This window comes from Lissotriton vulgaris, chromosome 1_2, assembly GCF_964263255.1.
Source record: "Lissotriton vulgaris chromosome 1_2, aLisVul1.2, whole genome shotgun sequence".
In the NCBI taxonomy this organism is placed as follows: Eukaryota; Metazoa; Chordata; class Amphibia; order Caudata; family Salamandridae; genus Lissotriton; species Lissotriton vulgaris.
Window position 1 is genome coordinate 271,704,285 of NC_141686.1, and position 72,089 is coordinate 271,776,373.

General features: G+C 47.6%; 1 protein-coding gene and 1 pseudogene across 1 annotated transcript; one reads left to right on the plus strand and one right to left on the minus strand.

The window, feature by feature from the left end:
- Positions 1 to 21,226: 21,226 nt before the first annotated feature.
- Positions 21,227 to 22,395, minus strand: LOC147736474 (transcription elongation factor A N-terminal and central domain-containing protein-like; annotated as a pseudogene).
- An 18,233-nt stretch (positions 22,396 to 40,628) lies between these two features.
- LOC147736475 (endogenous retrovirus group PABLB member 1 Env polyprotein-like) lies at positions 40,629 to 42,176 on the plus strand. The gene has a single exon (XM_086953757.1). It carries the CDS (start codon positions 40,629 to 40,631, stop codon positions 42,174 to 42,176), a length of 1,548 nt encoding a protein of 515 aa, XP_086809883.1.
- Positions 42,177 to 72,089: the final 29,913 nt, after the last annotated feature.

A 72,089-nucleotide genomic window follows, 5' to 3' on the forward strand; every position in this document is an offset into this window, starting at 1 on the left:
GCACTGCGTCACCCTAACGACTGCCATCATGCAGGCGTAAGGTACTGACACAGTGCCGTTCTTGAGGGGTGCCCGGGTGTCGGCGCAGTTGGAGATCCATCGGTAGCGGTTGCGCACTGCAGTGTCATCATCCGTAAGCGTTGCTGGAGTGGTAGTCTTCAGCGAGTTGACGAGATGTACTTCGGTGGCCTCGATCCAGCTGCGAGGTGGGCGATGATGGCGGATGTGCATGGCTGGCATGGTGAAGATGTGATGTATACAATGATGGTCGGTCCAGGAGAGTCCGGTGGTGTGGCTGTAGTTGCAGGTCCCGCTGGCGAAGGAGACGTGCTCGACCGTGTGTCCTGCTATGTGGCTTGCTGCGGTGACTAGCTGCTTGAGTCGGATGTTGAGGAGCTACCCCAGGCGGCGGTGGTGTTCTGGTCACTGGGGTTGTCCAGCTGGAACTTGAGTTCGCAAAATAGGATTTCCAAGGTAGATGGGAGAACCTGGTGTGCAATGAGGTCTACAATGGTATCAGAGAATGGGTGTACATGGCCCGTGGGGCCTGCAGATGAGGTTGCCGCAGAGGATGGGGTTGGGGTTGGTCCAGATCTGGAAGTTAATGTGTTCCATGGTCACCGTCGGGTTATTAGAGTGCCTGGGCAATCTGAGTGTGCTTCTGTGATGGCACTGCTCCTCCTGTACGATCGGGGTGGTCCTTGTGGGTGATTTAGTAGCTGTCAGTGATGGCATTGGCGATGTCCGGTCCAGAGCAGATGTTGGTCCTGGCAGGCGATGTGTTGTTCAGGGTCGATGGCGAGGAGGGTGCTGGCGCCATAGGGGTGGAGTGTCTGAGAGGAAGGGTCCTTGGTGCTGAGCGGGGTCCAGGGGCAGACGGATGCAGACAGGCTTGCCTATGGCTTGCCTTTGGCACGGGAGTCATCCATTACAACGCAGGCATTACATCGTAATGCCTTTACAACGCAGGTACCTTTACATCGAATTCCATTACAACGCATTGTGAGGTCAGTAATGGGATATTTTTTTATTTTTAGGGTGGGTATGGTTTTTAGTTGTCGGAGATGAAATGTGGGGTGTGTTATGGGGTAAAATTTGAATTTTGGGGTATATCTTGGGGTCAATGATGAAAATTGGGGTGTGCATTTGGGTCAAATATGGAAATTGGGGTGAGCATTTGGGTCAAATATGAAAATTGGGGTGTGCATCTGGGTCAAATATTATTATTATTATTATTATTTAATTTTATAGAGCGCGTAGTCACCCGTAAGTATCCCAGCGCTAAGATCAGTACAACTGGGGGTTAGCGGGGGCAGGGAGGGAGGCAGGGTAAGGAAAGAGGTGGGTTTTCAATTGCTTCCTGAACCGTAGGTAGTTGGGTTCAGTTCTCAGGTGGTGAGGTAGAGGCGTGCGGTGTGGACCGAGAAGCGTCTTCCTCCTGTTCGGGCCTTTTTAACTCTGGGAGTGACGATGAGATGTTCCTGGTCGGAGCGGAGGGATCTAGGGGCTTTGTATGGTTTGATAAATTTTTTCAGGCTTGGGGGGCCATTGTTTTGAAGCAGTCTGTGTGCCAGGCAGAGGGCCTTGAACATCACACGTTCTCTCACCGGAAGCCAATGGAGACGCTTCAGAGCTGGTTTGGCCGAGGCTCTGGCAGGGGTGTTAGTGAGGATCCGGGCAGCTGCATTTTGGACCCTTTGTAATTTGTTCAGGGTAGCCTCTGGGGCCCCTAAGTAGATGGAATTACTAAAGTCGAGCCAGGCTTTTTACCTCTGGTTTCGGATCTGGGAGCGGGCCTAGACAGGGTGGCCAGATGTTTTGTAGTAGAGAGGGCCCCTTCTGACCAAGGAGGAGAATGTCAGTCTTTGAACCGTTAAGTTTCAGAGACGATCTGTTCATCCATCCTTGTATCTGTGTCAGACAGTTGTAAAGGTCCGCAGGTTGTTGTCTAGGATGAGAAAGGGACACCACTAACTGTGTATCGTCAGCATAGCTGACGATGCTCACTCCGAACGGAATAACAACCTCCTCCAATGGGGACATGTAGATGTTAAATAATGTGGGGCTCAGGGAGGAGCCCTGAGGCACGCCACATTGGAGGGGAGTGTCGGAGGAGCGGGTGTTATTCTCCCAGATTTGAAAGGAGCGTTGACTCAGAAAGGACGATGGCCAGGACAGAGCAGATCCTTCGACACCGACACTCCTGAGTCGTTGGATAAGGAGCTGGTGGTTGACGGTGTCGAAGGCCGCACTGAGGTCGAGGAGGATCACTGCCACTGATCCTCCTTCGTCTAAGAGTTCTCTGGCCTCCTCCACCGCCATGAGGAGGGCGATGTCGGTGCCCTGCCCGGGGCGGAATCCCGTCTGCGAGCTTTTTAGACAGTTGTTGTTCTCTAGAAATTGTGAAAGTTTTCTGTTCACAAGTTTTTCCGCGATCTTACTAGTTCCCGGGAGGAGGGAGATTGGTCTATAGTTTGCCAGGTCAGCAGGGTCAAGGGAGGGTTTTTTTAATAGTGCCTTGACGACTGCCGCCTTCCAGCTGGGGGGGACGACTCCTTGTTGAAGGGAGGCGTTGATAAGGTGAGTGAGGGGGGGAGCGATCGTGGGTGCTACCCTTTTGAGAATACGTAAAGGGGCAGGATCCCTGGGAGACCCGCTTTTAATGACATGCAGCGTATCTTCGACCTCTTCTGCCGTCACTTGTCCCCAGGAAGTGAGACATGGGGGGGTGGGAGAGTTGTTGGCTTCTTTTTCCTCGCTCGGACTTGTGGATGGAATGGAGTCGAGGATTTTTTGGATTTTCTCCTTGAAGAAATTAGCTAACTTGTAGCACTTTTCCTCATCAGCTTTGGGGTCTGGGGGGTCTCTCGGTCCCGGGTCAGGGATTTTGAGGAGTTCTTTTAAAATGGTGAAAGATTCCTTACTGGAACTAGCGGAGTGTTCTATTCTTTCTTGGAAGAATAGACTTTTGGTATTGCGGAGGGCGGTTTTATAATTTTGTGATGCGGTATGATAGGCTTCCTTCTTTTCGTTAGATTTATCCTTCCTCCAGGAGCGTTCTGTTCTCTTGCATTCCTGTCGCAGAGATTTGAGTGCCGGAGTGTACCAGGGAGCGGGAATCACTCTTTTCGTATGTTTGAGAGTGGTGGTATTGGGGTGGAGTTTATCCTGTGAGGTTGTGAGCCAGGAATTGAACTGTTCGTCGGCCGTAACCGGGTCCGTGGAGAGGACAGGTGTGGAATCTGAGAGCAAACTGGCCCATTCCACCGGTTCAAGCTTGTGCCAACGTCGGTCTGTCACTCTGATTTTGGGGGAGTGCTATGGCAAGGTGCCAGGAAAAGGGAACGAGGGAGTGATCTGACCAAGGGAGAGGGATGGGGGGACCCGAGGTGATATCCCTGATGTTGGTCAGGACGGGGTCCAGAAGGTGACCCTTAACGTGGGTGGGTTCGTTGTTGACCAGTCGGATGTTAAATGACCTAAGGTCCTGAAGGAGATCCGAAGCTGAGGAATCTATGGGGTCATTAAGGTGAAGGTTGAGATCGCCCACGATGAGAAAGTTCGAGGCGGAGGAGGCTGATTGTGACACCGTGTCAGTGAGGGCGTTGAGGAAATTCCCTGGTGTCCCCGGAGGGCGGTAGATCAACAGTCCTGAGAGGGAGTGTGCCGGGGAAATTTGAAGGGCGAAGTGGCAGCTTTCGCAATCTTCAATGTTGGCATTGCTAGTCCTACAGGCAAGGTGTTCTCTGTGGATGATTGCCAGCCCCCCTCCTCTCCCTTTAGGTCTATGTAAGGTTTGAATGAGATAGCCTGGGGGTAGGGCATTGACAATATCCGAGTCCGTGCTAGCGGAGAGCCAGGTTTCTGTGAGGAACAGAGCGTCCAGGCCATGATCCTGTATCAACAAGTTGATTTCGTGCGCATGCTTAGGGAGGGAGCGGCAGTTAAGGAGGCCAATCTGTAGTCCCGGCTTTCCCAAGCAGTGTTCGGCTGGGTTACATCGTGCGCAGTTGACAAGGGGTTTACCTTCACCGTGGACGTAGTGGCAGTCCTGATTTTTTTCCTGGTGAAGGGCCCGAAGCATGTCACTTGTGTACACCACACGATCCTGCAGCAAAACCGGCAGAGTTCCTGGGCCTGGGTCCGGTCCGGGCCCAGACGGGCTTGCCTTAGGCACGCCCGCTGCGCCCGTCCGCTGCGCGTCCGAGTGTTACACATAGTTTTATGCAGGAAGAGGACGTAGGGGGTGTGGCCTGGAGAAGTGGGCGTGGCCTGTGAGCAGGCTCGCTCGCTGATGGCGGTGCTTGCGATTTGATTTTTAGGGTGTGTTTTGGGGGCTCAAAGATGAATTTTAGGGTTCAGGGTTTGCTTTGGGGTGCGAGGGTTAGTTGTAGGGTTGCACTCACTGAAGTGGGAATTGTAATTTTTACATCTCCGCAATCCAACACCTTTCCTACTGTTGCAATATGCCCAGTATAAGTATGCATTATAATGGAATGCGATATAATGGTATGCGTTGTAACTCCATATTTATCTTTGGCCCACTAGTGGTACGCCCGCTGCGGCCGCCATTGAGAAGTGCTGTGGGGGGACTGGACAGCTGGGAGGTGGGAAACGCAGGAAAGAACACTGGATGGGTCTTGGACGTGGGGGGGTGTGTGTGTGTGAGCGAGTTTTGTAAATATTCAAATGAGAGATATCTTACCTCAAGGCCGGGTCCCGTGTCTTCGTTGCTCCTGCTCTCCTGAGTCTGCTTCCAGGAACAGGAAGTAGGCAGCCAGGCCCCCTCCCCTAAGCCAATCACAACGCTGCAATGCAGCTTTGGGATTGGTCATGGCGCCGGGACGAGGCGTTCAGCCAGGGGCTGGATGTGTGGGCATGTTCTCCATGCAGGCTGTAATGCAGCCTGCATTGCGAACAGGACAGTGCGCATGACTGCTTTATACGGCCTGAGCGGTCTGGCCAAACAGTCACTGCGCACTTGAGAGGGCATTCCACTCCACCCCTGACCTGCTCCGTGAGTGGAGCAGCTCTACCCACCATCCCGTCCTCAAAGGAAACAAGGCACGATTACATCAGGAAGTTATCATCATGTGATGATTGTTCCTCTTCTTATACTGCTTAAAAGCACTGGGGCGATGCTCTTCTGCCATAGCCGATGAGCCAACATTGGGGGTGCATCATCTACAGGAGCTAGGCCTGGATGACATGCCCCCCCGGCATCCTCCGTTATATGTCCCACCTTCTCCTTACCTGGACATTGACACTGTGGCACAATCCGCCAAACTCCCTCCAATTCTGTGACTCAGCCAGCAGGAGCCTCGGCCAGGTGGGATTGCACAAGAATGGGTACAGCAGTCGCCCCCAAGTCCGCTGGTGAACCTCCCGATGCAGTTGATGCAGCAGGGCCCCCTTAGCTGTCAACTTGCAGTGCTCCTGCAACACAAGAGTGTCGCAGTCAGGGGCCTCACCCTCCACAGCGTCCGGCCAGTGCAACCTCATCCGGCCCGTGATGCAGAGAGGATGCGGAAGGGATTACCAATTACAATTGGTAATCCCATCCTTACACCCCGCTGTAGTGGTGGATCGTATTATGCGATGCAGACCTCCCTACGTTGGTGCACAGGAGCGCATCTACCATTCACAGATGTAAGGGGCGCATGGTGGTCTTCTCACACAGGTCAGCAATGTGTCTCCATGCAACCGGCCAGACTTCACCACCAGGTACGGGTGATCGCCGCGCCTTAATGTCTACTGCCACGGCACATCGACTCCACAGCTCCTCAGCATCCCACTCCAGGCTCAAGATGCTGGTCCAGCAAGGCATCCAGGCTCCAGGCGCAGGTCCAGCGAGGCATCCAGGCCCTCATTCTGGTAATCCTGGATGTTGGGTGGCTTGAGGGGGTTGTTGATTTGTGCTGCACTTGGCCCTGGCTGCTCCATCCTGCATTTCATTGTTTTTTGCCTATTTTCTAATGTGGTTGACTCCATTAGAGACATAAAAACTCACGTTGGGCTGACTAACATGCTTTTTTTTGCGGCTAATGAGCCTTTCTTTGGTTTTCGCCCGCTACAGCCGGAATTCCTATTGCCATCACGCTATTGTTAGTGGCAGTTTTCACCACCGATCTATGAAGCGACGTGTTGCAAATACGTTGCTTACATGGCGATAGTTTTCCGCAGTAATTGGCGATAAAAAAAACTGCTGCTAACTAGCGTTAGTGATAGTTATCGCCAGTCCTTGTATATATGCCCCTCACTTTTTTGCAGCCAAATTCTCAAAACGATTTCAGTTTTTGCAAGGAAGAACTCCTGAAAGAAAACCTTTATCCGCTGGGAAATTCTCCTACACAAAGCAGGTTTTCATATTTTTGACACTTTTTAGTTAGGTGCAATTTTGCAGTACTGTTAACCTTTGCAACTTTGTCAAATTCCAAAGATTGTTGCTATCACAAAACTATGCCAATGAAATTATAATTTCAAGGCCTTTATAAAATACCCCACTCTCACTCTTTTTCAATGGTAATGTTAAGTGGTGTATTAAATTTGGACAGTATTTTTTGTGAGATGTACATCATTTTCGTGAAATTATGCGTTTTAAAGCAATTCGTCACTAACAATGTCCAGAGAAAAATAATGCACAATACCAGAAGGAGACTGGTACGAGTAGAACATGTTTTATTCAAGGAGAAAATATCTCTCAGCAAGACATTATCTACTCGAACCAAACTTCAGCTGGCAAAAATCAGATGAAATTTTATGTTACAGAACTGGTAAAAAAGTTACTCTTTTTAATGAAAATTCAAAAAGTTATTCAAGATTATGCTGGCATAAAAAATTGCATAGTCCTAGTGACTTTATTTACAAACTGTAATCATGCCTTAACTCCCTGGCTGCGGTCGCGATTCTGCACCTGTGCGGCACATTCCGATCGCAGGTGCGGTCATAACTGCTGTGAGCCATCATCAGCACACGAGCACTGTGTGCCATGACGGCTCCCAGCCGTCATCAGCATGGAAGGGGTTAATTCTGCCTGCTACAAAATGCTTCATGTAGAGAATGCCTGCACACAACTCTTAGCAGAAAAAAAGTATCTACATTGAGCATTTCAAGTAATGGTATGGTTAAAATATTCACTCAATTATGTGGCAGCCAAAATACGAAAGAACAAAGGAAGTACTCATGCCCTTGCTTAATGCCAAACATTGAGTGCTCTGGGCTGCACTCGCAAACAATTTGATGGGAATAACATTTTGAACCAATCAAAGTGGTACAAAAAGAGTAAAACATTCACTGTGGTAGGGTGCCATGTCTGCGGTCTGCATTAATGCTCTGCAAGTGCTGAAGCACAGTACTGCAAACTGGAAGGTCGTGCACACATCCAACGGAAGGAGAGGCTGGTGGTGCATGTGGGGTGTTGGCACTGTTCGGAGAGAGCATTTGTTGTGTACTCAAAGAATGTTATACTGGAGGTGCCGGAGCACAATTCTGAAAACTACATTTCCCAGTATGCCGTAGGATTCTCACAATGTGTTATGGTGGTGGTGGCCATTTTAAAATGAGTGAGTATGTGTTCTTTGAGGCCACAGTGGTCTTGCTCAGCAATTGAGATACATTGCTGCCTCTGGCAAGACCTTGTTGCCAGAAGTCATGGAAGACCTTGGAGTTTGTGTAATATTGTTTTTGGAGCAACTGAAGTCCTAACTGACTACACAGAAGTATTCTTATGAATCTAATGGTGTGGATATGAACTCTTTTTGTCAAATTAGTTTAACACAGATATCCTCAAAGGAGAAGGACATTGGGTTACTGTTTGAGGGGGTGAAACCCTATTCAAGCACAACACCCCATTCCTGGCAGGGTGAAACACAAACATATTCAAACCAGGGAGTATTTTTTCATGAAACAGGAGCAGGAGTTAGATCATTCTAAACCATTATGACCTTTTTTCTTTTTACAGAGTTTTATATAGCACGAACTTGACCCGAATCGGGTATCAGAGTGCTTTATATATTGCCAGTTGCATTACATGAGGACACATTCATTTTTTGCTAGGCACGGGGAGATGAAGTGATTTACCCAGAACCATAGGATGTTCAGCATCATTGCTGAGACTCGAACCCAGCTCACCAGATTCGAGGACGACCGCCCTAGCCATTAGGCCAACTCCTCTTCTTAGTTTTATATATAATATTTATGATTTTAGTCTCAAGAATTTTCAGTATACCATCCGAAAATAGATAGTGAGAAACACAGCAATATTCTGGTTAGAGAATTGATAATACGTATTAGTTGCTGCAATACATTTATATATTCATTCTAAAGGGCTTATGTACAACAGAATGGTGAAGGGTAGCGTTAAGTAATCATTTTGAAAATGCTGGGATGCACCGTATCCATAAGAATGTAGCGCACCCCTGTGTTTCCACTAATTCTGGAGCTAAATCTAGCTGCCTGGAGCTAATTCAGGCACCCTTGCACCCTAGTGCAAGGGTGTCTGCATTGGGGGAATGGTTTTTTATGTGCAGGAAAATGTCCCTTTTTGAACATAAGCAATCAAAAATGGCGAATTGTAACTTCTATGTGTGCTGCATCGTGTAGCACACATAGAGGTTGCAAATCATCATTTTTTATAGGACTGTTTATGTGCAGGAAGAGCCTTCCAGCACATAAACAATCATTCATGAGGATTTGCTGTGTCTATGTGTGCTGCACAATGCAGCACACATGGAAACAGCAAAAACAAGGAGAGGAAAGCATTTCTCCCTGTTTCACCATGCTAAGACCAGGTTTTCCCTGGTATTAATTTACCCCACCCTGTAACAGGGGCAGCGTCAAAATCAATGGGTGCTGCAATGCAACGCCCACCACAGCACCCATTGTGCACCCCTTTCACTCTAAGGGTAGCGTGAAAGGGGGCTTTATTTACAAGGCAGCATTAAGCCACGTTAAGTTCACATATTCTGTAACTTTATTTTCTCTCTTTTCTGATTCACCTTCCACCTGCTCCATATATTCTTTTTGTGTATAGTTGGGTGCGGATTTAGAGAGGTGAGGAAACATTTATATCTCCAGTTGAATGGAGGTGACAGAGTTAATGCTTTCTGACAAAGGGCACAGAAGAGACTAGCACAACCGGAGCTGATTGGAAACATGGGGCTCGATTCACAGAATGAACTTAAGACTCAATCCTAAAGTTACTATTATTTTGGTATTCACAGAATGCACTTACTACTTTTGGCATTCACAGAATGAACGTACTGCTTTTGGTATTCACAGAAGTTAGGATTTTGTCTTAAGTCTGTCTTAAGACAAACTTAAGACAGACTTAAGACAGACTTAAGACAGACTTAAGACAAACTTAAGACAGACTTAAGACAAAATTCTACCTTAAGTCTGTCTTAAGTCTATCTTAAGTTTGTCTTAAGTCTGTCTTAAGTTTGTCTTAAGACAAAATCCTAACTTCTGTGAATACCAAAAGTAGTAAGTTCATTCTGTGAATGCCAAAAGTAGTAAGTGCATTCTGTGAATACCAAAATATTAGTAAGTTTAGGATTGAGTCTTAAATTCATTCTGTGAATCGGGCCCATGGAGCGTGGTGGACATGCTTCAAACATGTTATAACACAAAAGTCACAGGGAAGTGAAAACATGCAGGTTGTCTCAGAGGGATCCAGTCTACTGCAAATGTGGTGATATTGGTGAGAATAGACCACCTCTTTGTACACCCTCCCTTCAAGGCAAACTGTAAAAATAAGAGACCCCAGGAAACAACATCCATGTTTTTCAGCAGATATATCTTTCTAACATCGAGATTCATCAGTGCTGCTGCGATCATTAGATGCCACAGCAGCAAATAGACTTTCACGCATTTGAGAAGATTAATGTCTTTATAATGATGCAGCGCTTTATTTACTTGCTACCTGTGCCTATGTATTTTGAATCTAGGTTGAAAATTTTAAAATGTAAAGGTGAACAATATGACATTGTGATTGGGAATCAGTTCCAAAGTCAAAAGTCTGAAAATGCATCAATGTTTTAACTATATAGATGTTGTTGTTAAGAGTGGTTGCCCAGGATGGAAGGTGCACTAACTGTAACCCCCACACTGTTAACTTTATACTGAATCAGTCACCTTTCATATGTTGCAAAGTCACCTAACCCCACTGCTAACTCCATCATTTACCCCATGCCTAACCCTATCACTAATCACTACACAAAGTTCAGCAATCCCACGATGACTCATCGTAACACTATCCAAGACCTGAACCCTAGTCCTTTCCTTACATCTACTCCAACCCTTAGCCTTACCCTAAAACTAACGGTTAACCTGAGGACTACACTAACTCTTTATAAATGCCTTCACCAAAAACCTAACCACATCCCACATACTCACACTAACCATCCCCTTAACCCCCAGCTGTTACACTGTTGGAGTTGTAAAGGTGTAGAGAGATTCTAAGGGGCATATTACCAAGCCCCTATCATCACCACAACGCCACTTTTTGTGATGTTTTGGTGGCGATAGGGGCTTCGCCCTATTTCCAAGGCAGTGTTAAACCACATAAAGTGTCTAAAAGCCACGTTAAGTGGCTTAACGCTGCCTTGGTCATAGGGCCCCTTTCACGCTAGAGTGAAAGGGGGCGTGCAGTGAATGTTGCGTTGGCATTCTACCGTAACACCCATTCACTTTGATGCTGCCACCTATTATCAAGAGAGGTGATAATAGGTGGCAGCACCAATCTTAAGACCATAAAGAAACCTTTTTTTAAATGCCATTTTGGAACTTACATGTGTGCTGCATGAAGCAGCACATATATGGTGCAGTCAGGCGCTTCCGAAGTGGCGAAGAGAGGCGTTAAGCTAAGGAGGCTAACGCCTCTCACCGCAACTTCCTAGATAATATGCCCCTAAGTTTTTAGTGGGACAATGTGCAATGGATGAGAAAGGTGTTAGATATTAGTAAAAACAAACTGAAGTCAGATCACTTGGGAAGAGGAAAGAAAATCTTGCTGCAAATGTCAGAGCGTGTTTCATTTTGTCTTTGTAGGGCTTTCAGGGAGCACAACGTTTTGAATGGGATGGTGGGCAGAAGGCTTTTTAAATACCTGAATGGGGGCAACTTGTCGGCTCACCACCATGAAAGGGCCTGAAGTGGCAAGTGAGAGTGAGAGTAGTGCGGATTAGTAGGGGTATTTAAAACACACTATTTTGCAAAATAGGCAATATTTTTAAAGATTTTCAAAACAGAGAAGAGCGAGAGTACATGTGTGTGTTGTCTGTGCAAGTACGTAAAAATCCCAAGTAAAATCCGACAGACACCTCACTGTACCCGAATGAAAGCACCTGCACTCAGCTACTTACTGAATAATACATGTATTAGTAGGTGTAACATCCCAAACACCCCCTCACCCCAATCTAAGCCCCTGCTTGCCACAAGTTACCTGTGAGGGCGGGATGTTCCCTGGCACATGGACTTTAACCCCTTCCATGCTCATGACGAGCTGAATACAGTGCTCCTGTGCTCATGACGAGCTGAGCTCGTCATGAACAATGGGAATAAATGAGAGTCAGCACAGGAGGAAAATCTCTCTAGCAGCGATGGTGTTAACTGGGCAGCTATTTGACACCCACAACCCTCAGATAGGGAGGAGGCTGAAAACTAAAAGGAGGATTTCTCAGAGGAGTTGCTGTGTGGTACTTGTGAGGTGTAGATCTGGGCTGGGCAGCAGATGCCTGGGATCAGAGGGTCTTTTTAAACTCAAGTAGTAATTGGTTTACCCCTTTTTTGTTCCCATATGTGTCATGGATGCCACTTGGAGTTTGCATCTGAGGCCCAGTCAAGGAGAGGATGCAAATGTGGAAATGCACTCCCTTTCAGCAGGGGCGTGGCTTGGTCAGTAAGATTGGGTGGGTGTGAACCTCAGATTTCACAATTATCACGCTGATGTATCTTGTGAAAATACATGATGGAGGATTAAGTGCAGTGCATTACAAGTGCTTAAAACACAATATTTTTCAAACTAACCAGCATTTTGTAAGACCTTCTAAACAGAGATGAGAGAGTAAGTGTGTGTGTTTTTGTCTATGAGTATATGAAAATCCAAGGTAAAGTCTGACAGACACCTCACTATACCCAACTGAAAGCACTTGTACCCAACTATTTACTACAGAATAATTTTTGGGGGGGGGTGTAACACCCCAAAAACCCAAAGCGACATCCCTGACTTTCAGGAACATTGGGCAACCCTTTAATCTCTGATACAAGTGCAGCAGGAATAGGGCTCTCTGGATGTGTTAGTGACACGTTGTGGGTGATATGATCTGGTGCAGTTGTGGAGAGCTGCGTTGTTGGATGAGATGTAGTAGGACTTAAAGTAAATTAGAGAACTCTAAACAGGTAAGTGCCTGGTGTAGATGGAGTAAGTGCCAGTGAGGATGGCGGGGAGAGTATCAGATGAGGCCAGCTGCAGTACTTACTTTAAGCTGGTTGTTGCAGATGTGTCCCACCGGCTCTCATTTTAGAAGATCTGCAATTATCTTTCTTCAACAAACTTTTATACAGAGCGAGGGAGAGCAAGGGTGGAAAACACAAAAGGGGAAAGAAGGAGGAAGAGAAAGATAGAAAACAATGACAATGTGAGAACGCAGAGAAGAAAAAGAACCTTCAAGAGTGGGATAAAGAGGTAGAGAGTGTGTGGCAGTGGAGAAAAGAGGCAAAATCAACACTACACAGCCTTCTGACATATGATAGCACCAGCCTCAGCTTCCGAGGAAAACTTTCAGCCCCAGCACTTATCCTTCCACAAAATAAGCACTGGCTGGGTGCCATTGGCAAGGTAAAATGACAAGTTAATTGGGAAGGGGGATGTTAAATGAGAGGGGAGGGCATTGCCGGATTTTAGATGATCTTTTTCTTGTGGATATCGCTTCTACTGTTTATAGCTCCTTCTTCTGTGCACAGTGTGAGTAGGAGGAGTCTGATATTCATAGGTAATTGCCACTGGTGTGGTGGGCCAGCCTGAGGTGTCACTGAGGATGTGACGTGAGGTCAGACAGCTCTTGGACTTGTCTGTTAAGGCTTTATACTAGAGGTGACCTTTGTCCCTGGTGAACAAGCTGGTAGAAGCAAGGTAGGTTGAGCTGGTAAGCTCTGGACAAGCCAGTAGAAGCATGGCAGGTTGAGCTGGTAAGCTCTGGACAAGCCGCTAGAAGTGAAGAACCGGGTTTTAGAACCCAGCGGCGCCAGGGGCACGCCCAAAGTCTTCGGGTTCACCTGTCTTAGAATACAGAGATACGGGATACTTCTCGGTGACGTCAAAGATCGAATTTATTTGCTGCAACCAGGAACAGAAGTCTACGAAGTACAACACAAGTATGTTCGTCAGAGACTGCTCAATTTTCGTAAGGCGAGACATCGTCTTTTATGCTAAAAATCACATTCCGGACAAGCACCCACTATTTACAATTTGTCCAATCATAAGCATCATTACAAGAGGTATCACATGACGACAAACCCACTTTTCAGTTGTCCAGCCCACCATCAATTACACGGGAAAGCCCAACATTCTTTCTGGAACAGGCCGGACAAACCCATAATAAAAGACCACAACCCATATCATAAAGAAGCCATAAAAGAAGGAACAGAAACAGATGAGAAGTAGGATAAGGGATGTGTGCGTGCACACCAAACTCTACAATGTCCTGTGCTTTGATCCTCAATCTTGATCAGCTACCAGGCAAGGAACTGGCTTATCAAGGTCAGCTTCAGGCAATGAGGTCAGCTCACTCGGGTCATCTAGGAGTCAGCACAAACTCGAGCTAACGTGTACGTGTACTAAAGACTCGTTCGGCCGTAGTCCTCGGCCTATGTGAGGGCAACCACAAAATGGCTGCCATGCACAAAATGGAACCCAAGGGTTCAGAACAAAATCCCTAAATACGTAGTGAATCCATCAGTCTAACATAGCAAAATCACTCGTACTTGCCGCACTCGCTCGTTACGGTTCGCTACTATCAAATTCGTAACGAAACCATGACCTTTATGAAACGGGTTCAGAATTTACTGAACCTCAGAAGCAAGGTAGGTTGAGCTGGTAAGCTCTGGATAAGCCACTAGAAGCAAGGTAGGTTGAGCTGGTATGTTTTGGGAAAGCCACTAGAAGCATGGTAGGTTGATCTGGCAAACTCTGGACAAGCCGCTAGAAGCAAGATATGTTGAGCTGGTACACTCTTGACAAGGCGCTAGAAGCAAGGCAGGTTGAGCTGGTACCCTCTTGACAAGGCGCTAGAAGCAAGGCAGGTTGAGCTGGTAAGCGTTGGACAAGCCACTTGTAGCACAGTAGGTTGAGCTGGTACGCTCTTGACAAGCAGTAGACAAAAGAAATAGGGAGCTCTACACAGGTAGGTCCTGGGGATGAGAGAAGCAGGCAGGCCGTTTCCCGCTGTTGGACATGGGGCGGAACAGAAGTTGGGGGCTTCTAAGGATAGAATTTCATGGGTGATATTTTGTTGCCAGGTTAAGTTACAAACTAGTGAGGTGCTAGGCTTGTGACATTGAAACAGGCTTTTACACACATTAGTTACAAGCGCATCCCCTCGTCAAATAGGGATAAAGGTCCTCAGCAGCGACTCCTCCACTAATGCGGAGCAGTGTAGCCTCAACACTCTGCGAGCCCCCTTTAAAAGGGAAAAAAACATGATAATAACGCAATGTTATTATTTTATTTTCCGTTCCTGCTTAGGTGCAGGGTGGGCTGGACTGGCTAGAGCAGGTGCCAGTGGGAGGAGTGGTGAGCACACTCTAAGTGCAGATGACGGTTTGGACGGCCATCTTGGACCGGCCAAACAGTCATGCGCACTTTGCATATATTGCACAGCCTGGGTGGAGAACATGTAGAGGCTTATTGTCCCCGTCTGAGTGCCGAACCAAGGCACTCAGACCAATCAAAACGCTGCTGTCATGGTGACAGCAACGTCATGATTGGCTGGGGGAGCCTGTGTGCTTCCTGCATATCGACGAATGAAGAAGACCGGGAGGTGGCGGCCAGCCTGCCCGTAAGTCGATTTTTGTATTTCCCTCCATGCCCGTTAAGCAGCCGTGACCCCTGGAAGTCATGGTTCTTCCTTTGCACCTGCAAATGATATTACCACACACAGGGCCTCATTTATGAGAAATGACGCATCGCTGCGTGAAAGCAGCGATGCGTCACTTCTCAGTGCGCACTCCTTGCGACATTCCCGATGCGTCTGTAAGAGCAAAAGTGACGTTTTGCTGGAGTGTGTCACAAAAGTGACGCAACTCCAGCAATGCGTCCTTTCACATGGGGCAAGCCCAAAAGGATACTGCGCCAGTCTTACGCCTGCTGTGAGGCAGGGGCAAGATTTTGATGCAACGGCGTTCTAAAAGTGACGCAGTGAAATCTCATAGATTTCACTGCGTCACTTCTACGACCCTTCCTTGCGTCAATACGCCCCCCTTGCATACATTATACCTGGCGTAGGTATAATGTGGCAAGGGGTTTACAAAGTGACGCATCTACCTAGATGCGTCACTTTGTAAATATGGTGCAACAAGGCACACTTTTTACGCTGCTGTTGCGTCACAAAAAGTGACGCACCGGCGGCGTAAAAGTGGCGCACAGCCTCGTAAACGAGGCCCACAGACTTAATTGTAGACCAGTGTCGGCTGTAAACCTGTTTGTGTTCTCTTAGCCCCACCGATGTTGCCTGGGGGTGAGTCCCCACTAGCCCCGAACCCTTGACTTCACGCCCTCATTCTCACATGCAAGCATGCACACACATTAACACTGGCAGAAGGGTAACTTTCACCCCTTCGAACCCAGAGCCATGCTCGCCCAAGTCATCATGTACATGCAAGGGCGAGCCGGGCAGAGGCCCAGGGCGCCTCATTTCAGAAGGGCACACTGACCTCACCTAGAAAACTTCTTTTAATAATGTAATTTTGTTCCAGGAGCCCAGTGACTGTTTCTTATCTGCTTGCGCTGCATTAATGGCGCTGCTCCCTCCCAAATATCTCCTTATATTTATAGCGCTTAGAGGAGAGCAGAGGGGGGAAGATGAGACAGGTTCGCCCAGGGCGCTTTCTTAGCACGTCCGGCCCTGCATATGACAAGCATGCTTACACGCACACACATTAATCTAGCCGGACCAGACGGGAGGCCCTCATTACCTGCCATATATTTCTGACTTGTTATCCCCGCGCCCTGCAGCTGATCGGCCTGGGAATGTGGCATCGTGCCCAGAAACGGAGACGAGGTTTGTTTACACGCTCGCTGTGAACCGGAGACGGCGCCCTGGCACCGGGCCAACCTGCAGGTGACAGAAAGGAATGCACCGCGGGTCGGTACTCACGGCGTGCTCTCGGGGTGAGGGGTGCGAAGAAAGTCACGCCGCCGGCTCGTGTTGAGCAAGATTAATGCCCTGAGCAGACATGAAGCAGCGAGGGTGAGCGAGGCAGAGAGCGCAGACTTCTTCTGAAGAGCCCCGAATCACAGAGAACAAGTGGGGTCCCTTTCACCTTGGAGAGTTTGTACAAGGTGAAAAGCACCCCACATGGCTCTCTGATCCGGTGCTCGTCAGAAAGGAGTTCGCTCTGCCTCGCAGACCCTCCTGGGTGTATGTTGCATGTTTATGTAACCATAAGGGACCCTAAAACCAGGGCCACATCTGCATCACACACTGTTGGGGCGACAGTGCCCCCTGCATGGTAGACAGGAGTGTAGCCTGCCCTGGGTGCCAGACTGCATGTAAAGCTTGAGTCCTGGTGTTAAGTTTGTTCCTGACACTATAGACAGAGACTAGACCTGTCCTTGGTAATGCGAGGTCTAGAACCTGTCCTGTGACCCACAAGAGAACATAAAATGTGGCCTCATAGTGGGCATTAGGGTGACCAACTGGCATGGGTGAAAATTCAGGACAGTGAGTGTAAAAATTCAGGACAAAGGGTCAAAATTCAGGACAAAAATTCAGGACAGAAGGTCAGAACAGACAACCAACACAAGCACAAGTCAAAATAAGTTTATATTCGGTTGAGAAAACCTTGCACTGCATCTGTTGTGTGCCGGACTGAAACTTAAATACCTGCGTTTGCATATTGGAGAAACCTGAGTAACATTATCCAAAACGAAAGCCTCCACTACCCAGAGCTTGGCCCCTGGTGAGGTGACAGGAGCCCATAAACAAAAACAGTTTGCCATGCCCTGGGCTCCGCAGGAGCAGTGGCTGCTGGTGACATTTGAAAGTGGTGGGCGTAAAAGTTTGAGATGAGTGCCCAGTGGCAAGCACAGTGAGCGAGCCTGAACCTCATTAGGAGGGGTGACGGGGGTGGGGGGGTGGAAGGGGGGGTTCTTCCCTGAGAAAGGTTTGAAAAAAGAGTGGACAAATGGTGCCTTTCCAAGAATATTTGAGAAAGCAAGAAGGTTAATAAAGCAATTGTGAAAGTGTAGTTATTACATCTATAAAGAGATTTAATGTGATAATGACATAGGAAACTGCTTATTCAGTATAACCACATAGCTGTTAGTCTGTATGACATGACTGCCCATCTCTCTCTGCCCTGGCTCCTCTCGAGCCCCAGCCTCTATCTTCGGACCTGCCAGGCCCTACTGTTTTTGTGCTCTCCCTTATCTCCACCTAGTTCCCGGTCAGTCAACGCCTTGTGCTGCCTGTGTTCCCTCGGTTCCAGCACATTGTTTGTGTGCTAGACATTTCCTGTGCAATTGTTCGACCCCTTTGCATTGCGCGTGTGCTCCCTCTCCTCCTGATGCTCTCTGTCTCTGGACCATCAATCTCCTGTGGTAACCTTCAACTCCAGTGCTTTAGTCCTGCAATACCTCCTCACTGTGCTCTCTCCTTCACTGCACCCCAGCCTCCTGCAATCTCAAATCTCAGATCCAGAACATTACGGTTAAGTGAATTCTCCAAATCATTCTAAAATACTCTGTTCACAACAAACGCCCACTAACTCTTGTACATGCAAAGAACTATCCAGAGAACTGTCAATCCGACAAACCTACAGAACCATTCCTACAGTGACATAATTGATCCACATTATCCTTAAAATTCTCTGTTCACATCTCTCTTACTCCACACATGCATTCAATTTTGTGATTGGCAGGGTTTGCGATCTCAAAAATGGCTCCTACGTGAGGCCTTTACACACGTTTTGCAAGTGGGATACGCTAGATGCACCGTGGGATAGACTACTGTACATCATTCCTTATGTTAGTCTGTCTTCATAATGTAGCCACACAAAAGAAGGCAACAGAATGACAGGCAACAACAACATCAAAATATAAAGAAGAGTAAAATAAGTAAAACCAACATAACTATGGAAACCGTGCAGTGAGTACTCTAGCTTCTCATTACGCATGCCAACTTAAGCATTCTACAGTGTTACTTCTATTCGGTAAGATAGCTGAGCACATGCTGCAGTGATTTACATAATGACCTGCAAGTAATACTTCTGAGACTTTGCTGGTGCCTTTCAGAGTTTCACCCTTTCATGGATCATAAAATGACATCAGTGGGGTAATATAAGCTATATTGCGCAAAGCTCATGACACAATTCCATATGTGGTGCAAGCTATATAACACTAGGGCACATGTCGGGGTACATGGCTTCCACCTACTATTTTAACAGGGTGGACTCTATCCCCCCTGCCAAGAAGTTGGGCCCTACAGAAATATGCAGAACTTGTCCCAGGGTAATTTTCAGACACCGGGACATGTTCAGCAGCGCCCGAACATTGTCTGTTTCATTATGAGCAGCAACGTGCGGGGAGTGAGGGCGCTTTTTTCACCTCCAGCTGGGCCGAAGTTAAAGGGCCATCAGGCCTCCTTTTGTCTGAATATCCTGACTGGAGGCAACCTGGAACCTCACACTTAAAAGTAAATGCCACGGAGGGGAAAGAAAGGCACACAGCTTGTTATCTCTTCTCAGGTACTTAAGAGAGGCAGATTTTGCCTTTGTTCAGTCCCTGTATATAACAGATGCATGCACTGTAAGAATGTCAGGTGTGTTGGTCTGTCTCAGTATTTACACAAACAATTTCAATAGCACTATTTCATTTATTTTATAGCGCTACGAAACAATGCAGGGTGTCAGAGCTCTTTACTTAACATACACATTATACATTGACAATAAATCATGTGCATGTGTAAAACAATGTACACGCTGAGTTACATGAGACAGGGTTACAAGGTGTAGGAGTCACATGTCCTTCATAGCTCAATGTGCTATATTACAAGGATAACAATTTATGCAGGTACCAAAAGGATCTCTTTGTTAAAAGTAGTAACCCAATTTACTATCTACATAAAATAAAAATCTGTCTCCTGCTAGAAAATATGTTTTTGGACCTTGGAGTTTGAGAGGGTAAGGTTGCAGTGGAAGGAGCCTCTTCCAGAATTGCATTAGATTGCTCTTTCCATATCCCCTGCTCCTCAGATATTCTAGTTTACCTCCAAGGCAGATGTCATATCTGTCCTTAAGAGTTTCCTTTAATATTTTCAGGCAAAATTCTCAGTCCTCATGGTGCTTCAGTGGCAGACAGATGGCAATACAAATGTAATTGCAGTTTTTCTACCGTAGACATGGCATGGCACTTCACAAATATTGAAGGAATTATGAAGTTACTGTCATGGAATAAGTAGCCAAAAGTGGGACAAAATAATGCGTTGAAATGTTCTAACAGGATACATTTAGAATACAGGCAAAAAGCGTGTCAAAATGGGGTCGCAAAAACCCTACAGCATTCTGGGAAGCCTTCACACGCAAGCCAGCAACAAAGATTTGAGACTGTGCAGCAATAACCAATACAGGAGATAATTGCACTTGGAAGCTGCTGATCGTTCATTAACCCCTTCACTGCGGCGGCAATTCCGCCGCAGTGCTAGGGGCTGGGGGGGGCCGCGCGGCTCACCTGCGCTTGTGACGGAACCGCTCCGTCACGCGCCTCGGGTGAGCTGTGCTAGTGACGGAACGGTTCCGTCACGAACGCGCCCGCTCAATAGAATGTGCCGTGACAGAACCGTTCTGTCACTAGCAAAGCTCACCCGAGGCGCGTGACGGAACGGTTCCGTCATAAGCGCCGAACGGGTAAAAAAGCTAGTCTATGTTTTTTAGCTTGAACTGATCACTGCATATCTGGCTTCAATTTATTTCACTTTCTTCAATTTTTTTTCTCCGCAATGACGTTTTTGTTGTTGTTCTTTTTGTGTGGCTGATTGTGTAACACATTACAGTTTTTATTTCATGAAATATCTGGTGCACTGTGTTTCTGTACAAACAGCTGTCCCATCAGCTACCTCGCACTGTACTCTCTTGCCAGTGTGCACAAAACCACAAAGGCCTGCACAGGGTTGTGAATGATTCATTGCATTTCATCCAAATATTTTAGAACTGTAGAGCACCATCAATACACTTCTTGTACCTAAAATGTGTTTTGGAAGGCCAGTTTATGACCTTGTTTAGAAAATATAAAATATGTTCCCCGAATGTCAGAGGTGAAAGCATACACATCAGCCAATCAAAAGGACAATCTATAAGTTATGCTCCAAAGGAGGGACAAACACAAGAAGAGGAAGGAAACTACTGAATAAGCAAATAATAATATCTACTACCTTCCCCTGCTCTCTTTACAGCAAACACATGATTCAAGGCTACCATTCTCAATATCAAGAGTGTTTATCACCTTTCTCCCTAATTGGGCTGTGCTCTCTATATAGGACTTCATAACTTATAAACATATTAAGTAATATACTGTACATATACCAAAACCACAAATATAAATCACATCTACATTACGTTATGATAGCATATATAAAATATTCTCTTCAGTCCTTTACTTGTGGTTTCACCTATTCATGAGGCAACTTTAGGGGCCAACTTTAAGAAAGTGGGATTAGCAATATCATACAGTTCATACATTTATCTACTACTGACAAATATTAAACTGTACATTTTTGTAGTTGTACAAATCTGAGTCTATAGGTCATAGACTGAGGGGCAACTTTTTGGTTATCTTTTTTGCTGTTAAGGTATCGTCATAAATTTTTAAAATAATCTACATATGTCCCTTTGGTTTAACAGAAGTAAAGAATTAAAAAATACTGTGGAGACATTGCACATACAGTTCGTCGTATAGATATTATTCTAGGTATAGATATTATTCTAGCAGACAACTGATTCCTAGCCAATCACATTAGGATGTATTAAAATGGTGAAAAGTAAGAGCAATCTTCGTTGCATTTTTACAAACAATGGTAAAAACATTTTTGTTAACTTCTAGGAGGGCCAAATATGTATTCACTACTAAATGAAGTTTTCCATTCTGCACCCAACCAGGGAGAAAGAGTGTTCCTCTAGGAATCACTGTTGCTGTGCAATTGAAGTTTTGACATCGCTGACATTTAATTTTATTTGTGGTGGTTCCCTCCACACCATGGGGAAGCTGGTGTTCCAGGACTGACAATTCTGTATATGAAGCCCTGAGACTCCTTAACTCATCACTAGCGATTTCCAGGGCAGTCATTTTAACAAACTCTTTTGAGCTAAGAGCTCCTGAGAACAAGTGTTGCCTCAAGTGGGGGGTTTTGAGGTTCTTCAGGTTTGAGACTTTGCTCCTGATGCAAATTTTGTACTTTTTGTTAATGTTGGCGTGTGCAGAGAAGACGTCCTCTTCGATTTTCTTTGCTAAGTCCCAAATCACCTCTTCTTCATTCGCTTGCGATGTAATGGAATCTGCCAAAGCTCGGTAAACCAACTCTGTGCATTTGGTCCTCAGAGCGGCCATATTGTGTTCCTTTTCCTGGTGTGTTACAACATTTTTCACCAGTTCCAAATGACAACCAGGATTGTCCTCTTGACTAAGACAGAGGTCAATCTTCAGTGCACTGTATGCTTCCTTTTGTACGCTTTCTAATGGCAATGGATATGATGAGTGCAAGACTTTCATAGAACTGTGCTCTAAAGAGGCCTCCATTGGCTCTTCTGCAAGCAGTTTAACGTTTTTTTCATCACCCTTTTTCTTTCCTTGAGAAATGCCATTTTGCAAGTGCTTGGATCCATGGTAGATGCCTCGGTAAAGCGCTTTTTACTTAGATAACAAGAACTTTGCTTTTTTTTCAAATTATGTGATGGGCAGGTCTTTAGGACTCTATACACAGCTGCAACCATGTCAGTCTCTTGCAAAAGTTCAACAGTCACATCAGCGATTTCCAGCTCAGCTAAATGGCATTTTATATCTTCATAATCCTTTTCAGTGAGCAGTTTCTGAATAAGATGGACTCTGGTTATGATCTCTTTCTTCACATTCATGCTGGGCTGTTAAGCTATCTGTGATAACTGTCACTCACGAGGCATGTAAATATCACTCGCATGCACAACGATAACACAGAAATCATGTCGAAAGTCTTGAAAGCTGGCTGACTGCGGATGTTCACGCAATAAAGTTAAAAGTAAAAGTTAAGGTTTGTGCTGCAAGGTCGGTTAAGTATTTCTCTTTTTAATTGGAAAAAACAAAATTTTTAAAAAGAGAATCAGAAAATGTACCCTTCAGGTAGACTAGCCTGTGTAGATTTCCATTTACAAATGTCAAATTGTTACGATCCGTGAGAAGAGGAGTAAGGGCAAGAGGAGGCCCAGCAAATGCTCTCATTGGCCCATTATCATTCTGTGTGTGATAATTAGGCCGACATACAGAATGATAATGGGCCTGATAGCAGTCTGTGCCAGGTCGGGGAGGGGCTGCAGCAGACCACTGCTCTCAGCAGGAGCGTGAGCTGAAATTACGGACAAAAGGCGTCCGTGAAAGAAGGCTTCAAGGACAACAGACAAGAGGCCCAAATTACGGGCAGTCCGTGAAATTTACGGACGGTTGGTCACCCTAGTGGGCACAGGACTGCAGTCCATGCCCCGGGGAAGTCACACGCGACGGCAGCAGTGCACCGAGTTTTAGGAATCGTTGCCGTGATCACACCGTTTCGGTTGTAGTCTGGAATATCGAGTAGGGAATATCATTGATGCATATTACCAACAAAGTGGCAAAGAGAGGTAATAGCCACCTTGGCTTAACGCCTCCCTTTGCCTCTTCGGAACGCCAGGCTGCACTATATTACCAAGGATATGGTGCAGCCTAGCGTTTCCCCCTGCAATGGCGGTAAGTTTTACAACTTAACGCCAGCGCAGGCAGGGAAGGTTTGTTTATGTACAGGTGTTCCTTCCTGCACATAAACAAAGCTTTAATGCCATTTTGTAGCTTACATGTGGGCTGCTTCATGCAGCACACATGTAAGTTACAAATTGGCATTTTTAAAAAGAGGTTTGTTTATGTACAGGAAGGGACACCTTCCGGTACATAAACAAACCTTGGCATTTTCCTTTTTCCATGTGTGCTGCACAAGGCAGCACACATGAAAAAAACAAAAACGAGGAGAAATTAAGCATTTCTCCTTGTTTTGCCACCTTAAGAACAGGTCTTTCCTGTTCTTAAATTCGGTGCTGCCACCTATTTTCACCTCTCTTGATAATAGGTAGCAGCGTCAAAGTGAAAGGGTGTTGCGGTGGAAGGCCCACCGCAGCACCCACTGCACGCCCTTTTTCACAATGAGTTTATCGTGAAAGGGGCCCTATTACCAAGGCAGCGTTAAGTCAATTAGCATGGCTTGAAGCCATGTTAATTGACTTAATGCTGCCTTGAAAATAGGGCGTGTTATCGGCAGAAAAGTGCCGATAACGCGGCGATAAGTGGCTTGGTAATATGCCCCACTGTACCTTAACTGAGTAACCAAATATCAGAACAGAATGTCAAAAGGTAAGAGCACTTAGGAAGGCACTGATTTAATGATATACTTACCTCCGTTCCTAAGTACCTATATATCATTAAGGTACATAGAGATGGAGTTAGGTGTAGAAAGTCTAAACCTTCTTACATTGTTCTTATTTTTAGCCTCAATGTTTTGGCTACACTATTAAGGCAAACGATACTCCCACTCGATTTTCCAGACCCACACACTTTTCTCAGACTACCAAGAAGAGTGGCAGCTACTGACCACTCTTGTGTACATTTCCAGTCTTGTGTGTTATGTCATGTTATATTAGACAGTCTTGTAGAGCACACAGCTAGCTACCCAACCACGGGCTTCCTGGCGCTGACAGAAAGAGTTAAACTGAAACACAGGGTTATCTGAAAGAATGTAATCCGAAAATTATCAAAAGAGGTGGGTGTTTAGTTGCTTCCTAAAACCTAACAAATTAGTGTTTGACCTGAACAGGAAGAGTATCCCATAATTTGAGGGTGAGGTAGGCAAATGAGCGACCTCCTCTAGCTCTCTTGAGACTGGGGAAGTCAAGAAGGGAGAGGTCATTTGATCTCGGGGCTCTGAGGGCTGTGTGTGGGATAATGAGGTGCTAAAGGATATGTGTGCCAGGTGAGTATTTTAACCTATGAGCAATGCATAGGGACTTAAATTCTATTCTTTTGTAGGTCTCACTTTTGCAGCGCACATGCGCTACTTAGGAGGGGACCTTTTGGAACCCGGCAGCATTTTGGCAAAAAACATGCACGTTTTGCATTGCTTTCTATTGAAACGCGTGCACGTTTGGCGTTTCCCTTGCGGGAGCGAGCTTTGACCACATCTGTTTGCTTTATCTTGCAAACAGATAGTGCCCCTACTCACTTCCGCCAGGGAAGCGCTGTGTGTGTCTGGTTGCTGTTTGCTGAAGCGACCGCCGTGTGTTCCATTTAGTCAAATGAGAGAAACAACAACTATTGACGGCAGTTTTTGCTGAGGAAGGCGCTGACGCAGCCCCTACCCCTGGGATGCTTGCGCAATCATTCTATCAATTGTGCCAGTTTACGGCCTACTTGTAACAATCTCTGCAAACCTTGCAGCTGTATTTCTGGTAATTCGCTTGATAATGAAATCACCCCAGGCTGGCTCCGTAATGTTGCACATTCTAGGAGCATTTTGATCAGCCATGTTTTGTTTCTGCCTGGGACGGCTGCTGTGTTTTTTTTTTTTCTGGTGAAGCTCCCTCTTGCCCTTTGCCGTTAAGGGGGTCAGTTTAAGGTCACGCTTAGTTTCTTTGTCGCTGCTTTGACGTAATTAACCAGTCGCGTTAAGCATTGATGTATATTGTTTCCGAGCAACCCAACTTCGGGGCATACATATTTTCAAAGTTGCTCCCCCGACGTATAAAAAGTTATTTCTTGAGCGCTCATGTCCAGCTACACCGCCCCTACCACCCCAAATTCAAGTATGTTTACCCCCAACCTCTATGGCAGAGCAACTGGATGACATTGCCTCTCGTTCTCCCTTTCTCTCTAAGTTTAATTACTGCATGCTAATTTCCTTGCCTACTACGTAATTAATAAAAATCATATATTCATAATTATTTGGCAGTGGCCTTGTTATAACATTATCCGATGCCTTGTGTGTCTGTAAATACAGCGTTGAGCGGGTGGAGGAATCAATCAATCAGGAGCGGAACTACTCACCCGTAGGGGTCTCAAGGCGCTAGGGGTGGGGGGGGGGTGCAGGTTCCAGTCCATCAAGGAGGGTGTCTGTCGAAGAGCCAGGTTTTTAGGTTTTTTGCGAAGATGGGGAGAGATGTTGTCTGTCTGAGGTGGAGTGGAAGAGCGTTCCATGCTTTGGCCGCGAGGAAGGAGAAGGAGCGGCCTCCTGATCTGGTCTTTCTGGTGCAGGGGACCTTGGCGTAGGAGAGCTGAGCTGATCGTAGGGTCCTTTGGGGCGCGTGGAATTTGAGCCGCCTGTTCAGGTATGCTGGTCCGGTGCTGTGGAGGGCCTTGTGTGCATGGGTGAGCATCTTAAAGGTGATTCTTGCCTCGACGGGGAGCCAGTGGAGTGTGCGCAGGTGCTGGGAGATGTGGCAGTGTTTTGGCAGGTTGAGGACCAGTCTTGCGGCGGCGTTCTGGATGTTCTGTAGCTTGCGGATGAGGTTTTTGTTTATTCCGGCGTAGAGTACGTTGCCGTAGTCGAGTCTGCTGGTGACCAGGGCGTGAGTGACTGTCTTTCGGTGTTCGAGGGGGGTCCATTTGAAGGTCTTACGAAGGAGGCGGAGGGTGTGGAAGCAGGAAGATGAGACAGAGTTGATCTGGCGGTCCATTTTGAGCTCGGAGTCCAGGATGATTCCCAGGTTGCGTGCGTGGTCTGTGGGGGTTGGCGGGATTCCGAGGGCGGTGGGCCACCAGGTGTTGCTCCAGGCATCGGGGTTTGGGCCCATGATGAGTACTTCTGTTTTGTTGGTGTTTAGTTGAAGGCAGCGGTTTTTAATCCATTTGCGACGGCTTCCATGCCTTCTCGAAAGTTGCGTCTGGCGGTGTTGGGCTCATTGGATAGGGAGAGGATGAGCTGGGTGTCGTCTGCGTATGACACGATGTTGAGTCCGTAGATTCTGACGATGGGGGCAAGTTATGTTATGTTAATTTCTATTTATATAGCGCCAAATCACCGACAGGTCTCTTAGCGCTTGCTTTGGGAACCCGTCCTGGCTTTCCCTGCGAGATAACCCCTACTGGGCATCCCCAAGGTGAAGACCAGGCATCCCATCGCGGTGGAGCCATAGTAGAGATTAAGCAAGCTATTGCCCAGAGTTGCAGAGTGTGAACCCATGATTCGAATAGGCACCGAGGCGAGAATTATCGAGTCTGTGGACATTTTGAGCTCAAGACCCTGCCGCGTCGGGAATTGAACCCTGGTCCCGGGTCTGACCTCTGCATCAGGGTCTGCCTCCTCTAACCAGTGAGCCACACTTCTCCACTCCAAGTGGAGCCATGTAGACGTTGAAGAGCGTCATTCTGAGGGAGGAGCCCTGGGGGACTCCGCAGGTGGTAGGTGTGGGGTCTGAGAGGAAAGGGGGGAGTCTGACCCGTTGCGTCCTGCCGGAGAAGAAGGAGCAGATCCAGTCGAGGGCCTTGTCCTGGATTCCTGCGTCATAGAGTCTGCGTATTAGGGTGCGGTGGGGGACTGTGTCGAACACCGCTGATAGGTCTAGGAGGATGAGGGCTACTGTTTCTCCTTTGTCCAGCAGGGTGCGGATGTCGTCTGTTGCGGCGAGGAGGGCGGTTTCCGTACTGTGGTTTTTTCTGAAGCCGGATTGGGAGGAGTCGAGGATGTTGTGTTCTTCAATGAATGTGGCGAGTTGGCTGTTGATGGCTTTCTCGATGACTTTCGCTAAAAAAGGGAGCAGGGAGATGGGTCTGTAGTTTTTTAAGTCGGTGGAGTCCGCTGAGGGTTTCTTTAGGAGGGGGTTGACCTCGGCGTATTTCCAGTCGTCGGGGAACGAGGCGGTCGCCAGGGAGCGGTTGATGGTGTGGAAGAGCATGGGTGCGATGGTGTCAGCGGCTCTGTTGAAGATGTGGTGGAGGCAGGGGTCCGTGGGGGCCCCTGAGTGGATTGACTTCATTGTCTTCAGTGTGTTTTTGGTGGTGAGGGCTGTCCAGTCATCAATCGCTGGTTTCCGGGTGTCGGGGGGTGGTTGGTGAGGGTTCAGTGTGTTGGTTGTCTTCGTCGAAGTTGTCGTAGATGCTCTTGATTTTGTGGTGGAAAAAGGTGCTGAGTTTGTCGCAGAGGTCTTGTGAGGGAGGGATGTTGGTAGACTCGCTGGTGGGTTGGGCGAACTCCTTGATGATGCTGAAGAGTTCCTTGCAGTTGTGTGCGTGGGTGGAGATTCTGTCTTCAATCGCTTTTTTCCTCGTTTCTCTGATGAGTTGATGGTGAGCGTTGGTGGCGGCTCTGAAGGTGTTGTGGGCTTCTGTGGATTTGGTGTTTCTCCAGGCCTTTTCGAGGCAGCGGCATGTGCGCTTGGACTCTCGAAGTTCAGTGGTAAACCATCTGGCTTTCTTGGCACAGGTATTGTTGTTTTTCTTGAGGGGGGCAATTGTGTTGGTGCTGTCCGAGATCCATCTATGCAGCGTTCGGGCTGCGGTGTTGGGGTCGTCGTTTTCCGCGATGGTTGGGGTGGAGTTGTTGAGTGAGGAGATGAGCTGGTCGTCGGTGATTTTGGTCCAGTTTCTTTGTGGAAGCAGGTGCTGGTGTCTGTGGATGGTGGGTGTTCTGAAGGTGAAGTGGACGCAACGATGGTCGGTCCATGGGAGTTCTGTGATGTGGCTGAAGGTGATGGAGTTTCCTGTAGTGAAGAGGGCGTCGAGGGTGTGTCCTGCTGAGTGCGTGGGCTCGGTCACGATCTGGCAGAGTCCAATGTTGTGGAGGTTGTCCAGGAGGCATGTGGTGTTGGGGTCCAGTTGATTGACGAAGTGGAAGTTGAGGTCTCCCAGCAGGGTGTAGTTGGTGGATGCGATGGCCTGCGGGGACATAATGTCCGTAATGGAGTTGGCGAAGGGTCCGCGGGGTCCAGGGGGTCGGTAGATGAGGGTTCATCGGAGGGCAGCAGTGGGGCTGGCCAGTATCTTGAAGTGAAGGTGTTCCATCAGTTCTATGGACTCGTCAGGGAGTGTGCTCAGGCGGCGGCTGGATTTGTGGACTATGGCGATTCCTCCTCCTGGGTGGGTGGGGCGGTCCTTCTTGTAGATCTTGTATCCTAGGGGGATGGCGATGGCGATGTCCGCCCCCGAGGTGTCGTTGGTCCAGGTTTCGGTGAAGAATGCTATGTCCGGGGTGGTGCTGTCGAGGTCCCAGATTTCTGTGGCGTGTTTGTGGAGGGATCGGACGTTGAGGAGGATGCATTGCAGGGTCTTCGGTTCGGTTGTGTTCTTGTGGGCGGTTTGTGCTGGATCCGTGTTCTTGGCGGTGCTGCAGGTGTGCCGGCAGCGATGACAGCTGAAGGGTCCATGGGTGTCGGCTGGTGATGCTAGCTTGCAGTTGTTGTTGCAGCCTGGGTTGAGTGCGTGGAGTGCTGCTGGGTCGTAGCGTTGGCGGGGTGGAGGTCCAGGGTTCCTGGTGCTGGTCGCGGACGGGCGAAGACATGCTTGCCTTTGACACGCCTTCGGTGCACCAGCGCAGTGACTGCCATTAAGTAGGGGTCGGGGAGGGCTGGACAGCTGGGAGGCGGGAGCGGGGAGAGGAGCTGGATTGGGCCGGTCGCGCTGGGGGGAGGGGCCGCGGGGGGTAGCAGCGGCGGGGAAAGGTAAAGGGAGGAAAGAAGGGATAAAGAAAAAAGGGAAAATAAGCAGAAATAAGGCACAAAAGAGCAGAGATGCAGAAAAGGGCAGAAAGGTGAAAGATGGAAAGGGTAGAAAAACGAGTGAAAACGAGTGAAGGAGCAGAGGGAGAGAAAGGGAAAAAGGGCAGAAATAAGGCACAAAAGAGCAGAGGTGCAGAAAGGTGAAAGATGGAAAGGGTAGAAAAACGAGTGAAAACGAGTGAAGGAGCAGATGGAGAGAAAGGGAAAATGGGCAGAAATAAGGCACAAAAGAGCAGAGATGCAGAAAGGTGAAAGATAGAAAGGGTAGAAAAAACGAGTGAAGGAGCAGAGTGAGAGAAAGGAGACAGAGGTCCACTGGATCACCAGGGATGAGGCGCAGGGAAACCTGCGGGTGGAGGAGGGCCTCGATCACTAACACTCAAGAGTGCAGGGGCAGGGGCACCTCACTTAATGGTGGAGCTGCGAGGGTGGGAGAGCAATTTCACTGACAATGAGTCAGGAAGCAGAGCTGAGGACCTTTAATGTGTTTGTGTGCCTGCGATTGGCAACATACATTTTATCCTTCGGAGGTTGATAAATGAGTTCTGTTGAGCTGGGTAATATTAATACCCGCTGTTTAAAGGACAACAGAACTACAGGAGCCAACGTTGGGTAAAAACATGTAGTCGATACAGTATCTGTCTGTATGACCGATCTGTAGTCTGGTTTGTAAATGTTGATAATGTTTCCTGTCAGTTACACTCGGACTGCTACCAGTAATGAACTAACCTGTCCAAATGTGAAACCTGAAGGCCTGAGCATTCGATCAGGGGCGACCTTAGGCATGTACAAGCTGTGCACCTGCACAGGGCCACCAAACCCCAGGGGCCACCACGCCAATATATATCCTTAATACAATAATCCTCTGAGGATGGATACATATTTGCGTGGTGGCCACTGGCGGGATTTGGCGGTGTCAGGCTCTGTTCCACTTCCTAACACCCTGACCCTCCGCCCCCCCACCCCCCTTTTCACTGGCCTCCCGCTCTGCCCGCTGGGACCCCCTCTTCCGAGGCTCCCTACCTACGCTCTCTGCCCAGGGCCACCATGAGCCTAGAGCCGCCCCTGATTCGATTAATACTTTTGATAACCACCGTACAAAATGCTGCAGCCAGTCCATGAACAGCGCTTCCTGCACTCTGATTAAATATGCAAGAATAACAGCACGAGTGCTGACTCGGTCCTGGCAGTCGTTCCAACTGCTGTAATAAACACAGCCCTGATTAAGCGTCTTAGTAATAATGTTTCATCAGAAACGTTTTCTAAAATTCTGATTGTCGCCCTTAGCTAAAGTTCTGAAATATGCTGGTTACCTTTATTTTTTTATATATTTGCTCGACTTCTCTTGGCGTATTTATCATTTGCATTTCCTCTCTGTGCATAATGGCATTTAGCAGGAAAAGCACACTAACTTATCTATGCAACGTATATCTTCTGTAGATCAATTTGATTAATGTTAACTAAGTACGTGTGTGACAAACTGTCAGGATTTTCCCAAGAAAGTGTGGGAAACACAACAATTAACATCTTTTACAAAGCGGGAAAGATTTCCTCTAAAGCTTTGTCAAGGTTGCATAAAAATACAGGGCCCGATTCACAGAATAAACTTAAGACTCAATCCTAAACTTACTACTATTTTGGTATTCACAGAATGAACTTACTACTTTTGGTATTCACAGAAGTTATGATTTTGTCTTAAGTCTGTCTTAAGTTTGTCTTAAGACAAATTTAAGACAAAATCCCAACTTCTGTGAATACCAAAAGTAGTAAATTTATTCTGTGAATGCCAAAAGTAGTAAGTGCATTCTGTGAATACGAAAATAGTAGTAAGTTTAGGATTGAGTCTTAAGTTCATTCTGTGAATCGGGCCCGCAATTTGCAGGCTCCCACGCCCTTGCTCTTATGCAAATCTCTTCCTATGCACTATAACAGCCTGCAAGTGAATTATAATGCAGTTTGTTGAAGGTCACAGTCAGGTCAGAAGTTTGATCAGCACAACCATTGCAGACTTAACCCTATCCAATTACCACAGATGTTCTGTACACAATGTGTACCCCCTGTGGTCTTGTTTATAGGATTGTCATCTTAAGGAAGAACGGTGTTCAGTCGATATTCTTGCAGACTTAAAACATGCACTGGTGCGCGATTTACTGCCAGTTTCCCAACTAGGTTATCTCACAGAGTCTAAAGGCTCGAGCACAAAGGCACGTTTCACATCAGAGAGGATGTTGGGAGTCTGTCGGCCTTTTCGGTAGATTTCCATGTGAAGGCGATCCATTTACAAGCATAGGCATAGCCAATAGGTCTCGCCTTTGGGACCTTATAAGTGTTTAGCCATGCAACAGGTGATGTTGTTGCACCAACAATATTGTGCTGCATAACTAAATACTTATTAGGTCCCAAAAGCGAGACCTATTGGCTATGCCAATGCTTGTTTGATCAGCAGTCAGTGAAGTTCCACGAGCACCAGGCATGCAGAGTTCTTTTTTGGCACATCTAGTAATGCCCGTGCTGCTGCGTTTTGATTGACCTGCAATACTTTTATGATAGCCAGATACAAGAAGTTTCCATAGTCCAAGCGTGAAAGAATTAGGCCGTGGATCACTGTCATTCCGACACTCCAGAGGAAGCCATTTAACTTTTTCCTAAGGCTAGCTTGACTCCGGTGGTATGGATGCTAGTTTCCAGTCAAGATAGAACCTGGTCTGGCACATCGTGCTCAACTGTTCCCATAGGGAGCTGGGTCAAGAGTGATGTTCATATGTCGGGATCCAAACTGTAATGGCATGGAGAGGAAAAAACAACAGATTTAGGCCCAACCCTCTGTACTGGAGGTGAATGTTTGATATTGTCCAGCATTTAGCCACCGAGCCAACCAATAGCTTACCTGACCAGCTCAACTGCATCCTTCTCAACGTACATTCCCTCCCCAACCACGCCACTGAAATCAAGCACCTCCTCGATGCTGCCTCTCCCAACATCACCTTCTTCATGGAAACCTGGACCAACACCCTGTTCTCGACTGGACATCACCACTGCCATCCCTTACGTCTACAAAATCACCCACAAGGACCGTGCCGACCGACCAGGAGGAGGCATCGCCATCGTCCACAAGAACACCCTCTGACTGACCACTTATTCGAACTACCCAACGATAACCATGGAACACGTCCACTTCCAGATCCAGATCCAGACCAACCCCAACACCACCATCCATGGCACCCTCGTCTACAGGCCCCCCGGCCTCTGCCTCCCTTTCGCCGACGCCATCGTAGACCTCACCACGCCCCAGGCTCTCGCATCCATTAATTACATGCTACTCGGAGACCTCAACTTCCACCTGGACAACCCCAGTGACCAGAACATCTCCTCCCTACTGGAAAACCTTGTCAACATCTGACTCAAGCAACTAGTCACCGCACCGACCCACACAGCTGGACACACGCTCGACCCCATCTTCTTCGCCAGCAGGAGCATCACCTACAGCCACACCACCAAACTCCTCTGGACCAACCACCACTGCATGCACTTCACCTTCACCATTCCCACCGTACACCACCGCCCTCACTCCTCTGTCATAGCTAGAACAAGGCCACTGAAGAACATCTTGTCAACTTCCTCAGCACAAACAGTCCACCAACACCAACAGATGCCAGCACCGCATCACGCAGCACTCACCAATGGATCTCCAACTGTGCCGACACTGTGGCACACCTCAAGAAGACACCATGCAAGCGACACTCCAAGAAAGCCAGCTTGTTCACTCCCACCTGTTAAAACTTAGGCCGCAAACGTCAACATTATCGGCGCCATCTTGCCCTTTTCGAGCCCATTCGTGCGCGTAAGCGGCAACCATTTTGAGTACCATGGCCTCTCTGCCCCTCGCTGATAGCCAGCGCGTCTCTCTCTCTCTCTCTCCTAACCTCGCAAGCATCCCCCGCACGCTGACAACCCCCGCTCTCACATGCCTTGGGTCATAAACCCCTCGTCAGCGCAGCTCTGCCTAGGAATCCCATCCTGTTCCCAGCGCGACACCTCCCTTCATTCCTTTCATGGTCCAGGGTCCTTTGATACAAACCCCTTTTCCTGTGTGCTCGTTTGTCTTCCCCGTTCCCAGGCCGCCACCTGGCCCTGCGGATACTGTTTATTGCCCCCCCCCTGTACAGTAGGAAGCTTCCCCATCAAAGGACCCTCGAGTTGATCAAAGCCCCCACCCTATGAGATCCGATCAACCCCACACATTCCGTGAATCGGCGGAATATCCAGCTGCGCGATAATCATCACCTGTTGTGACCGGGGTGGGGACTTCAACTGTAAATGTGTGTGGGAACGGGCCTGAAGGGGGGATTCCGAGGATGTCTTTCCGTACATCAAAGGGTTGACAGAGATGTGTTTTATGCAATAAAGTAATAAACTCGTGTATAAGAGGCCAGGCCTCAGAGATGCGGTTAGAGCACCTCGAGAAGATACCCTGTTGTCTGATTTGATGTGTTCTGCTCCGTCGGAATAAAACTTCTGTTTCCTGCCTTCCAGTCTCCAGCGCCTGCCTCTTTGTTTGGTAACTTGAGTGGGTATAGAGGCGTTTAACGCCGGGCAACTCTGAAAAAGGTCATCGGCCCTGCCTTTTTCCACAATTGGCGTCCCAAACGTGGGGCCCATCAGCGACTCGTGGATCCAGTGGGAGAGGTCCTGACGACAGAGTGAACGACTGCAACGATCGGGAGTGCACCTGTCCGATAGACCCTCGTCTGACAGCCGATCATCCGAACTTCACTGGTTCCGAGCAGACCTCTCTCGAGTGATCTACGGTCCTGACTGGGAACCATCAGGAGTGCCGCGAGGATCACGAAGAATAGAGGACGATTGGGCGCTGGATTCGGAAGACAAGAAACTGTCCATGCGGTCCGGGTAAGGTCGTGTAAACACGACGAATTGCGAAATGATTGTTTGATTGTTTGGAAAATACTAGTATTACTCTTTTGTTGATTTGTTTGGAGATTCGCTGTCTGCAAACGGAGAAACAACAGGCTCTCTCTTTGCAAGCAGTGAAGGATAGGTAACGCAGACTTTTGTCCCCATTGTAATCCGTCGTGCCTATCTTTCTCCCCCACTGATTGATTGTTTGACCCGAACTACTGTTCGTGGATTGTTCTCTGGAGATTCTCTGTCTGCAAACAGGGAAGAACAGGTTCTCTCTTTGTAGGTAGTGAAAGGGTAGGTAACGCAGACTTTTGTCCCCGTTGTAACCCGTCGTGCCTACTTATTCTCCCCATTGATTGTTTGATTGACCGAACATTGACTGTTCGATATTGGTTCTTGAGGTATTCACCGCCTGCAAACAACGTAGAATAGAAATATTCTGTCTAGTCTTTGCACGCAGTGATAAGATAGGTAGTGCTGACTTTTGTCCCCGTTGTAATCCGTCATGCCTGTCTTCTCCCCACTGATTGGTAGCCTGTTTAGCCCGGACCGCTTATTAGAGATGAACCATCCGGCTCCACTGGAAGGCACCCCTAATAAGGACATGTTCATGAAGCATGGACTGATCGCTATAGCTTATAGCAAGCTGTGGCATAAATATACGAAAAAGGATCGAGAAAGTCAGTGGCCACTGATAGGATCCTTCGATGAGGATAAAATAAGCGCGCTAGAAACAGCCCTTGGTAACCACAAGACAACGCCCACTATGCTTGATAGTCTCGGCATGTGGCGCAAAGAAACCGAACAACGTAAAAAGAGAACTGAGAGTAGGTTGGGAAAAGAGCTGCGAAAAGCAGCCCACCTAGCTGCTCAGAAACTAGAAGAAGAGATTAAGGAAAGAGAGGAAGCCAAACAGAAACTAGAGATGGAAACATCAAGCCAGTGTCCGGTTAGAACGCCCTCCACGCTCTATCCTGAATTACCCTTGAAACAGCGAGCCAACGATGATCTGCTGTTAGGTCCTCCGATTATCTACATGCCCCCTCCATATGCCCCTTCCCAACCCTTAGCACAACACCCACCACCCCTAAGCACAGGCGAGAGTAGCACCATAGCTTCGGCCCCCGTGGCCTCTGTGCCGGCCGAACCCCTTGTATTAGGTACAGCACAAGCAACAGTGTTAGATGACCCAGAGACCCGGAAGGCTGATTCTGCAAGAACGAACAGATTAGGCAAGGATGAGCGAGCAGGGATTGACAAGGTAGTGAGGACATTGGTAGAAAGAAAGGAAAGTGAAGAGCACGTCACGGACATGTTCAACACGTATACAGGGAGCCACAGACGACATTTTACCGTACGACTGTGTTACCATATCTTGAATGCATAAGAGGACCGATATCGAGAAAAGGGTCCCGAGAGCCTTACAACTCTATACAGAAAGGTCGATATCGGGGATGAGAGTGAGTGTGATGTGACGGACCTCCTTACGTGTACGCTCGAGGTTTTCCGCCACCTCACTGAACAAGAATCGGAAGATAAACCCCCGACACCCGTAGCAACCGAACCCCAAACTGAGCGAGCTAGCACCATGATGCCAATTAGAGAGGCTGCTCCCTACTGGGTTCCTCCACGAGGTCTAGGAACTCACGATGACGTCAATCACAAAGATGCAAGAGGGAGGGTAGTGTATAATTGGGTCTACCAACCATGGGATCGGCAGGATATTCTGACGTTCCAAAAATCTCTGCCTGATTTACGTAAAAACCCCACTGCCTTCTATACTAAATTAGGTACAGCCCTAGGTTCAACGATCATGACCCTGGCTGATATCGATTTGTTTTTCGGGCTATGTCTCCCAGCTGATGTGTGGAAGCAAATCCGGAAAGTCGACCACCTTGAGCTGTTCAGACATACCTGGTCACAACTCGAGGACATAGATAAGCAACGAGAGCCTGGACAGAAACTCTTGAAATCCATTTTAGACCTCCCAGATAAGATCGTACAAAAATTGAAAACCCTGATTCCAGAAAAGAAAGTGGACTGGTCGATAGTAACGGCTTGTCGTCAGAAACCCCAGGAGGATGTATCGGAATACTTCTCCCGGTTTGAAACGGTGTTCTCCGATTACAGCGGCCAGGACATGACCACTGCAACCGGACACCATCTGTTTGTCCAAAATTACGTTAAAGGTTTGTCACCGGAGGTCTCCCAGAAACTACAGGCCAGCGAGAGTAGTTGGGCTGCCTCCAAACCTGCGGCTATCCTTCAGATGGCCCAATATTACGAACACCAGAAAAACGAAAACGATAGAGCGACAGAGAAAAAGAAAAAAGACTTAAAAGAGAGGGTGATGATTGCGCAATTGCAAGGGGTGACTATAGGACGAGAGCAATACAAAGGAAGCTATCAGACGAATGTCCCTAAGAACGCACCTCCTAAAGACCGCACCTCGACACCCCACATTGGACGTACAGACATTAGAGAGGACCAGTGTGCCTTCTGTAAAGGGTATGGCCATTGGAAATCCCAGTGCCCTGTTCTTTCAGAGATGAACAAAAATAGGGACCCCAAGGACGTAGCGGGTGGACCAAGAAATAGAGGACAGCAGCGGGGGCCCACAAATGACATGACTAACGATAGATCAAACAGACCGAATACATTTGACCGACCCAGACAGAATCAGTACCAACAGTCTGACTGCGACGATGCCCGCGACTTTGCATAGGACTGCCAAGGGCAAGGGAGGGATCCAGTCGAGCTCTATGTTGACCAGCAAGGTCCTTATGTCACTGCTAAGGTCCTGGGTACAAAGTCTCCATTTTTGGTAGACACTGGCGCAACACGTAGTGCGTTATCTAAACGACTGATTCCAAGGGCACCCTTGTCTGGCTCACTTGTGACATCGATAGGTTTCGATGGAACGCCCTCCACTAACCCTTTGTCCGCTCCCATCCCCTTCGACCTAGAAAACAATACCACTGACACAACGTTTTTGCTTTCCTCCAATACTCCTGACGCCATTATGGGACTTGACTTACTGAAACACTTCCGAGCGACCATTAGATGTTCCCAAGACGGAGTTCGAGTTTTCCTGTACAACAACCCCATTCTGCTTAGACATTGCCCTTCCCGACGCATGTTTTCTATCAATGACACTGACACATCCCTGCTTGACACTCTGCCTCCATATCTGTGGGCCAAGATGGATTCGGACGTAGGGCGCATGATGATTGACCCAGTGCACATCAATGTCCGACCGGACGCAACACTCCCAAAACTTCCACAATATCGGATATCGCCTGAGGGCGAGAAGGCATTGGTAAAAATTATTCAGTCACTGATAGACGCAGGAGTGGTAGAGGAAGTGGTTAGCAACGTTTGCAACAGTCCTATCTTGCCCATCATCAAGAAACAGGGAGAGGGGGATGAGAAAGCATACCGCTTCATCATCAACCTTCGAGAGATCACAAAGTGGTTGTACCCCAGTACCCCGTGGTCTCAGACATCACCTCTATCCTGACCTTGATTCCTTCTACTGCCACCACCTTCACTGTCATTGACCTCAAAAATGCATTTTTCTCTATCCCCATCCACCCAGGCAGCCGATATCTCTTCGGCTTCACCCTGAAAGCCCGCTCATATCGGTTCTGCCGAGCACCCCAAGGCTACACTGAAAGCCCCAGTATCTACAGTCAGGCCCTCAAGAGACAACTGGATCAAGTCCAGTTACCCGATGGAGTGGTGTTAGTACAATACGTCTATGACATCCTTTTGGCGGCCGACACCACTCCACTAGCAGTCACAGCCACTATTCAACTCCTGCACTTCCTTGCGGAAAATGGCCACAAGGTCTCCAAAAAGAAGTTGCAATTCTGCCAACCCAGGTCACTTACTTAGGCCACCTCCTGTCCAAAGACGGAAGGAAACTTACTCCCGACCGGATCCAAACCATTCTTGAAACCCCCGTCCCTAAGACTCAGAAACAGGTTCGCTCCCTACTAGGGCTCACCTCCTTCTGCCGACAGTGGTTACCAAACTTCAGCCTCATTGTGAAACTGCTGCTTTCTCTGCTAGCTAAAGATGTCCCCTTCCCACTCCCTAGGACCCCTGAGTGCCAAACCTCTTTCACGGAACTACGAGATGTCCTTTGTTCGGCCCCTGTCCTAGGTACCCCCGATTACACAAAGCCCTTCTCCCTCTTCACTCACGAAAGGGAGGGGTGCGCTTTATCTGTCCTAACCCAGACCATTGGCCCGAAGCAACGACTGTGCGCTTACTTCTCTGCCACTCTTGACCCTGTAGCCAGAGCCTTACCTGCCTGCCTTCGAGCTGTAGCTGCCGCTGCTATCTCTATCCGACAGAGTGAGGGGATCGTGCTCTCGAATTCCCTCACGGTACTAGTACCCTATGCAGTTGACACCCTCCTGAAGCAAACCAAGACGCAACACCTGACGAGTGCACGACTGACTGGATACGAGCTGACTTTGCTTGCACCCCATATCACCCTGAAAAGATGCACCACACTGAACCCGGCAAATTTGCTACCCCTACCAGAGAACGATCCCAATGTGGCCCCTGTAAACGACTGTGTGACTCTTACGGACGAACAGACTTGAAGTAGGGTTGACCTCAGAGACACAGCTTTTCCTGACCCTGACGGAGAGCTGTGGGTGGACGGTTCTTGCATCAAACTCCCCGATGGCACCACTTCAGCTGCCTATGCAGTCACCACGGCCCGAACTGTAGTAGAGACAGCCCGCATCACACAACGATCTGCCCAGGCAGCGGAACTGATTGCCCTGACACGAGCATGCATCCTAGCAGCAGGTACCACAGCGAACATTTACACCGACAGCCAGTATGCCTTCGGGGTGGTTCACCATTTTGGGCTCCTTTGGAAGGAAAGGGGATTCTTGACCTCACACGGCACCCCTATCTTGCATGGAGATTTAGTCTCCGCCTTGATCGAAGCTGTCCTTCTCCCCAAAAGACTTGCGGTCATCAAATGCCAGGCACACAAGAAAGTGACAGACATTATTGGACAGGGAAATGCACTAGCCGACCTCACTGCCCGAACGACAGCTGAAAATAGGACGACAACACGCATGTACGTGACCAGGTCACAAGCAGAAAAATGGACTGACGCTAGGGACACTGTTAAGGATATTCAAATGGCTAGCACACAACGCGAACTGACTGAATGGGAACGGGTGGGACTAAAGGACGATGAAGGCTGCTGGCGGACAAAAGACGCAAACAAATGGTTGTTACCTGACTCATATCTGATTCCCATACTGACTATGGCACACTCCCCTGCCCACATAGGATCAGCCCCCATGATTGAACTTGTCTCCAGAGTTTGGCACAACGATAAAATCTCGGACTCCGCCAAACGTCTGGTCCAACAATGCTTGATATTCCTGCAACATAACCCTGGGAAAGGAACTGTGATCACCCATTTGAAGTCCTACAGATGGACTACATCCAACTAGACAGATGCAAAGGCCTGAGATATGTGCTTGTAGTGGTGTGTGCATTTAGCAAGTGGGTGGAGGCATACCCAACCCGTGATAACACTGCTATGGCCACTGCAAAAGTACTGCTAAAAGAATTCTTCCCTCGCTACGGCCTTTGTCGAATTTTATGGAGCGACAATGGCCCCCACTTCATAGCCGAAGTCATCCAGCTCATCTTAAAGGGGCTGGGTATCACACAAAAGTTCCACGCAGTCTTCCACCCCCAGTCTGCTGGATTAGTCGAGCGACACAATGCCACACTGAAGTTAAAATTAGCCAAGATAGTGGCTACCACAGGACTGAAATGGCCAGACGCTCTCCCACTGGCATTGCTATCAATGCGTTCCACCCCCACCAAACACCACCTGACACCATACAAGGTCGTTTTCGGCCGGCCCATGAGCGTCTGGTCTGCACCCAAACCCACCTCCATTCATGACGTCCCGGACGTCCTAATGTCTGATTATTTGTACAAGTTAACTGAAACTCTGTCTGTCATTCATCAGCAGGTGCAGCAGGCCATCCCCGATGCTTCCAGGGGTCCGGGCCACGACATCCAACCGGGGGACTACGTGCTAGTCTGAAATTTTCAGCGGGCGAAGAGTTTGGAACCCCGGTGGACGGGCCCCTGGCAAGTGCTGATCACCACCCGGACGGCGCTTCGAGTGGAGGGGAAACGGCACTGGCTGCACGCACACCACTGTAAGAAGGTCTCCTCGACCCTGGCCACGACAGAAAACATCGACAACCAAGAAGAGCTCCTGAACAAGGATCGACCATCACTGAACTGCTATCCTGACACCGAGGCACTTGAACTTGCCAAATTCTCTGATCCCACTGTGCCAACCAGAGAAGGGTATTTCCTGCGTCGAAAGGAGGGAGCTTCGGCTAAGGAGACCACGGACTGAGTTAAATCTCAGAACGGTGACCTAAACACTACCACGGGTTACCAGGAGAGAAGCTAAACAAAGTCTGTGGTTCTGCCCGCTACCGAGCACCTTGAAGATGATGGAAGCGCCAGATAAGAAGATGATGGAAGAGCCAGATAAGAAGATGATGGAAGCAACAGGAAATACCCATTACAGGAACCCAAAGACTGACAATATGCACAAATCAAAGACAATCGCCTTCTTCATTGTCCTCCTCTTTTGCCTCCTCCTTATGACTTCCTTCTGGATCCTGGAAGAAAGCGCACCTGCTCATCAGATACTGTTAACAACTGCACAGCCTACCACCATGAAAGAACATTATTTGATCTCACTATCTCCTCAACTCAGAGAAAGGCGAAAGGAGTTCTGGAACAACTCTTTTGAACAGCTACTCCACCAGCACAATCTCGCCACCAATGCCACCAACTGCTGGATCTGTGGGTTGCTACCCCACGCCACTGGACACTCGATACCTTTTATCCCTTCACCCTTCTCAGTTCACGGCTCCTGCCTTGCTTGGCTGATCCTCCTGCAAGAAAGCTATAAAGACAATGCCACCTCCAGCAAAACCATGACGCACTTCTATCATGGGGTCTGGCGAAACAAAACAAAGACACATTTCTGCCCGCAGACCTCCAACGACTCTATCCACATGGACATTCCTGCTAAAGAACGAATTGAAATGCAGGTGTTCAACAATCCAACCAGACCCACCTTCTCCTACCTGCGGAAACGAACGGCTGCCACTCTGACTGTGGCCCTGTCAGTCATCAACGTCACAGGCCACATGTGCATAGAAGGGCTTGGGACACAGCTGGTAGGCCGCAGCGCCTGCCGTTTCACCAGAACTTTGGACTCCACCGATCCACCTTCCTTTGTATCCTCTCCAAATATGTATTTCGTTTGTGGCACAAAGGCTTACACCTGGCTCCCCAAAGGCTGGGGGGGCACTTGTTTCATCTCCTTCATTCTTCCTCCAACCTATGTGGCCCCAGCAAATCACCATCGACAAAAGCGAGCCAAGGATATTGAACAAGCAGACTCAACAGGAGCACAGTTCCTTGATGCTATGAAGGGACTTGTTCCACTCTGGGGCCCGATGGCAAACAGCCGTGCCATCCGACATCGGACTCAGGCAGTCGAGACAACAATGAACATCACAGCTGGTATTCTTGCCAATAACACCGCCGAACTTCAAGCGGTCCGCCTGGTGGCTCTCCAGAACCGCCTGGTTCTAGATGTGGTTCTTGCGGACCGTGGTGGAGCATGCCGCATCATTGGGTCCAGCTGTTGTACATATATACCGGACAATTCACCCTCAGTATACAAGGCCATCGAACACCTCCACAGACTCTCTTCAGAAGTCCACCAGGAACAGGAAGAATGGTCGCTTGGTGGTTGGTTCTGGAACACCGTTAAGAACTGGGGCTGGAGACTGTTTACGATTATCCTAATTCCTGTAGTTGTTATATGTGGGTTGTGCTTGGGAATCCAATGCCTGCCGCCTTTGTGTTCCTTATGTATGAATTGTATTTGCCCTAAAACTGTGGACTTTGGAAATGAACGCATGGGAGCATTATATGATGCCGAGGTTAGGAATTTGATGAAGATTGACATTGAGTAGGCAAGTTGGCTAGATACGTTGAAAAGGGAGGACTGTTAAAACTTAGGCCGCAAACGTCAACATTATCGGCGCCATCTTGCCCTTTTCGAGCCCATTCGTGCGCGTAAGCGGCAACCATTTTGAGTACCATGGCCTCTCTGCCCCTCGCTGATAGCCAGTGCGTCTCTCTCTCTCTCTCTCCTAATCTCGCAAGCATCCCCCGCACGCTGACAACCCCCGCTCTCACATGCCTTGGGTCATAAACCCCTCGTCAGCTCAGCTCTGCCTCGGAATCCCATCCTGTTCCCAGCGTGACACCTCCCTTCATTCCTTTCATGGTCCCGGGTCCTTTGATACAACCCCCTTTTCCTGTGTGCTCGTTTGTCTTCCCCGTTCCCAGGCCGCCACCTGGCCCTGCGGATACTGTTTATTGCCCCCCCCCCCTGTACAGTAGGAAGCTTCCCCCATCAAAGGACCCTCGAGTTGATCAAAGCCCCCACCCTATGAGATCCGATCAACCCCACACATTCCGTGAATCGGCGGAATATGCAGCTGCGCGATAATCATCACCTGTTGTGACCGGGGTGGGGACTTCAACTGTAAATGTGTGTGGGAACGGGCCTGAAGGGGGGATTCCGAGGATGTCTTTCCGTACATCAAAGGGTTGACAGAGATGTGTTTTATGCAATAAAGTAATAAACTCGTGTATAAGAGGCCAGGCCTCAGAGATGCGGTTAGAGCACCTCGAGAAGATACCCTGTTGTCTGATTTGATGTGTTCTGCTCCGTGGGAATAAAACTTCTGTTTCCTGCCTTCCAGTCTCCAGCGCCTGCCTCTTTGTTTGGTAACTTGAGTGGGTATAGAGGCGTTTAACGCCGGGCAACTCTGAAAAAGGTCATCGGCCCTGCCTTTTTCCACACACCCTCCACGAGTCCAGACGCACCTGCAGACAACTCGAGAAGAGATGGAGGAACAAAAAACCCCCGAAACCCACGCAACCTTGAAATCCGCCGTCTACGCACTTCACCTTCTCCTGAAAACCACAAAGAAAATGGTCTTCCAAGACAAAATCAAAGCCAACGCACACAACAGTGGGGGGCGGAGCTAACTCGCAACTGAGATGGCTGCTTGAGCTGAGAGCTCCCCCGCTTCTGATACTATCCTACCAGTTATCCTGTTGATAGCCGTGTCCTCTGGCTTTTGAAATACTGCTTTCGGACTCTGGAACAACGGGGGCTGTCACCTGGTGATTTTCACCCCCCTGCGCTACTGGAGAGCGCTGCTCCGCTTGCTTGGGCCTAACCATGAGTGAGGCTACGGTGCGGCCTACTGAGCACCGGGGTTGAGTTGCTGCAGACCTTTTCGTGTGCCACGGCGCTGGGGGTGCACTGAGCCGCCCGGGGAGAGCTCGAGTGATGACTGACCCCTGTTGTGAGGCCCGAGGATTTGGCCCTGCTTCGCTGCTCACTGAGGATGAAGCGGTTGGTTGGCCCTGCCCACGCGAGACTGCGGCCGCCTGGCCCTGCTGCCCAGTATTACTCCGATACTGTCTGTGCATTGCTGAAGCTTAGAGCCCCTGGGCTTTCTGGAGCTGGCGACTGGTGGTGTTGCCATGGGGGTCTGATCCGGAATACCGACTGTCTAGGTACCGCGCACCTACAGGGATCTGTGACGGGCCGAGGTGGGCTGTGTGCGACTTCTACCATTGAAGGTCTTCGAATGAAACTGGGATCACGATCTAGCGCAGATAGAAAGAAGCTGGGCCATTATGGGTCGCCCGGACAGATCACAGCCTAAGCTGACGTTCAACACTAGAAGATCTAAGTCCAGCGACCCCCGCCATGCTCTGAGAAGGATGGAGCAGGGTCCGCGGCGGGGGGGAGTCGAGACGGAACCGGACATCCGCAACATTCTGCTAGCCATGGAAAAGAATCTGCAGGGCGGTATCGCCTCCCTGGGAACGAAGATGGACGCCCTCACATATCGAATGGACCGTATGGCGGAACGGCTAGATAAGCATGCTTAACACCTTTATATGTCGGAGCGCCGCATTGGTGAGGTGGAGGAGGCGCAGACCACTTTGGACTCCGACCATAAACAGCTGGGCAAGGTAATTCAAATCTTACAGGACAAGGCAGAGGACCTGGAGGCGCGGTCCCGCAGATGTAACATACAAATTACGGGCCTGCCGGAAAGTACTCAGACGGGCAACATGGAACAGTTCGTTGAAGCCCTCTTGAAAAAGCTGCTGGGTGACGAAGCCTTCTCGGCGATGTTTGTTGTTGAGAGGCGCACCGCACCTGGGGCCCGAGACCTAAGCCGGGGGCTCCGCCACACCCCACTGTAGCCAAGCTGCTTAGTTATAGGGACCGGGACACGGCACTGAAGCTTGCTCGAGAGAAACAGCCATTGCTATATGAGGGGTCCACACTTTCTCTCTTCCCGGACTTTACGATGCTTGTGCAGGAGGCGAGGCACTAGTTTATGCCAATGAAGCGACAACTTCGGGAACTTGGGGTTGACTATGCCATGCTGTACCCTGCCAAGTTAAGAGTCAACAGGCAGCCGACGTCCACGATATTCACGGACTAGTGGGCGCTTCAGAAGGCCATGAAAGGCTGGCGCAGAGATGCGCGGCACTCCTCGGAGAATGGACGATCAGGCAACCCTGCTGAAGGCTCTTTGGATGACCAGGATTGAACACGAAGACGGCGACAGATTGAGGTATTTTAATAGCCAGGGACAGTTGCATGCTTGGGGGGCCCTTCTCCTGATACTCGCTGTTGATAGAATTGGACTGTGGTACAAAAGGGGGTAGTGATGGACGGAGCATCTGAATCAATCAAACACAGTCAAAAGATCTGGGTTTAATCCATCACCGTTCTGTAGCCCACTCTGCCACCCCAGTTCAGACATGGCTATATGCAAATCAGTCTGACCCTGTGCCTCATGGGAACAGTCCAGCCCGAACTGCCAAGCCATGTCTTCCCTGGACCGGAAATAAGCTTCCGAGGACCGGTTTCTGGCATTCCAGCCGTCTTCAGCCCGGCGTGCTTGAATCCAGTGGCAAAGTGAGCAAGGGACTCACGTCTGAGCATACCCTGCCACACTTATGGTGGCCAAAAGTGGTACCAAAGGGGGTGGTGATGGACGGAGCATCTAAATCAATCAAACACTCACACCCAGTCAAAAGATCTGGGTTTAATCCATCACCGTTCTGTAGCCCACTCTGCCACCCCAGTTCAGACATGGCTATATGCAAATCAGTCTCACCCTGTGCCTCATGGGAACAGTCCAGCCCGAACTGCCAAGCCATGTCTTCCCTGGACCGGAAACAAGCTTCCGAGGACCGTTTTCTGGCATTCCAGCCGTCTTCAGCCCGGCTTGCTTGAATCCAGTGGCAAAGTGAGCAAGGGACTAACGTCTGAGCATACCCTGCCACACTTATGGCGGCCAAAAGTGGTACAAAAGGGGGTGGTGATGGACGGAGCATCTGAATCAATCAAACACTCACACCCAGTCAAAAGATCTGGGTTTAATCCATCACGTTCTGTAGCCCACTCTAGAATTGGACTGGGCTGCTGTTCTAGTGGCGCTTTATTTCCGGGACATTGCTGCTATTATGGACAGATTATTACGCGGGGAGTGTTAGGAGGGGGGAAGGGGGAGTGTTCCCATGACTGCCAATTTCATCATATCAATCTCTCTGCAACTGCACCCTGAGCGATATTGTATTTATAGTGCTTGGGGGTGGGTACCTGCCCTCTGGCTTCCTATTGGGGCACTGGCTCCAGGTAACGTGCTTTGAGTTCGGGACTGCTATCCTTAAGGAGGGGAGTTGTGGACAGTAATAATGTTCTTGAATTCTTCACTGTTATCGGAATTTTATCATGTTGTATGAGGTCACGTGCTATGACTTTTGTTTTTGTTCCAGAGGCGGGGGGTGGGGGCTGCAGCGAGTTCTACAAAGAGACATTGTTATAGACTTGATGTAAGCGAGTTACCTACGCCCCTGCTTGTTCTCCACCTTTAAGAGAGGTTCCTCTGCTTGGGGTTCCTTCTTCATATTTGATTTGCTTTTGTATTTTTAATTTTGTGTTAGCTTTAAGGTTGGTAGGAAGGGAGTTGCGGGGGTGAGATTTGGAGTTGTGAGGGGGGGTTGCAGCGCAGTTCAGGTTGAGAGGGGAGATTGGGCGCGGCCGAGTTGGGGTTGAGCCTGCGTGGGGGGGACTACGGGTAGATTCACATGTTTCTTTTTTGGAGCTGCCTGTGGGCGGGGAGGGATTGTTTGTTTGCTGTTTGTAAAATGGGGACTCTTGCTGGCACAGGCGAGACTCAGCGGAAGCGCTGGTCCCTGTTGAGGACTGTTACGTTTGTTTACCTATATGCACCATTTCCCCTGCTCTGACACAACAGATACAGGATGCTGACACTATTACATTCCTGATGTGGTATGTGCGTGGATTGAATTACCACAGAAAGGTTAGACGTGTGCTCTAGTATCTCTCGAGACATGCCATAGATATCGCACTACTTCAGGAAACTCACTTACGCCCAGACTATCCAACGCTACGTTATAGGGGTTTACATAACAATATACACACGGCAGGTTTTACCTCCCACTCCAGGGGCTTCTTAATCTGGGTGAATCCTAGGGCCTCCCTGACACTGACGATGAGGGACGATATGTAATAACGAAATGTGTCAGAAAGGGAATGTCCATACATATAGTCAACTCTTACGGCCTTAACTAAAACTGCCCCTCCTTTTATTTAACTCTGGCCAATAGGGTATGTGACCTCTGCGGGGAACACGGTGTGTGGGGGTGTGAGGGGGATTTTAACATGGTTTGGCAGCCAGCACTAATGGCCCGGACAGGTGCCCTTTGGAGTTTTAGAGGCCGAGATGACGAGGTTGGGATTACACGATGTGTGGCGAACTAGGCACCCGGCACAGGGGGGATACACACACTACTCTGCTCCACATGACATCCATACCCGCATCGATTACTGGCTGATAGCGTCACATCTCCTCTCTATGGTACAGTTGTGCAAAACGCTACCCCGCACTTATTTGGACCATTCACCAGTGCTTTTCACACTTAGAGCCATGACGAAACAACCTCCACCTTTGTCCTGGCGTCTCCTTCCTTATTCGCTATTGGACGATGCCTTTCGGGAAGAGTTAGCTACTGCCATAGAGGAATTTTTCGATAAAATATGGGTTCAGTGGATTCCTTTCTGACAGTCTGGGAGGCTTCAAGGCTTATTTGCGTGGTGTTGCTATCTCTAAACATGCAAGTGTCCTAAAATCCATCAGGGGACGTTTGTCCCTATTGGAAAATAGACTCAGGGATATCGAGGTGCGTCGATTTCATGACACTGGAGCGGATCTACTCCAGGAATTAGCCCAGCGGATGCTGAGGTGAAACATTTGGGGAAATACGCTATTGCGAGATCGTATGGCGAGGGAGAACGCCCGGGAGTCGTGCTGGCGAATATGGCTAAACAATGTGGACGCTGTGCACGGGCGCCTATGCTATGTTCGCCACAGACTGGGGATGTATTGCCTGAGGACCAGGTGGCGGCCCGCTTTCGGGATTATTATGTTACACTGTACGCTTCTAGGGGACCGGCTCTGGAGGATCTAACGCATATCCAGTTACCCTGGCTGAGCGACACACACCGAGCTTTCTTGGTTCGTCCTTTTGAGAGGGAGGAAGTCGTCTGGGCATTATCGTCCATGAAGGCTAGTAGCGCTCCGGGCAGTGACGGCTTCCCGGGTGCTTTTTATAAAACGTACTCTGATTTGCTGATACCTCGCTTGCTGACACTAGTGGAACAGATTGCGGAGGCGGGGGAAATGCCTCCCACGATGCGGGAAGCTATTATAGTAGCTATCCTTAAGCCTTGGAAACCCCCTGAGGATTGTGCATCATACAGACCATTATCATTGCTTAATGTAGACGCGAAGATATTCGCGAAAATCATCGCCAACCGTCTGAGCCCACTAATCCCCACGCTGATAGCCCCTGAGCAGGCGGGCTTTGTCCCCAATCATAACTTAACTTATAATTTGCGGACCGTGTTTGCGGCATTTCAGCACACGCGCCAGGATGGGCCTGCGGTGGCAGTTTTCCTGGATATGGAAAAGGCCTTTGATTCCGTCGAGGGGCCTTTCCTCCGCCTGGCGCTGAGCCGCATGGGGGTAGGTGACCTTTTCATCCAGCTACTGAATACGCTTTATGCCTCCCCTACAGCACGAGTTCGCATAGGATCGCTCACGACTGAGCCCTTCTCTGTGGGCCCAGGCACCAGACAGGGCTGCCCCCTTTCTCCTATTTTGTATGCCTTGGTCGCGGAACCCCTGGCTTGCGCTTTGCGTGAATACCATAGCCACCATAGTATCCGTTTCCCCACGTACAATTTAATAGTGTCTACGTATGCGGACGACAATTTACTATATGTGCGACACCCGGAGGACAATCTACCGACGGTGCTGCGCGAGGTAGTGCTGTTCAGCTCGCTCTCGGGAATACATGTGAACTGGGGCAAGACAATTATGTTCCCACTCACCCCTGTCACTAGAAGAATTGATTCGAACTATCCCATTCAGTGGACCACTGAATCGGTCCGCTATTTAGGTATCTGGCTGCATACGGATTCGGAGGTGGTCCTCAGGGAGAATTATGAAGTGGCGATCTCTAGGCTGGAGGATGATGTGAACAAATGGATAAATTTGCCCTTATCATTAATGGGCCGCATATCCCTGTTGAAAATGTCGGTACTACCCAGTTTCTTATTTCTCTTAAGTAATATCCCGATGGTCCTGTCGGGAGCGTTTTTAAGGCAGCTCCATTCCCTGGTGCTAAGGCTGACATGGGCTGGGAAACAGCCCACGGTGGTGTGGGACATTCTTGTCTGACCCTATGAGGAGGGTGGTTTACACGCACCAGATTTCGAATTATATTATTGAGCTGCCCTGGGCACGCATGCATATGGCTGGATCCATGGCCCGACCGACGCGCCACACCTGCGAATTGAAGCAATAGTGGCTGCCCCTACTCCGCTGCCAGCGTTGATGTCCCGACCCAGAGACCGGCAGACGGGTATCCTCGATTCTTTGAATGTAGTGACACATGCCTGGCATCACTTGATGGATGCTCAGGCTTGTTCCTTACTATACACCCCGGGAGCGCAACTGGCCCGGTGCTTGTGGCTTGACCCCTGTAGAGATAGAGGCGTGATATCAGCTTTACTCAAACTGAAGATCGTCAGCCTGGGCGACCTCTTTATGGACAGTAGGGTTCATACCTGGGAGGACTTGGAACCAGGAGAAGATGGAGGTGCTCAGCTCCTACCGCGCTTCCAGTTTCACAGAGTTAGACACGCCTTGAAAAAACTGCTGGGCGAAGACTTGACTGAGCCTCAGACAGTCTTGGCGTATGACTTTGTGGTGACTGCTAAAACGCCGGCTAAATTAATCACGACCTTGTATGGCATTACATTTGCAGAACAGACAGCAGATTATGCTAAACCTCGCTTGGCATGGCAGGCCGACTTGGCCACAGACCGCCCTGAGGAGAAGTGGAGATACTGCTGCGCTAACATAAAGAAAGTTTCTTTGAACGGCCGTCACCATCTGACGCACTTTAAATTCCTGAACAGGGTTTATTATACCCCTGAGCATTTGTTTCGATCCGGAGAGACCTCGGGATGCGAACAATGCAGGGAACACTCTGCCGATTTTTTGCACTTAGCCTGGCTGTGCCCGAAGATTTCGGAATTTTGGTGTGCGGTCTATGGTGAGGTAAACAGAATCACTGATATGTCGCTGGCCCCGTCTTCGCTGTTGATTGGCTCATTATTGTAATGTACGTGCCAGCTTTGTGTTCCTGTATTGTATGTTTTTTGTTTTGAAATGCCAATAAAAAATAATATAAAAAAATAAAAAAAACTCACACAACAGTGACGATCTCTTCGCCATAGTGAAGGAGTTCTCCGGGTCTAACAGTGAGACCACTGACGTACCACCTTCCCAAGACTTGTACAACAAACTTGGCACCTACTTCCACCGCAAGATCAGGCAGATCTACAACAGCTTTGACACCCAAGACCCTGCCACAATGCCTGCCACCTCCACATGCAACCACGCTGCACCCCAACAGATCGTGCTCAAGTGGACTCCGCTCACCACAAAGGACACACTCAAGACCATGAAGAGCATCCATGCAGGAGCCCCAATGGATCCTTGCCCGTACCACTTCTTCCATTGAGCAGCCACCTCCATCGCCCGAGTTTCGCAGCACCATCAACTGCTCCATCAAAACCATCATGACTGGAAACATGCCGAGATCAACCCCCTGCTGAAGAAGCTGTCCGCCAACCTGACAGACCTCAAGAACTTCAGACCCATCTCCCTCCTCCCCTTCCCAGCCAAGGTCATTGAGAAGGCCATAAACGCCCAACTCTCCCAGTAGAGAACCACATCCTAGACACCTCCCAGTGTGGCTTCCGAAGCAACCACAGCACCAAGACTGCAATCCTCACCCCCACTGATGACATCCACTCCCTCCGTGACAGGGGCAAAACTTCAGCCCTCAACCTACTGGACCTCTCAGCTGCCTTCATCACCATCTCCCACCGTACCCTAATCATAAGACTCCATGATGCCGGCATCCGCGACAAGGCTCTGGACTAAATCGACACCTTCATTACCGGCCAAACACAGCAAGTCAGACTACCCCTGTCCCACTCAGAATCTACAGAGATCAGCTGCGGTGTACCCCAGGGCTTCTCCCTAAGCCCCACCCTCATCAACATCTACATGGCCCCCTCACAACAATCACCAGAAACCACTGACTCAACATTTTCACCTACGCTGACAACACCCAGCTGATCCTCTCCCTCACCAACAAACCCACAGTCACCAGAATCAACTTACACAGTGGAATGAAGGCTGTTGCTACCTGGATGAAAGACAGGTGCCTCAAGCTTAAATCAGATGAGACCAAAGTACTCATCCTGGTGCCAGCCCCCTCAGCCTAGGATGCCTCGTCGTGGCCCGTTGCACTAGGTACCCCTACGCACCACACACGCAACCTCAGCATCATAATGGACTCCTCGCTCTCAATGAACCGCCATAGCAACGCAGTATCCTCATACTGCTCCTAAATGCACCACCTGCTTCGAAAGACATTCAGATGGATCCCCACAGAATCCAGAAAGATGGTCACCCACGCAATCATCAACAGCAGACTTGACTATTGCAACGCACTCTACGCCGGTGTCACCCAGAAACAGATCAGGAAACAACAGAACGTCCAAAACACTGCAGCTAGACGGGTCCTCGACATCTTCCACTGCTGACACATAAAACAACACCTCCAACTACTCCACTGGCTCCCAATCAAAAAGAGAATCACCTTCAAGCTCCTCACACATGCCTACAAAGCTCTCCATGACACAGGACCAGAATATCTGAACCACTGCCTCGCATTCCACATACCTGCCAGACAACTTAGCTCTGCTCAACTTGCTCTGCCCTCCGTTCCACAGATCCACAACACAACATCTCTGACAACTCCACTGGCTCTCAATTAACAAGAGAATCAGCTTCAAGATCCTCACACAATGCCTACAAAGCTCTCCACAAAGCAAGAGGAGAATATCTGAACCGCCGCCTCACATTCCACATACCCACCAGACAACTTCACTCCACCCAGCTTTCCCTGGCCTCCAACTCACGGATCTACAAGACCAGAACAAGAGGAAGATCCTTCTCCTACCTCACTTCCAAGAAATGGAGCACTCTGCCACTTCAACTCAGGCAATACTAGTCATTGACCCAATTCAGGAAGGACCTCAGGACCTAGCTCTTCAACTGAACCTCCATGCCCAGACGGATCGGCAGCCCCCACCATCAGCACCTTGAGACCATTGCGGGTGAGTAACTGCCCTTTATAAACTCCTAATTGATTGAGCATTCCGTCTTTCAATTGTTGATTTTGCAACTTTCTAAAAGTGGCATTTTCAACATTGTAATTTAAAATCTGACTTACCATTGAAGAGGATTTTTAATTACAATTTTATAGAAGCTGAACATGAATATCTTGCAGTCCACAATCAAAAGTTAGCACTTATTAAAGGTAATAAGGCAACCCAATGTTATCCTATGGGACAGGTAGGCCTCTCAGTAGGTAAACATTTGTTCAGGAGTTTTTCACTACCAGGACATGTAAAACTTAAAAGTACATGTCCAACATTTTATTACAAAACACCCAGCTCTGGGCTACCTAGGACCTACCTTAGGGGGGGTTATATACAATAAAAAGCTTGGCAGGGGTATTATATTGTCAAGTTGAATTGCCAGTCCAAAACTGCATTCAGGCTGCAATAGCAGACTTGGGACATGTTGTAAGTGGCTACTTAAGTGGGTGGCACAATATGTGCTGTAGTCCCTTGAGTAGCATTTAATTTATAGGCCCTGGGCTTATGGTATACCACTCTATAAGGGACTTATAATGTTGCCTTTAGATCTCTGAGTACTTTACCACTGCTGACCAGTGCTAAAGTGTATGTGCTCTCTCCTCTAAACATGGTAGCCTTGGCTCATTCCCAATTGGCAAATTGAATTTATTTATAAGTACCTAGTAAATTGCACTACATGTGCACAGGGCCTTAAATTCTACTAGTGGGTCTGCAGCACTGCTTGTTCCACCCACTTATGTAGCCCCTGAACCAAGTCTTAGCCCTGCCATTGCAAGGCCTGTGTGTGCAGTTTAGTGGCACTCTGACATGGCATTTATAGCTACTTGTAAAGCCTTAAACTACTCCTTACATGCTCTTTCATGGTTTAACAGTGTCTCGGGTGGGTTGGTCCTCTGTTGCTCCGGTGTAAACTTCCTACAATACTCCTCCGTTGGTTTAACAGTGTCTCTGGTGGGTTGCATCTCTCTTACTCCAGGGTAAATGCTTTATAATACTTCTTGGCTGGTCAATCCTGGGTTGCTCTCCAGATACCACTGGGTAGATTACATACAATGCTCCTCACTGTTATTCCAGTATCTGAGATGGGTTGGTTCTCTATTTCTCCAGGGTAGGCTTCCTAAAATACTCCTTGCTGGTTTAAAAGCACCTCGGAATGGTTGCTCCTCTACTTCTCCAGGGTCGGCTCCCTACAATGATCCCTTATGGTAAATAGTGTCTCTGAAGGGTTGGTCCTCTGTTGCTCCAGTGTAGACTCCTTTCAAGGCTTCTTGGTGGTTTAACAGTGACTTGGATGGGTTGGTCCTCTAGTGCTCCAGGGTAGACTCCTTATAGTACTCATTCATGGTATGACAGTGTCTCGGAAGGGTTGGTCCTCTGTTGCTCCAGTGTAGACTCCTTTCAATGCTTCTTGGTGGTTTAACAGTGTCTTGGATGGGTTGGTCCTCTAGTGCTCCAGGGTAGACTCCTTATAGTACTCATTCATGGTATAACAGTGTCTCGGACGGGTTGGTCCTCTTTTGCTCCGGGTAGACTCCTAATAGTACTCATTTGTGGTTTAACAGTGCCTCGGATGGGTTGGTCCTCTATAGCTCTGGGTAGACCCCTAATAGTACTCATTCATGGTTTAACAGTGTCTCAGATGGGTTGGTCCTCTAGTGCTCCAGGGTAGACTCCTTATAGTACTCATTCGTGGTATAACAGTGTCTCGGACGGGTTGGTCCTCTAATGCTCTGGGTAGACTCCTAATAGTACTCATTTGTGGTTTAACAGTGTCTCGGACGGGTTGGTCCTCTATTGCTCCGGGTAGACTCCTAATAGTACTCATTTGTGGTTTAACAGTGTCTCGGACGGGTTGGTCCTCTATTGCTCCGGGTAGACTCCTAATAGTACTCATTTGTGGTTTAACAGTGTCTCGGAAGGGTTGGTCCTCTGTTGCTCCAGTGTAGACTCCTTTTAATGCTTCTTGGTGGTTTAACAGTGTCTCGGATGGGTTGGTCCTCTATTGCTCCGGGTAGACTCCTAATAGTACTCATTCGTGGTTTAACAGTGTCTCGGACGGGTTGGTCCTCTATTGCTCCAGGTAGACTCCTAATAGTACTCATTTGTGGTTTAACAGTGACTCGGATGGGTTGGTCCTCTATTGCTCCGGGTAGACTCCTAATAGTACTCATTTGTGGTTTAACAGTGTCTCGGACGGGTTGGTCCTCTATATTGCTCCGGGTAGACTCCTAATAGTACTCATTTGTGGTTTAACAGTGTCTCGGAAGGGTTGGTCCTCTGTTGCTCCAGTGTAGACTCCTTTCAATGCTTCTTGGTGGGTTAACAGTGTCTCTGATGGGTTGGTCCTCTAGTGCTCCAGGGTAGACTTCTTATAGTACTCATTCATGGTATAACAGTGTCTCGGACGGGTTGGTCCTCTTTTGCTGCGGGTAGACTCCTAATAGTACTCATTCGTGGTTTAACAGTGCCTCAGATGGGTTGGTCCTCTATAGCTCCGGGTAGACCCCTAATAGTACTCATTCATGGTTTAACAGTGTCTCAGATGGGTTGGTCCTCTAGTGCTCCAGGGTAGACTCCTTATAGTACTCATTCGTAGTATAACAGTGTCTCAGACGGGTTGGTCCTCCATTGCTCCGGGTAGACTCCTAATAGTACTCATTTGTGGTTTAACAACGCCTCGGATGGGTTGGTCCTCTATTGCTCCAGGGTAGGCTACTTACAATACTTCTTGGATGTTTAGCAGATGCTCCACTGGTCGCTCCTGGGTAGCTTTCTGGATGCCTCTGCGTAGAGTACATCCATTGCTTCTTAATCCCCTTCTCTAGTGCTCTGGCTCCTCTGATGTCATTGGGTGAGCTCTGTAGACTCTGTCAACCCCACGGAAGCAGATCAGCGTAGTTGTCTACGTATGATCATGCCCATCCTAAAATATAGTCAGAGCTTTAATTAGGCCAGGTCTTGCTTAAAAGCAGGTGTTGAGATGAGTCCCTATCGGGCTCTCTACTTTTGCCCCCACCCTCAGGGTGAAAAATCAAAACTTACCTCTGCAGCAGAACCGCCCATCACTGCTTTTGAGCAAATATAGGGCAAACAATACCTTCAGCCGAGGGCAAACTCGGCTGAAGGTATTGGAGCGCTTTACATGAGCACCAGTTACATTACAGAAGGACACATTAATTTTTTGAATCACAAGGTGTTGAGCCGACCACAGGCTCGAAGCTGGGTTTTCAGCTCGAAAGTCAGCAGATCTAGACTTACGCCTCAACCTCGTCCGCAAGAACTGAAGCATTTTCAATGTTATATACATTGAAGCCATAGGTGTGGAGAGGGGAGAGTTGTGGTGCTGGGGCCAGGGCAGCTGACTTTGGTGCACAAGGTTCACGGTTTGAACCTTGGCTCTGGAGGCAGCTCAGCCTAGCATCGTGTGACTCTTGGCAATAGCTCACTTAGGGCCAGATGTAGGTAATCCCAATTTACCTATTCTTAAATACCGAATTTTACCGATTCGGTATTGAAGAATAGGTAAATGGGATGTAGATACATTTTCGGTAAAAATGACCGAATCTGTAAGATTCGGTATTTCGGTAATTGCCATTCATTCCTACGGGCCTGGATGCCCATAGGAATGAATGTGATTCGGTAAAAGGGGGAAACATTCAAGGATGCCAGGGTGTCCCTTTGACACCCTGTTGCACCCCTGAATCGTGCTTGTGTGCAGATGTGGCACACACATACATACCCTAAGGGCATGTATGTCTGCCACATGGCACAGTTGAAAATGCACAGATTTGCATTTTCAAAGGTATTCGTTATTTACCACCAACTTATAGTTGGTGGTAAATAACGAATACTAAAATGGGAAAAGCAGTCATTTGAGTGCTTCCTACATTGCAAATTCGGTAATTTACTGATTTGGTATTTTAAGGAATCGGTAATTTACCGATTCCTCAAAATACCAAATCGGTAAATTACCGAATTTGCAATTTAGGCCACCTACATCTCAGTAGCTTAATACCGGTCGGTAACGGGCGAAAAGCCGTTACCGACTGGTATTGGGCGGCCTACATCTTGCCCTTAATTTCCACGAGGGCCCCCAGCCCCTCGAGACCTGTAAATATGGATTTACATTTTACAGTTGTTGATTATTTATCTTATACAACTTGCAACCATTCCCCCTTCTTCCCCAAGTGGCTAAGGAAGCGGTAGCCAGAGCACTTGTGCTCTCTCGACTGGACTACGCTAATGCCCTCTACACCGGCATTCCGGATTTTTTGATCCGGAAATTACAGGTAGTCTAGAACGCGACGGTGAGGCTCCTGTTTAATATCCCTAGGAGACTCAGCGTTCGCAAACACCTTAGAGAGCTCCACTGGCTACCAGTGGCCCAAAGAGTGCGCTTTAAGGACCTGGTCCTTGTGTTTAAAGCCCTACATGGCCCTTGCCCCTCCTATCTTAAGCACAGATTTGCTTTCTACCAGCCGACCCGCCAGCTGCGATCTGCCTCCCTCAGACTTGTGGTTATTCCTAGATTCAAGAAAGTTCGACTGGGGGGGCAGTCTCTGACGGTTCCTGCAGCTCAGCTGTGGAACAACCTACCTGAGGCCTTAAGACACTCGTCAAATCTTGCTAGCTTAAAAAAATTGCTAAAAACTCATTTATTTATGCAGACTATGTAAGCTTTCCCTTGCTCTAGCTGACACCATGACCTTTTCATTGCGCCAGGACAGTTTAGACTAACAGCGCGCGCTACAAATAAACATATAACATAACATAACAAAGCCAATAGTCCTGGTTTGATGTAGGTGTAATGTTACTTGTTGTGTTATTTTAACAAAAGATACCAGTAGGTCAAACAGAAAGAGGAAGTAAACTGTCTGAAAAATGTGTTGGTTAGGGAACAGTCACCAAGTCCATACTTAAATAGTACATGGTGGTCATCAAATGATTCCCATCAGATACCCATCCTGTGCCGCCCTACATCATTTGGGATCCTTCACCCGAAGGAATTGATGAAAAACCACTTGAGATTAGGTGAACTGTAACCTAATCAAGTGGGAAAAACTCAAATGTGATGGGTTGGTCTGTATGGCATAAGGAGGGTAAAAGTATTTAGCAGTGCACAAATGTGTAAAAGTAACAGTGTTGGAACGGTGAGTGAATTTAAGATTGGGTTGTGGAAATGGAAAAAACTATTTTAATGATATCCTATCCACACCCAACAATAAAAACAGTGCATGAGTGTATTAAACATATATATACTCAGATGTATTGAAGGTCAACATGTTTCTGCGGTAGTTGGAGTCTCGAGATCTCCTCCAGCTTCATCAGGACCTTGTGTCAATGCTACTGCATAATGTGAAAATTTAATGAAAAGTGAAAAGAATGTCACCTGAAATTCGCCTGCCCAGACAATCACGAGGGACGAACCAACAAATGAAAAACAAAAAGAAACACATAATTATAATCAACAGTTTACAGATCACATAGTTAATGTGTTAATTTACTTGAGGCCAATCATTTATTGGTCAGCTGATCACAATAAGTAGACCATAAGATGTCGCCCTTTTTAATGTGGGACATATAGAAGACATACATTTATCTTTTACTCACCCAATGTGTGGGGAATATCCGCTCCACCTCACCTGGCTACAGCTCAGGAAAAAACGGAGCACCGCTCTGAGGGAGAGAAGGAGGAAGGAAATAAAGGAGGAAAGATGCATAAACTGTGAACATAGCATCTGTATTGGTAGCACGACAATCCAGGACAAATAGTCCATAGCATTTCTATTTAGAGGTAGCTAATCAGACACTTGTTGTGTTATACATCTGGATGTGTGCACAGAAGCAGCAAAATACCAGTGGGGCTTCACACTATCCTAAGCACAGATTTTTACTTTAGGTGTTTTTAAGCAATGCCCTTAACTACATTGGCCACGCTCCCACCCCCGTCCCCCAGTTTTTTGACTCACTTAAAGCCCTGAAAAGTAAATAACTACAGACGCACTTAGGCATGGGCTCACCTGCTCTGCAACACATTTGCTTACCCGCAGTGATACCCACACACTGGTCACCCATCCCATGCCCCTGACCAACACATCCCATGTGCGCCAGACCACAGACAACACCGTGAGCTCCAAGAGCGCCGGGATCCAATGCAGCAGCTGTAAATACAAGGGAAGAAACAATACACCAACAGCTCCTGGGCAATTAGTATCTGAAGGAAGAAAGACTCACAGTGGACCCAATTGTAAATCCTCAACCATTTACCGTCCGCTGAATTACCGATGTCTACAGTTTTGATGAATAATTCATAATAGGCTAGCAGGAGAGAAGACAATTTAATATTTCATAAGATGGCTGAAAGTGTTATGAACGCTAAACATAACTCATTAGAAGAGTTCCAAATGCGCAGAGAATCACCCAGTGGCAAAAAAACCCCCATAAAAACAGAACACAAACAGGGCACAGTCAGCGATGTCTGCAAACAACAGAAGTATTCAAAGCGCGTCACGGGTCAATAACTGGAGCTCGCGACGTAAATATACGATTCATTAGCAAGAAACCAGTCAGATCGCAGAAAGCGTCAAAGGCGTTTGGTCTTTCAGGGTTGCTTGCTTTCAGTCAGTAGGTAAGATGCTGAAGTTGCACCTGCTCCTAAAAACGAGGAAGAGATGTCGTCATTTCCAAGAAAACCTTGGAAGCTTGCGGAGGCAGTGTTTCAAACACCTGCCAGTTCGCACTGCCGGGCTGCCTCCGACTTTCATCCTTCCGTGTGATCTGATAGGTGTGCAAAAAAGCATTGCCTGGGACCTTTTTGCACGTCACACAGGGGCAGATTTACAAGCCCCTTGCGCTGCCAGTACGTCACGTTTTGTGACGCACCGGCAGCGCATTTATTTGCTCCATATTTACAAGGTCAGGAAAAGCCACCCTACGTGACTATTCCTGTCCTTGTAAATATGGCCCCTTTACGTGCAGCACTTTGCATGAAAGGGGAGTTCCATGGGTGTTGCTGTGGGTGGTCCCACGCAACAGCCATGGAATAAGACACATTTCCAGATTTACGAGAAATCGTAAACCTGGAAATGGATCAATTTGCTATGCCACCCTAGTGGCATAGCCAGGCGCAATGAGGAGAAATGTTTTCATTTCTCCTCGTTTTTTCCTCTTTCATTGAGTGCTGCATTCTACAGCACACATTGAATGAGGAAAATGCGTGTAGTGATTGTTTTTGTGCAGGAAGGTGCCCCTACCTGCACAAAGACAATCTCCCCATGGCGCAGTCATCCTTGCAGCATGGTGCAAGGGTGCCTGCGCCGGTGCACGGCAGCTGTTTGTGTGCTAGCGCAGGGGAGAGCACCGGAATGCGACATATCATTGTAGACATGTTGCATTCCTGTGCTCTGAAAGTACAGCAGCATGGCACATCCAAAGGGCTTGCTCTGCCACACTGGGCAACTTTATTGTAGGTCTGCCCCCAAGTGTACTGCAAAGTAGCAGCGCTTTAAAGCACACTAACGAGGCACTTTTTATTTAGAATATGGGCTGCTGAAAAAACTTTAAACTTCAGAACCTCCAATAATTTTAAAATGTCTCATAGATTGTTAGACCTGGCTTGTCCAGCAGGTTTATCCCCAAATGTTTTGCTTTTTGGCCTTATGTTATTGACATGTTTTTGTTGGTTTATGACTCTGGGCACTTTTTACCTCTGTTGATCAGTGCTAAAATGCATATGCTCTCCCTGTTAATTGCCATGATGGATTGGTGATTCCATGAATGGCATATTTTATTTACTGGTAAGTCCTTAGTACAGGGCACTCTGTTTGCCCAGGGCCTGTAAATCAAATGCTGCTAGTGGGCCTGCAGCACTGATTGTACCATCCACATGAGCAGCCTGTAAATGTTACTTAGACCTGGCATTGCAGTGTCTGTGCGCAGTTTGGTACTGCCATGTTGACCTGGCAAGTGCACCCACTTGCCAGGCGCTAACCTTCTCTTTTTCTACATGTGAGCCACCGCTAAGGTAGGCCCAAGGTACCCCTGTGGGCACAGTGCAGTGTGTGTGAAAGGTAGGACATGCCCTGATGTGTGTGGGGTGTCCTGATAGTGAAATACTGCCAATTTCGTTTTTCACTATTGAAAGGCTGTCTGTCCCATAGGATAGCATGGGAGTTTATTTATAACATCTCATAAATATAACTTCACATTGGGACAAGATAGAAAGATGGAGTTTAGTATGCCTGAACTCAGAATATAAAAATGCATCTCTTAGTAAAGATGATTTTTATATTGTGTGTTTGAAAATACCACTTTTGGAAAGTGGGTATTTTCTTGCTTAGCCGTCCTGTGTCCCTCTGGTGGTTTGTGGATTGACTGTCCAGCTTCTGAATGACAGGGGCTGGGGATGTGCTTTCTCTCAGAGGGCCACTGGAGATCTGGGGGGGAGTTGATGTGTATCCTGCCTTCCCTGGATGAAAGGCTAGGCTGAATAGACCTGGGCTGCAGTTAGAGTAGGGGGAGGGGAGTTATTTCACACCTGAATGGGCCTGGTCTGCCTTGGATAATGCTGTCTCTACCTCTTGCCAGGCAGCTGCACAAGAGAGGACAGAACTGGTTTTGGCTGGGCAAAAGCTTCTCTGCCACCAGAGAACAAAGAAATGTGTGCTATAAAAAGTGGGGCCCAGACCCCTGAACTTGAGATTACTATTGAACTAAGGAACCGGCCAGGAAGAAGAACCGGGAAAGCTGGAGGAGGAGTACTGCCTCTGTGCTGGTGGGGTTGGCCTGCAGTATTTGCTTCTGTCTTGGGCAGGGAAAGGACTGGACTGTGCTTTCATGATCCTGCTGTTAGAGTTTTCTCCAAGGGCTTGAAGTAGAGCTTGCCTCCTGTTGGAAATCTCAGGGATAGAAAAGACTTCTGGAATTCAAGAGAAAACTCTGAAAAGGAGAACAGCTGGAGAAGCTGAGGAGAAGTACTGCCCCTTTGATGTGTGCTGTCTGTGGTTGGCCTGCAGTGGCTGTTTCTGCCAAGGAAAGAACAGGGACTTTGCTGTGTGCTGTGTCCCCTGATTGAGAAAGATCTACAAGTGCTGGAAGAAGAGCTTGCCTCCTGTTTTGACGTCTCAGGGGCACACAGACTTCACCCCAGCTCCCCTGAACTTCCTTGCTGGGAGTTCTGACCTGCCAAGAAGTGCCTGTTGCTGTTCTGGTCATCTGGATGTGCTCCCGGCTGTTGGGAAGTGTAAAAGTAACTCAACGGCTAAAAGCGAAACAATACCTCAACTGTTTTCAAGGCATCGCTGAAGAAACTGATGCAGGGCCTACCCGCAGCTCAAGAAGTAGCCGCACGCCACATCGAGTCCACCGATCTACGAAGTCCGAGATCACCACACCAATTCCGATCCAGTCCCTGCTGTACGGCTGCAAGAAACATCGCATTGTCGGGGTACGCAGTACGAAATCGGCGCATCACCTCCTCTCGGGTAAGGAACTGACCGATCACCTCCCTTGCGCAGCAGTAAGGAACCGATGCTTTACCTCCGCCGGAGCAAGGAACCTACGCATCACCTTCCCTGTGTGTAAGGAACCGACGCATCCCCTTCCCTGTGACCCTTTTTCTTTGTGCACGTGACGTATCCAAGGGACTTTGTGTGAAAAGTGTTGCATCTTCAATTTGCTTTGAACAGAACGGTTTATACCTTTTGAAAGTCATATTTTTATTACTGCATTATGGATTTTTGTTGTTTTGGTCTTGTTTGGTTTAGATAAAGATTATTTATTTTTCTCAACTGGTGTGGTGTCCATTTTTAGTGTTTTCACTGTATTACTGTATGTGTGCACAAATGCTTTACACAGTTTCTCTGAGAAAAGCCTGTCTGCTTGTGCCAAGCTACCAAGGGGGTGAGCAGGGGTAATTTTAGAAGTGTATCCCCTTTACCCAGACCAGGAAGACGGGTCCCTTCTTGGACAAAGGTTCAAACCATTGTCAACTAGAGTCCCCCATTTCTAACAAAGCTGTAATATATGTTTTAGCTAAAATAAAACCACGCAGAATTGTCATAAAGAGGAATGCATGTTTTTTTTAGTATTCTCAGCACAGGCTTTAATATTCTTGTCTGAGTTCGTCAACCATGACTGATGCACACCAGTGCTGCACTGATGCTCAATGGCCAGTGATTCCTTGGGGCAGGGCTTGCCACCAGTGTATCACTAGTGCTTCCATGGTGCACTTTACCTTGTGCATGCCTCCGGCACTTTACCAGGCGCTAATGGCTGCACCTGCTTATGTTCACTGATCCCTGCATGCTTATTGGCCATTGTGCACGAATGCTAGCATGTGTCATGGACTCTGTGGGTGAGCTGGGCAGTGTGCACGTGTATCCAGGAATTGTGAGTTTCATTGCATGAACTAAACAAAAAACAGTCTTTGTCAATGCTTGGTTTCTAGCATGCCTCACGCCCCATTTTAATGCATGCTGGACACTAGGATGATTCTGCACATTCTGGTAAATCTCAATGAGTTTGCACTAATATTTAGTTCTAACAAGAATTCATGGATTTTCAGCGTTCTAAACAACATATCTGTACGTCATTTCCTCCTCTCTTCCCCTCCCTTCTTTCCTTTTTTCAGACTCTAACAGGCATCTGTCTCAGGCATTACTTGTCTTGTCCTGAAGATGATCCTAGAATTGCACTAATGGGATCGAAACGTCATCGACTTCTCGTACTCTGACACAAACTTATACCACTAATTATGCTGTGCCTGAGTACTCTAATGTAATTTATGTTGGCAACTGATGTACCTTTTTGGCCATGAGATATCAATTGACTGAGTTCTTTTTCTTTCAAATGTTGTACATGTTCCCACTTGTATGTTGTTCTTTTAATTACTTACATTAAATGATTATGTCCAGTCGGACAGCCACATATAGATATCATTGTATCTCTATATGAAAAAAAACTCCTTTACCATTTGTATTTTTATTTGATGAGTTTTATATAGCGCTGGCTAGACCCGAAGGTTTCAGAGCGGTTTACAAGAGGATCAGCGAGTTACAAGTTACAAAGGAATTAAATTAAGGTTACAGTGTTACACAATACAATCAAGAGTTACTAAAGAATGGCAAATAAAGACACATAATGAAATAACGTTACACAATAGTATGGCATTATTAGCACATGACGAATAGAGACAAAACATCTTAAGGTGCAACAAAGGTAAGGGGGAGAAGTAAAAAAGGGTAAGGAAAGTAGATAAGTGAGAGATAAACAAACCAGTGTTGGGACATGCAATTTCAGGAACAATAATAGGGTTTGGAGACAATATTGAGGAGGGTTAGTGGTAAAGGTAAATCAGGCGAAAACGAGTAGCAGTCCAGCGGAAAAGAGAGACGTTCGAGGTCACCCAGAAGGAGACCAGAGGGGAGGTGGAAAGTTCTAAGATGGCCGATCAAGGTTTTGTGTGCCGATAAAAGAAATCCCAAAATGGCAAGGAACACATGAATCAAAGTACAAAAACGCAAGAGAGCTGAGTCCAAAAACCAAGAGAGCTGATTAGAGGGGGAGGTAGCCAGAGTATCAAAGGAGGGAGGAGGGCTGGCGGTTGCCTAAACACAAACGGGCCAGCCGCGTGCATAAGTTCTGGGCAGCGGGGGCAGCAGTGATTGATCCGTTTGCCACCGGTCAAGGGAAGACTGTTCAGGCACCAGGGCAGCAATCCACTGAAGGGGAGGCAGCAGCGTGGACCATGAGGGCATACCTCCCAGGCTAAGACAGAAGATGACAAAGTTCAAAGTATCGCAGTGCCGTAATTCTCACCGCCACAATACCCTCAAATATTGGAGGAAAAAAAACACAACATAATGTGTCCCAGTTGTCATTACGGGAGGCGAAGCTGGAGGGCTGGCAGTAGGGTAAGCAGAGGCAGTCGGACCCAGAAGCAGGGGGCGGTCAGGATCTCAGCCCAGCTCAATTACAGCCATCCGGAGAATTCAACGAGGCATCAGCAATGCTAAGATAGGCTCCGTCGAACGCAGGTCATCTGAGACTACAAAGAAAGGCAGGGACGAAGAAAATGAGCAGCGGAGATGCGAGGAGAGCTGTTCCCGATGCCTGGGTGGATAGGTGACGGCCGCGCCGAGAAACCGGAGCCAATCTCCCCTATAGCTGTCTGGGCGGCTTCACCGGGCATCTGCCATGCTTGCTCAGTCTCCACGGGAGAAAGCATCGATCCTGTTTTTATCCACAAAATCTCGAGCCCACAATCAGGAGATTAGAACAGCAAGGATAGCAGACAAACGAAGAGCTCAGGTGAGTAAAAATGTCCCAGTAGAATGGTAGAAATCTGGGATTTAAGCCAAAAAGGCGATGTCTGGCCGGGAGCTCCCGGCCGGAGCTCCTCATGTTAAAAGCAAAACGACAATCATGAACATTACCTGTGCCATCTTGTCTGGTGGAAGTTCCTATGTGCACATAAGCTGCAGTCATTCTAATTTACTGCAGCCATTTTGTATTCTGTTGGTGACCTTATTTTTACCCTGCCCCTACTAGCATCCCTCTGACCCTCTGACCGACCTGGTATGTGTGCTGGGGGCTATAAACTCTATTGCCGCAACAAACCTCAGCGCCACTTGCTGCCATAAACTCTTTTTTCCTCTCATCTCTGTTTACAAGTAAAACCCTTGGTTACTCTACCCCTCTCTGCACCTGGTTACACAAACAGGTTCCAAGCACCAAAAAGACTCTTGCAACATGGTTTATTGCACTGCAAACAGCAAGACTTGTTTTTACCAACAATAGGACCTGTTTTTATCAACAGAATGGACTCCCAGATCTGGCCTGTCTCACAATATTTTAGACCCTGAAGCAAGGTCCAGCTGCAAGATAAGATTGTCTGTTTGACCTGGGTGGGAGGAGAATTACTGATGGTTGTGTGACAACCTGCCCGGGGCGGGGACTCCAAGCTTGTGTAAACATGTTGATGAAACAAATGCATTGTGTCAAACCTGTATAAAAGGAAGAGCCAAAGGAGTTATCGGCAGAACGCCTCCCTCAGACATCACGGTGTCTGCAGTTGACATGGTCTCTTCATGAGAAATAAACCTTTTTCTAGTCTTCCATGGCTTGCCTCATTATTTTGATAGCGAACCCAAAGTGATTTAGCGGTGGAACCCTGCACCGGACAGCCTTGGGGTCTTAGAAGACTCGCTACCTTTCACAAATTGGTGCCCCAACGCGAGGGCCCATCAGCGATGCATGGGTCTGGTAGAGAGGTCCTAATGATGGATTGAACGACTAAACGATTGAAAGAAGACCCTCGTCTGGCTGCCGATCGACTGAACTTTACCGGTTCCGAACGGACCTCTCTCTCGAGTGACCTGAGGTCCTGACTGGAACCTTATAGGAACGCCGCATTGATTATTGGAGTAAGAGGGCAGTCAGGCGCTGGACGGGGAAGACGAAGAACTGTCCATACGGTCCGGGTAAGGTTGCGAAAAAACGACTTAAATTGATTGATTGATTGAAATACTAGTATTCCTTTTTGATATTGAGGTATTTGAGACATTCCCTGCTTGCAAACAACAAAGAATAGGAATATTCTCTCTCTTTGCAAACAGCAAGTTGCAGACAGCAAAGGACAGGTAGTGCTGACTTTTTGTCTAAATTGATTAATTGAGATATTCATTTTGACCGATAAATTCCACCCCGTACGGAGTTCCACAGGGATCAGTTTTAAGCCCCCTGCTTTTTAACCTCTATGCAGCCCCGCTGGCCCAGTTCGCTGAATCAGCTGGTCTTAACATGTTCACATACGTTGATGACTCTCAAATCGTTTTCTCACTATCAAACGATAACCATGACTTTCCCTCACGCCTACAGACTGGTCTTAGGAACATTTCCTCCTGGATGAATAAAAACATGCTTAAACTCAATGGAAGTAAAACCGAGGTTTTGATAGTAGGTCCCAATCATAACCTCTGGAATTCCAGACACTGGCCATCCGAAATGGGCCCCCTGCCAACTCCATCGCATCAAGTCCGCAATTTAGGCATTATCATTGATAATGGCCTAACCATGGAGCCCCAGGTGAACAATCTCACAGCTACTTGTTTCACAATCCTGAGATGGCTCAGAAAAATCATATGGATGCTCCCGGACGACACCCAAAAGACAGTGATCAATGCACTAATTACCTCCCGTCTGGACTATGGTAATGTCCTTTATTTAGGGGCATCTCAGGCAGTCATGAGGCGCCTCCAACTGGTACAGAATGCTGCAGCTAGACTGCTTTGTAAATGCAACAGGAGAGATCGTATGTCCAGTCACCTAAAGGCGCTCCACTGGCTAAAAATTTACAACAGGGTCAAATTTAAGACTCTCAGCCTCATGCACAGGATAAAGTGGGGCAATGCTCCCAGATATCTTCAAACCCTCGTACACATCTACACGCCTGCCCGATGCCTGAGATCTACCACCCAAGGTCTTTTCTGTGTCCCTAAAACACACCGTGCAAGGATGGGAGGTAGATCCTTCTCCCTCCTTGGCCCGAAGCTCTGGAACTCCCTTTCGCAACCTCTCTGTCTAGAAACCCGGTACACTCACTTCCGCAAAGCCATTAAGACCTGGCTTTTTAACCAGTGACCTGTTCAGGTTTTCCTCCTATAACCCTTTCCTGTCTCTCTGGTTCAGTATTCTGCTATAGCGCCGGGAAGCCCTTTTTGGGTATTTGTTGCGCTCAATAAGCCCAATAAATAAATAAATAAATACGTCATCCCTGTTTTCTCTAGATTGTTTGATTGTTTTGGACCGGACCGTTTGTTAGAGGTCAGTCAGCCGGCGCCGCCGGAAAGCACCCCTAACAAGGACATGTACGTAAAGCATGGATTAGCCACCGTAGCTTATAGCAAACTATGGCATAAATACACTAGACACAATACAATAGAAACGTTAGAATTAGCTCTCCAAAAAAAGAAAGCTAGACCAGCCGTGTTTGACAGTTTTGGTCTATGGCGAAAAGATGCAACTCAAAGAAAGAAAAGAGACAAAGCTAGACAAGATAAAGAAGTGCGAAAATCAGCTTTTTGAACTTTTTTTTTTTTTTCCTCATTTGCCACCTCGTCACCCATGACTGAGATCTGGAGCTACCACTGGGCTTTTTATCTCATAAGCTGGATTTAGAGTAGTGAGGCGTAGACATCACCTATTTTTGAATCCGGCCTTTCTCTAAACGGTCCTTCTTGGTCACCTGACTCAACAAGTGTGTCTTCCTCCTGCTCTATTTTCCGTCCTGGAATACCATAAACCAGCGAGATAGGCATGGGCTTAATCATCGGAAATCATAGCAAAAATTATTCAACTAAAACATAGAAGGAAGGGTACCCAAAATCCTCGGTTTCTCTTAGAATGATCTGCAATATCAAGCTTAGCCATATACCTCATGGCTAAAATCCAATCCATTAAATTAGGGCTGAGTGGTGAGACCCATAACTTACATATCTCTCTACGCGCTAGCAACATAGCATAAACAGTGAGGCTAACATTATTATTCATGTTTTTGTTTTCTAAATCATATCTTCCTGTTATAATTAATTCAGGGCTTACCTCAATATGTTGATTCAAAGATTTGGATAGGGAATTACTTACATCCAGCCAGAATTGGAGAATATTTGGACAAGAAACGAACATGTGCAAGTCATCCACATTTGGGGCTTTACATTTCGGACACCCAACAATTCTGCCAGCTTTAAATTTGGAAAGTCTATAAGGAGACCAATATGCCCTGTGGATAGTAAACAAAAGATTTCGCCTTAGGTTTGCAGGTTTGACAATACTATAAAGCATAGACATTGTTACTTGCCATTGGTTTTCTGTCGCGATCCTTGGCAAGCTGTCCATCCACAGGGTCTCTGGTAGAACAAATGGTCCATCTTCCATTTCCAATATCGTCCAGTACCAAAAGGCCATGTCCTTCTTAAAAATCCCTATCTCCAGCTTCAACTCAAAGTCATTTTTAGTTCCAATCACAGTTTCCGAATCTTTAGCCCAGCTTTGAATCTGTAAATACTTGTATCTTGAGAAAACCAATCCCCACATTTGTTGGCAGAGGCCCCATGATATGAGTTGACCATCCTGAAACAAATCTTTCCATCTTTGCAAAGCAGGTTCCTTTTTCAGGAGTAATGCTAGCGCATCTTTTGTCCAGAATGGAGCACCAGGAGACTCCCATATTGGAGCCATATAACTAAAGTAAGTTAATACGAAATATTGAAGAATTAGCTAAAATTAACTTTGATAGGATTAAAAAAGAAGTCGTGGCCACATTAAAAGGATGGATGAATTTACCTCTTTCGATATATGGCCGGACTAACCTTGTAAAAATGGTGATAGTACCAAAAATCACATTTTTGTTTGAGACTTGTTTGAGTAGGGTACCCAGCAACATCCTACAATTTTTTAAGCAAAAAGCCCATGCATAAATTTGAATGTCTGGGGCCGACAATCCACCTTTATTAATTCTCCTCCTTAATTTTTTCCATGATATCCGAGAGCCCTTTGACGCCCAAATGAATGATGTTAACTCGCTCTGTAATTTAACCAGCCATTCTTTTTTGAAACCAAGTGGAATAGTCTCAAACAAAAATGTGATTTTTGGTACTATCACCATTTTTACAAGGTTAGTCCGGCCATGTATCGAAAGAGGTAAATTCATCCATCCTTTTAATGTGGCCACGACTTCTTTTTTAATCCTATCAAAGTTAATTTTAGCTAATTCTTCAATATTTTGTGTAATCCTAACTCCCAGATATCTCATTTCTGATTTAGTATTTACCCCCACCGTATTGAGATTCCAGGCCATTATTTCGGTCTTATCCTGATTAATCTGATAACCAGAGATCTTACCAAATTCTTTTGTTATTTTAACTAGATTCTCCAAAGAAGACCTCAAATTAGAAGAATAGATAATAATATCATCTGTGTGTAAGCCAAGTTTGTTTGACCAATCCTTAACCACAAAAGGGGGTATATCTTCTGAGGCTCTAATTCTACAAGCGAGAGGCTCTATATACAAATTGAAAAGCAAGGGTGATAAAGGACACCCTTGTCTGGTGCCCCTCATTACTTTAATGGGATGTGTGAGGATTCCATTAACTAAAACACGCGATATTGGTGAGCAGTACAATGAAAAAAGAGATTGTGTAAAATTCTCTCCTAGGTTGAGATATTGCAATAATATTTTCAGATATGTAAAATTAACTCGGTCAAAAGCCTTGGTAGCGTCTAAAGCGATCACTGCCAAGGGGTACTCAAAACTAGAGGCCATATCTATCATGCCAATCAGCATATAAGTCAAATCTTTTAGATATCTTCCCTTGATAAAACCTCTTTGGTCTTCGTGGATCAGTTTATGGATAATTTTACTAAGTCTATCAGCTAAAATTTTTGAGAAAAGTTTATAGTCACAATTCAAGAGTGAAATAGGTCTGTAAGCATCTAAACTACTGGGAGATTTTCCTAGTTTAAGAATTAGGGTGACTGTTGCCTGGCTCCATGAACTTGGTATTATTACCTCCCCTCTAAAAACTTTATTAAATAGTTGACGTAGAGTGGGAGCAATTATATCCCCTAACACTTTATATACCTCACCTGGGAGGCCATCCGGACCGGGAGCTTTCCCTCTTTTGCTCTCCTTAATCACTTTAAGCACTTCATCTTGCGTGATTTCCTTATTTAACTCCCCCACCCAATTATCTGAGAGTGGTTTCACCAGGGGTAGCCAACTTTCTATCTCTGTTTTACTTGGGCAGAGATCCTCTGTATAAACATTTACAAAGTAATCATAAAATGCTTCTGTGATTTTTTTACTTTCTGTTATGACTTCTCCTGAATCCACCTGTTTGATCTCTTTTATTTGGTTACGTATAAGATCTTTCTTGGCTTTCCACGCTAGTAGTTTACCACAACCTTCCCCATATGAGAAGTGGGCCAGCTGACTGGCCTCCCATCTTTCTTTAACTCTTTGTGCGAGTACTGCTGTGAGTTCTATTTTTAGATCTAGAAGTTTATTTTTGGCTGCCTCTTCGGAAATATTTCCCCCCTGTGCAGTATGACCAGTTTCCCAAACTCGAATTTCTTTCACCAGATTAGTAAATATATTAGTATATAGCCTCCGCTTCTTTGCCCCCTGAGCTCCCAATCTCCCTCTCAGGAATGCCTTGCATGTCTCCCAAACTATGTCCTCCTTAGATGATCCTACATTCACATCCAGGAAGACTCGTAACTCATCCTTTAAGGATTCTAAGTACTCTTCATCCGCTAAGGTAGTGCGATCCAGCCTCCAGACAGAGCTCATTTCATCTGTTACTAGTTCTAGATTTAGACCCACAGCTGAATGATCTGATAAATGCGCCCCTATATGTACCACTTTCATGACCCGATCTCTCAACCTAATATCTACTAAGAAAAAATCTATTCGGGAACTATGATTGTATTTTTTATTGTGGAAGGTAAATCCTGTTTGCTGCACTGCTTTCAATCTCCATATAACGCATAGACCTTGCTGTGCCATAATCATCCTTACCTTGGCTGCCATTTTACCATTTACTATAGCTCTGTTATTTCCAGTTCTATCTAGTTTGCAGTCTAAAACTGTATTAAAGTCTCCGGCCATGATTATTTTTCCTGAAAATTCAATTAATTCAGCCTCAATTTTATCTAATATTGTTGGATCATCCACATTCGGGCCATAATATCCAACTATTACAAAGGCTTCCCCTGCCAATCTTAGCTTAACAATCACCCATCTTCCCCTTCTGTCTACTGATTTATCTCAATGACAATGCCAGCCCCTTTCCTAATCAAAATTGCCACCCCCGTTGTTACTATATCTTGAGATGTAAAGATGGCATTAGCAATCCACTTTTGGGCACTAAAAATCTCCTTACTTTCTTTCTCAGTTAAATGGGTCTCCTGTAAAATAATCACATGAGCAAGGGAGTCTTCTAAATATTTCAATATCGATAATCTCCTCATTTTAACCCTAAGACCGTTCACATTCCATGTAAGGAACCTTAGCTCCTTATTCTTAGCCCCACTCATAATAGCTCACCCGTATCTCCCATTTTCTCCTTTGGCAGCGAGAGAGCTCCTGAGGAATATTTTTCTTGTTTTCTCCCCTTACCCCCCCCCCCCCCTCCCCTCCATCCCCCTACCTCTACTTAAAAAAATCAGCTTACCAAGCCTGTAAAAAGTTAGAAGAAATACTAAAAGAAAAGGAAATCGATAAAAAGGAACAGGAATCAAAAATATCAGTTTAGTGCCTTGTTAGAACACCCTCGACTCTTTACCCCGAGTTACCGGCAAAACAAAGGGTAGATGATGATTTATTGTTAGGACCCCCAATCATATCCATGCCATCCCCTTACGCCCCTACTCATCCCCTAGTACTACGCCAGGACCCCCAAAGTATAGCCGGAGGTGGCACGATCACCTCAGTCTCCACCGTCTCTGCTCCCACCGAGTCACCTACACCAAATGCCTCATCAAAGGATGCAGTAGTAGAGGTATGATCAAAAGAAAAAAGGAGCACCCAGGGTCCAGCGATTAAGTAAAAATGAGCGAGCAGGCATTGATAAAATAGTTAAATCCCTCATAGATAGGAAGGAGACAGAAGAGTATGTAACTGACAGATGCAACTCCTATGTTGAAAACCAAAAACAATACTTTATTGTACATCTCTGTTACCACACTCTCACTGCATATGAAGAAAATTACCAAGATGTAGGGCCCGAGCGACTAGTGGCTCGCTATAAGAAGGTAGACACCGGAGATGAAGGCAACAACGATCTTACAGAACTCTTTTCATCCACACTGGAAGTATTCTGTCACATTGTGGAACAAGGACGGATAGATAAGGTCAGGACATCTAAGATAGCAGGACCTCCGGTGG

Coding starts and splice junctions, on each gene's coding strand:
- LOC147736475 (XM_086953757.1), top strand. CDS start 40,629: ATGATGGAAGCGCCAGATAAGAAGATGATGGAAGAGCCAGATAAGAAG.